This window comes from Musca domestica, unplaced genomic scaffold, assembly GCF_030504385.1.
Source record: "Musca domestica strain aabys unplaced genomic scaffold, Musca_domestica.polishedcontigs.V.1.1 9, whole genome shotgun sequence".
Classification (NCBI taxonomy): domain Eukaryota; kingdom Metazoa; phylum Arthropoda; class Insecta; order Diptera; family Muscidae; genus Musca; species Musca domestica.
The window spans coordinates 18,464,901-18,525,848 of record NW_026712435.1 but is presented as its reverse complement, the minus strand read 5'-3'; the positions used below and the strand labels follow the sequence as shown (position 1 = coordinate 18,525,848).

The window sequence follows — 60,948 nt, the reverse complement described above, 5'->3', positions numbered from 1 at the left end:
AATAAAACCCACTCCCGATAATATGGATTTAGCTATTCTGTAGATTTAACACACATGTTCTTTGGTCTTCCAGTGAGATCATACTGGCCGGATGAAAAAAACCAACAACAACAAAACGATATCAGCACAGAGCAAATGAATGAAATGAACATTAACTGCAGACTTCAAGCAACCGAAATATGATCACATACAACAAACGATCGTCCCACCAACCAAAACTAACCACACGGACACTACTTACTCTCAGAATGTACTACACACCATGTGAGAGTTGTAAGGTTCAAGTTGGGAGAACTTCAGATAGACTAAAATTCCATAGTGTTGGTGAGCAAAGAAAACATTGCCCACAAAATGATTCCCTCAACTACGGAGATCAGTTGAGTGTTGAACGTCCTCGTTAACGGTTGGTTGCTTAAACAGCGAGTTTGAACGGGTTGTGGCGGAAATCGTTGTCGGTCATCGAGTACAAAAAGAATACAAGAAAACAGAAAAAAAAGGAATACTCTACAAAGAAACACTGCCACAAACCTACCGAAGAAGAATCGAAGAAAAAAATGTAAATATAATAAAATATAGCTTGGAGTTACAAAATAGGAGTTGAAACAAAACACAGCGGAGTGCATTACTCTTGTGAAAGGGCTAGTTGGGGGACATCGATTAAATTGACAAATTCAGCAAAAATGCAAAAGATATCAAATGAAAAAAATTAAAATAACACATGTTATTCTGAAATCCAAAAGAAAAAAAAGAAAACCTAGACGATAATACAAACCAAACGATACAAAGAAGTTGAAACAGTGAAACTCAAATAATTTTCCATGAAAATCAATCAATGAATGAAATATTATAATTACCATACTTGAGTATTTTTATGGGTGGTAAGCCCCCCTGGTCTTGTGATAAATAATCTCCCAAAAAAAAGAATACAACAAAAATCATTTAAAATAAAAGAAAATCCCAAAATGAAACACAAAACATATGAACGAAAATTGCTGAAAACAATCTGTTGGCAGAAGAAACCTTTGAATAGATGCTTTGCATCTCAAGTATCTTAAAGATAGTTTGTTTTTGTGTATCTCCTCTTGTAACAGAAGAGAGGCAAAATGCATTCCAACAACAAAACCCGAAAACTCTGTGTTGGTCTTGTTTTACTTATTATTTTTCAATATTAATACAAGTGTGTGCGTGCGTGTGTTTAACAGCGAGAGAGCGAGCATTGGTAATGTAAATACCGACAGTCATACAAAGAGGTGATCAATCTACCTGAACGTGTTGCTCGCCCTAATAAATCAAAATAAACAAAACAAATAACCTCAACAACAGCTGAGAAACTCCAGAGCACTGCCGGCGGTGCTGTGAACTCTCTCATCTGGCCGATCGTCTACTAACCACTAAAAGAGATTGAAGACAATGCATAAAAGAAAAGAATACAAAAATAAGCACAACAAAATATAAATATGTAAAAGTTTACCAAACCTACCTGAGAAAATGGACACTGGACAACATCTTTCGAGCAGCTGAAGTCAATAATTTAATTAAAAATCGTGAATTATTTTTTTTCCTTTTATACAGAATCCAAAGCTATGGTGGATCAAGAAGGGCTCATATTTGGCCATATATTCAAGAAATTTAGAATCTCTTATATCCCGATGTCATATGATGAATTGATATGCCTAAAAGACCTTTAAAAGGTCTATATATAAACTAAAAAATCTGAACTATCCATAGATGATATTTTAAGATATTCTATTCATAGGTCAGCCGGCCTTTCACGTACCGACCCCACAAAGAGCCAACTTTAAGATATTATTTTTCCTCCAATGTGGAGGGCCTAAAAGACCTTTAGAATGTCCATATACTATGCCCAAAAGACCTTTAGAAGGTCTATATACAAAATCCTAAAAAAATCTGTACTATCCATAGATGATATTTTAAGATATTCTGTTCATAGGTCAGTCGGTCTTTCACGTACTGACCCCACAAAGAGACAACTTTAAAATATTATTTTTATATCCTCCAATGTGGAGAGTATAATCACTGTTATACCCACTTATATAATATATTAACTTTTATACCCTGTGGAGGTTATATTAACTCTGCCATTCCGTTTGTAACTCCTCGAAATACTCATGTTAGATCCAACAAAGTATATATATTCTTAATTAGAGTAAAATTCTAAGTAGATTTAGCGATGTCCGTCTGTCCATCTGTTATAATCACGCTATGTTTGGAATGAATTGAAATAGAAGGGCCATGTCGGTTCACGTTTTTGTATGGCCCCCATATAACGATACCTCCCAATATTCGGTATTTTGATGATTTTAGCGACATTATTCACCAGAATTTTTCCAGCTATAGCTATAGCACCCATATATATGTTTTATCCGATTTGACCCTCACATGCGTAATATGCACTCCACAACAATAATCTTTGGTGTCAGATACAGCTCAGAAATAAGTGTTTAAAATCGTGTCAAGATCGGTTCAGATTTGAATATATATCTTTATTCGATTTCAGATTTTTTGTGAACCAAATTACTAATATCAGCCCAAATGGGCTGATTTTTGACATTCAGCCAATTTGGAATTCAGCCTAGGAGAAAGTGCTTCAAATTTTTTGTGAAAATCGGTTCAGTTATAGCAATAGCTTTCAACAGCTGTTTCATCCGATTTGGTGTTAAAGTCCCTCACATCCGTAATATGCACTCCACAACAATGATATTTGATTCCGGGCATCAGATACTGCTGGAAAATATCTCCCAAATTTCATCAAGATCGGTTCAGATTTTATAGCTCCCATATGACGGTACCTCCCTATATTCGCGGCATTATTTACCAGAATTCTTTCAAAATTCGTATTTGAAGTTCCTAATGCGTACTGCAAGCTATAACAGAAATTTGACTATGCAGGTCCACGTTTTTGTATAGCTCACATATATATCGGTAGCTTCCCAAATTCGGTATTTATATGATTTTAGCGGCACTATTCATCGGAATTGTTTCAACTTTCGTATTTAAAGTTCATAAGAGTTAATACAGTCTGTGACAGAAAACTGTATGCAGGTCCACGTCTTCGTATAGCCTCCATTATAACGATACCTCCCGTTATTCGGTATTTTGATGATTTTCAAATTTTCGGAATTGTTACAAATTTCGTATTTGAAGTTCGGAATCAGTACTACAAAATTGTCTTCGCAGGTTCATGTCTGCGTATAGCCCACTTGTAACGGTATCCCCCTTTATTCGGCATTTTGATGATATTAGCGATACTATTCACCGAAATTGTTCAAGTTTGATTGAATCAAATTTCGTATTTGACAAAAAATAATACTTATGCAGGACCACGTCTTCGTAAAGCTCCCATATAACGGTTTCCATTTGAGCGATCGTTTTCGATGCATTTTTTTTTTTTAATTTTTCAACTTTCTTCCAAATGGTGGAGGAGGGTATAGTTGTTATACATAGCGTAAATGGAGTCTCCAATTTTTACACCCAATATCGCACTGGTATAGTCAAGGTATTAGGTCTTTGTTCTTTTGTTTGTAACATGCGGAAGTAAACGACATCGCCCCTAATTCCTTTAGCTGATCTCCATGGAATCACATTCTGAGTCAATTTACTCATGTTCGGCTGCCTTTCCCTCTAGTTTTGTATGTAAAGTGCAGGTCACACACATTGTTCGATTAAGATGAAATGTTGCACAGTTCACATATTTGACCCAAAGATGAACCTTTTTGAAATTGGTTATTCCATATATGTAATATCAGAACAAATATAATGAATTTTGGCACATTCGATCGATTTAAGTTAAATTTAGTGAAAATGGTTTAGTTATAGCTATAGCTTTGATATATATGTTTGACACGACATAAAAAACCTCTGTCAAAAGAAAGAAAGAAAAGATTAGGATGTAGCTTCCAGATGCTAGGTACAACTGATTTAAATTGGGTTAAACAAAGTCAATAATAGTTGACACATTCGTTTCCGCACCGAACCGCTATTTTTGAAAATTAACCGAATCGTAAACAAAAAAAAAAAAAAAAAAAAAAACAGTAAAGAAAGTCTTAAAGTCGGGCGGGTACTACACCACTTTGCTAATTTAGTAAAGCTGCGCATAACAATTAAAAGTTAGAAAAAGGAGAATTCAAGTTAGAAAAAGGAGAATTCAAGTTAGAAAAAAGGAGAATTCAATCATACACGCTATGATTATAATTATAATTTAAAGTTCAAAGGACAAAATATGCCGAAGCATTTGTATCTTTTAAATTCGGACTTGTATTGCCCATTTGGTGCACAATTAATTTGAAATCGGATAAAAATATACATGGAAGCTATATCCAAATCGGAACCGATCTCGATAAAATTTGGCAAAGATATTTCTGAGCTGGATTTGATATATTTCCCTGAATATCGTTGTTACGGAGTGCATATTACGGCTGTGGGTAACAAATATGACAAATCGGATGAACAATATATATGGGAGCTATAGCTATATCTGAACCGATTTCGATCAAATTTGGCATACTTATTTTCAGGTCCAATCTGATGGTACGCAAAATTCTATACTATTCGGACTGATATTACACACTTGGTGCACAATAAAAGGCAAATCGGACGAAGATATATATGGGAGCTATATCTAAATTTTGACCGATTATCTCCAATTTCAATAGGGTTCGTCCTTGGGCCAAACAAATGATTTATGCAAAATTTCATCTGGATAGGGCAATAAGTGCGAACTGTACTTTGTTTACAAAACTACATGGACGGACAGACGGACGGACATGCATAAATCGACTCAGAATGTGATTCTATGCAGATCATCAAAAGGAACTATGGGTCTATCTCGTTTCCTATTGCCTGTTACAAACAATTGCACAAAGACATAATACCCTGACCACCTTGTGGTGTAGGGTATAAAAACTCTTTTGAATTGAACCAAAAACAGTATTTCAATTTAAAAGAAAAATGGTTCGGTTCGGCAAGTTGTGCCTCCAAATTTAGAAATTTCTTACGAAACATAAACAAGGCTTTTTAATAACCCACTATATCTCATATCTTTATATAGAAGACCTTTAAATAAGACATTTGTTCCATAGAAACGCCTTTGATCCATAAAAAACATTAAATTGAACGTATATCCAAAGAAAGTGTCTTCTGTCCATAGAAGAAATTTCAAGGGAACATTTTTTAAGTTCGTATGATTTCTATTACTGAAATCAAGTTTTTTTTATTTACGAGACTTAAACATCTATTGAATATCTTTCAGTCACAATGAGCCGTTTTGGTGGAACTTGTTGCAATATTTCTTCAATGGGTTGATTTAAAAGCCACAGTGTTCGGCATTCATATAAATTGACACAGATGCGTGTTTTGCCAGTTCAGATGCCAAGAACAAGAATCTGATTGGTAAACTTCATGCATTATCTATATATATAAAAATCAATTGTTGTTTGTTGGTAACGGAATCAGTTGAAAACGGCTGGACCGATTTGCATAATTTTTTGTACAAACGTTCGTCATACCCCGAGTTAGGTTTTTAAAGAAAAAAATATTGACCACGCCTACTTTTACGCCCACTATCTTGATGTATCTAAAATCTTTTTATTTGCCAGATAATGAAGATTTCGGTTTGAAAATTAATACACGACATACTGTTGACTTTCCCTCCAAACTTAGGAATTTATTTGGGCGCTAGGGAACTGACCACGCATACTTCTAATCTATCTACATATATAAGGAAGTTGTGTTAGTTACTACGCTTATAACTCAAGAACCGCTGATCTGATTTTAACGATTTACACAAATTCGGAATTGTCTCTTGACAGAAAAGGATAAAATCCAAAAAAAATCCCGTAAAAATGAGAAATTTTAAAATTTTCATTTTGACTTTTGAAGTGTACAATAGTAATGTTTTATTTTGCATGATTTTTTTTTTTTATTTTGACTTACTATTTCGGAATGTACATTTGTAATGTTTTTTTTTTTTCTTGAATTCTAATATGGTGTGTAGTCTTTTTGGGTAGTAGAAAGCGACGAAAATTATGGAGAGGCGGAACTGAATAGATGATGTCAAAATAATTTAACGTGGTCAAACCAAAATTGCTAAAAAATCAAAAAAGAGCATATCGCACTGCAAAAACTCTAAAATAGGGAAAAACTGAGAACATTTTTTCAATTGAATCAAATTTCAAAATAATAGTAAGGACCAAACTTCGTAATGACCTTTAAATATTGGCTGTAGAAAACCAGCGAAAAAGTTAAAGATTTTTATTCAATTTGTTTATTAGTTACTAAGCTTATAACTCAAGAACGTTTTGACGGATTTTCACAATTCTTGGCGTGAAATTTTTTCAATTTAGAAACTATATAGAAGTGTACATTTTTTATTGTTTTGAATTCTGAATGAATAATATCAATGAAATAGTACGCAATAAGATGTTAAATGGCTATATTTCATGTCTGAAATTGTCATATAGCTTTCAACTCCAGGATCTACATCGTGCTTCAGCTGGAAGATGCGAACACATTTAAATAAGCAAAAATAACCGACAAAACGTTATGGGGCTCATTTCAACACGTGGACCTACCTACTTCTATCACATGACAAAAATCCGTCCAATGAGAACTCAATATGCAAAATTCATTGGGACTGCAATCAGTGAAATACCGAATATAAAGGGATAAGGATTTCTATTCTTTCAGGAATTCTTCCTAAACTTTCACGATACCTTAAATCACTTTTGCAGTTCATGATATGGGCCATAACCCCCGGATAAGGATACAACCCGATTTCAAGTATATCTTACATTTTAACCATATTTTCATACTAATTTCGGCAAATGTTGGTAATTTGGGAAGAAATCATCCATTTGTATAACCATCATATGATTTAAGGAACCGGACATTTGTTTAATCGTCTTTGAATTATACTATGATAAAAGATATGGATATTATGGGGTCTCCAACGCGCAATTTCAATGACAAATAATTCATATTACTTTAAAAACAAGTAAAAAAAATAAGTTCGGCCGGGCAGAATTATTACTATCATCCATCTGAGGGTAAAGGAAACATTTTTATATAAAAGTATCTAAATTCAAGCGTGTTTCACTTTAAATTTCATATACCAGTAAGACTGTTTGGATAATGCAGTTAACTTATCAAAAAACCATAAAGTGAATGAGGCCGTTATATGGGGCCATACCAAAACGGGAACCTATGTGGACAATTTTATATTTCAAGGATTGTCACCTTCTAAAATACCAAATTTGAAACAATTATACGCGTAAATGTGTGGATTATCAACATACCCAATATAGGTAGGCATCGTTATATGTGTTAGACAAACCCGAGGAGAAATGTGGCAAAAATCATCAAAATACCGAATTTCGAGAGATACCGTTATATGGGGACTATACCAAAACGTGAACCGATAGATCATTTTCAATACCAACCATCCTATACACAATACACATTTTTCAGCTAAATTTTGACGCTATACGTCAAATAATGTGGGCTGTATCGTAATTTAAACAAACAGACATACAGACGGACAAATCGACTTAGAGTTTTATGCTGATTATGAATATATATGCATATTTAATGGGGTCTAGGACGAACATTTAGTGATGTTACAAATGGAAATCCACCTTTCCAAGGTGGATGATATAATAGCATTAAAGACTAAAATTACGGGCCGGCAGCTAGTTCGATATATAACTTGAATATGACTCATGTAGCCAATGCTACTGAATCCATTAAGCAGGCGATCAGTGGACTTTTTATTGCAAAAACGTCAATTTAAAAGCAGAACTACAATTGTCAGCATAATCTATTAATCCAATTCTAAACATTATCCATGATAGGTTAAGAGTATACTATGGAGAATTCATTTCCATTTATTCGTGATCCTTCGTTCAAAGTTCTCATTCCTTAAAATCGCAGCTTATGCTGAGTTGCGTCACTAATTTGGTTTCTTTACTTACTATTTGATGTCTGTTTCGCTACAAAAAAAAAAAAAAAAACAATGAAAAGTATTTGGTTTTAGTTATCAGTTCTTTCATATAAAGTTCTAGCGTCGAAAAGGACATTTTAAGGATCCAGTTCCTTGTTTTAGCTGATTTAAAACTTATATTATATGTTAGGAAAGTTTAATAAGAGTTTCCTGTGTTAGATCCGAAATCCGATCATTGGAATCATTCATTCAGAAATCATTCATTTAGAAGATCCTTTATGTATAGATTTTAAAATGATTTTTATATCCTTAAAAATTGTTTGAATCCATCGAAATTTCATAAAAGATATTTGATCTAAGTAGGTCTCTGGAAGGTATTCTATCTACAACTATACAAACAAATATATTTTATCTAAAGAAGATTTATAGATTTTTGTACCCTCCACCATATTATAGAGGTTATAACCACTTTGTTCTTTCATGTGTAGCTGCTTGAAAATATCATGTTAGGTAATTAGTCAAAGAAATTTTTGAGCATTGTGTGCCATATTGTTCTCCATAGTGTGTCAAAATTTCAGTTTGATTTTTCAAAAACTCTACCCTTGAGCGATAATTTACTTAAGATGTGACAAAAATTAACCAAAAACTTGTTGAGACCGTATTATGAATCTAATCATTTGTGACTCTGCTTATATTCTAAACTTCGATACACCTCAGTCTCTGTACAAGATTTAAGTCACTTTGATTAAATAGTTTAAGAACTATAATAAATTGATACATTCTTGATAGGCGAAAAATTCTAAGATGATCTGACTGTCTGTCTGTTCTCATAACACTATTTATCGATCGAATTGAGATAGATGGCTATAATTTTGCACACATATGTTTTTTGTCGTTAAGCAAGCTTGTATAGTCTCCAGATTCTGCTAACCCCCCCCCCCCCCCCCCCCTATATAATTTATTATGACTTAAGTCACATTTTCTATCAGATTTGTTTAAAATTCTGAAGTAGTGTTCGTAACGGGCTCAACTTCTAATGACAGAACATTCCCTAATTAAGTCTACGTTTCCCTATATTTTCTGTAGATTTCAGTATTTTGATAATTTCAGCCATTTTTTTCCATTCAAAAACGTTACAAAATTTGATATTTGATGTTCGCAATAGATGCCAATTGTCTACATAGGTCCTCGTTTACATATTCGGTATTTATATAAGTCTACGTTTACCTATAGCTCCCATATTACGATACCTCCTAATATTTGGTATTTTAACCAGGTTTTCTTATGGATTTGTTTAAAACTCGACAATTATGCTTCGTAACGGGCTCAACCTCTTGTGGACGAACATATAACGGTACCTCCCACTTTATGGTATTTTAAAGACTTAAACTGAAATCTACACACGATTTCGCAGACATTTGTGACATAAAATCGAATAAGTTTAATTTTTTTTTTTTTCATACCCTCAGCCATACAAAGGGCAAATATCATTTAATACGGCCATAACGGGTTCAGACCCCAAGTCTCTTATGACGAAATCCGTTTCAGGGTATTTGGAGTCGAACTAGGGGTGTCTGTTCAAATTTCACCCATCCCAATATTTTCATTAACACAAGATCTGGTGTGAAGATGATAGATATCGGCCCACTCCTTCTTGTACCTCCCCCACAAAGACTCACAATTATCAGTACTTATATATCTCATTATCCGCGAAACAATTCAGCGATTCTTTTATAACTTGGTAACCAGAGATCTGATGTTAATATCGAATTCATCGGCTCACTCCCTCTACTAACTCCCCCACATAAGGTTTAAATTTCGATTAACAATTCGCATAAACTTTGAAATAAATGTTAGATTTTTTCAAATTTTAGCTTATCCCAATATTTTTTTTAGTGTTAGATGAAGTGTGTCACTATATCTGGTACCTCGCACATATTTCTACATTTTCCAAAAATTATTTCTTATTAAAAGCATTTTTATTAAAATTCCGATTTATTCGGACTTTTCAGTGACATTTCCGTTGTGTAAAAATTGTAATTTTTAAAGTTCAATCACTTCCATTTTCAAATGTTTAACTAAACGTGTTCCAGTAAATATGCCATTATGAGTGTATTATGTTATTTCTAATCAAAACTAACGTAGAACCCTCATATGGTCACAATATGTTCCAAATCGCCTGACAATGGGTTAATGCTAGACCTAAATTCTTATCTCAAAAGGAACTTTAATTTAGTTGTTGTTGTTGTCGTCGTCTCAGCTCTGCTCTGCTCCTCAACAAACAAACGAAACGATTCTACAGCGGATGTTGTGACCGCTGGAAATCTTAGTTTCATAAAGAAGAAGAAATAAAAACGAATTTAATTGTTGGAATATACGACACAAGCATGTAATTCATTTCACAAATCAAAGTCATCAACATACAGACATACATACATACACACACACACATATGTAGATACATCGAGCCAGAGAAACGAGGCAATGTGGAAACTAAATTTAAATTGAAATATGAACCCAGTGACAGAAATGAAAGAACAAAAAGAAAGAAGTCTTTCTTTCTGGCGAACACTTCCTTATCAAACTCAAAACCGGGATTTAAAACAGCAACAGCAATGATTCTCAATCACATTTAAAGAAATTCTCAACCACCCATAAGTACAAACACATGTGCGTAAGTGTTTTGGGACCAACTGGAAATATCTACAAAATGCTCATTTATTTTTTGTTAATCAGACTTTTCAAAACTCTTATTTAAATAGTAAAAGTGATAAACGAATTGTGTACAAGTGTGTACGATTGTTGTTGTTTATGTTGTTGTTGCAGCCATGAAAACCAAAAGAAAGTGAAATCTCCCCCCAGGATGGACTGTTTGAAATTCTGATAAAAAAATTGTCGGTTTTGGGTTGCCTAAAAATCTATTTGTAGAGTTAATCTTTTCCCATAAGAAAATTCCAAAAAAACTAAACAAACGATAAGAAAAAAGATAATAATTTAAAACAAATAAGGAGCATGTCTTTGAATGCAGTAAGTACATTAGAGAGAGAAAGATTTTTTTTTTTAAACAGTATTAAGTTGATGAAAGTGTCAGGATTTGAATGAAACAGGATTATCAGAATGATTTTGAAAGACTTGAAATTGGTATGAGAAAATTACTAGCCCTTTTCATTTATATTCAATCAAAATTTGATATACGAATATTTTTTGGGTTTAAAAATAAAAAAACAATTTAAAATCAGTAAGGAAAAGACAAAAGTCGGGCAGGGCCGACTATTGATACCCTACACCACCGCTTATTTAGTAGAGCTCCCGTAACAAAAGAATTTATTTGAAGTAGATCATACCACCTGTAGTATCCATTTCGAACTTCAAATAGAAAATTTTAAACAATTCCGATTAATAATGTCGCTAAAAACATCAAAATACCGAATATAGGGAGGTTCTGTTATATGGGGGCTATACGAAGACGTGGACCTGCATTGACAATTTTCTGACTTTGGCTGTAGTATCCATTTTGAACTTCAAAAACCAAAGTTGAAACAATTCCGGTGAATAATGTCGCTAAAATCATCAAAATACCGAATATCGGGAGGTACCGTTATATGCGACTATATGAAAACGTGGACCTACATGGCCCATTTACGAACCTCACCTGCCTACTGGGTCTGACATGAGTATTTCGAGGAGTTACAAACGGAATGACAAAGTTAATATACCCTCCATAGTATGGCGGAGGGTATAAATATATATATATCGGAGCCGCGTTCCACAAAATGAAAACGTATGTCCCAAAATTCACTCATTTGGGCTGATATTAGCAATTATTTGCACAATAAACCTTAAATCGGATTATGGATAAATATGGGAGTTATGTCTAAATCTTAGCCGTTCAAGATAAAATTTGGCAGAAGTATTTCCGAGCTCTATAAGATATCAGGTACCAAATATTATTGTTGTCGAATGTGAGGGACTAAAAGACCAAATCGGATGAAACATATGTATGGAAGCTTTAGCTATATCTGAACCGATTTTCTCCAAATTTGAAGTTTTTACCTCTAAAATGAAATTCAGATCATTTGGACTGATATTGGCCATTTGATGCACAATTAACCCGAAATCGGCTGAAGATATCTGAACCGATCTCGTTAAAATTTGGCAGAGGTATTTCTGGACTGTATCCGTTATCTGGTACCAAATATCATTGTTGTCGAATGCATATTACGAATGTGAGGGACTTAAACACCAAATCGGATGAAACATATATATGAGAGCTATGGCTATATCTGAACCGATTTTCAACAAATTTGATGCACTTGCTTCTAGACTGACCAAATTTCAGATCATTTGGACTTATATTTGGTGCACAATTAAACCGAAATCGGTTGAAGATATGTGGGAGCTATATCTAAATCTGATAAAGGGTTCATCCTTGGGCCATACAAATATTGTTTGCAAAATTTCATCTCGATCGAATAAAAAATGCAACCTGCTTTTTGTTCACGAGAATACATGGATGGACGAACGGACGTGCATAAATCGACTTAGAAAGTTACTTTATGAAGATCCTCGCAAGTAACTATGGGTCTATCTCGCTTCCTTCTCCATGTTACAAACAAATCCACAAAGACATAATACCCTTACCACTATGTGGTGTAGGGTATAAAAAGTGTTTATTGTAATGCTTTAGGATATACAATTATGTTTTTGTATTTCATTCACCTGGTATTTTTCGATTGAGTTTTGAAGTTAGTTTAAATGTACGAACATGGCTCCAAACAAGATGATTTCAGGCATGCATTTAATTTATCTTCTGTTGTTAATGCAGGAATAACAAGCAGCGGTTGTCGAAAATCTCCAGACAATGATCCCCCAAAAAGTGCTGAGTTTTTTCTCAAATCTTGCAAAGTACAATCTAGAGCTTCCAATTATTTTTTGAGAGCTATTGTACACTCATCCCAAATTATGATTTTACATGATTGAAGTAGAATTTTATTTTAAGTTGCAAGTAAGTGTACGAAATCGGTAGAAAATATATTTAGGGGCAATATCCAAAACTGAAGCGATTTCAATATAATTGGCCAATTTATTTTTGTACCAAATTCCATTACTACTTCCAAATTTCGTTGGAATCGGACATACATATGGTGTTTTGTGCATCAGATATGTCAATCTCAACCGATTTCAATAAAAATTGGCAAATATATTTTTGTACTGAATTCCGTCACACATTCCAAATTTCATTAGAATTAGACATACATTGCGTGTTTGGTATATCAAATACAGGAAATCGGCAAAAGCATATATGGAAGCTATATCCAAATCTGTGCCGATTTCAATAAAAATTGGCAAACATATTTTTGTACCTAATGCCGTCAAACATTCCAAATTTCATTAGAATCAAATATAAATACGTGTTTAGGAGCGAATATATATCGAACCCTCCACTGATTTTAATACAATTTGATATATATATTTTTATACTAAATTCCGTCAAATTTCATTAGATAAATTACAGGAAATTGGCCGAAAATATATGTGGGAGCTATATGCAAGCCTCAACCGATATATATGTCAGATGTATTTTCTGACCAAATTCCGTCACACATTCCAAATTGCATTGAAATGTTATATATATAGCGTATTTGGTGCTTCACATACATGGAATCGGCCGAAAATATATATGAGAGCTATTTCAATATAATTTGGCAAATTTATTTTTACACCAAATTCCGCTACACATTCCAAATTTGAAGAATCTGTCTATAACCCATTAATAGATATGTGCAAACAAAATCTGCATTTTTTGGTGGTTCCTCCGATTCCGCCAGTTCCAAGTGGAATTTCAAAACTTTTTATAGCCTATGTTACATTTAGACGATGCTGTAGTATATTTGGAAATTTGCCGGAAAATATGCGCAGCGGTTTTTATGTTTATAAATTACAAACAAACGAACAAACAATTAAACGTACAAACATTTTCCTCTTTTATAGATATAGATAGAGATGTTTTGCCAAAAGAGGTAGACCTCTATGAACCTAAATTTAAGCAATTCTGTTAGAAAATGTGTCTTAATTTGTCAAACTACCGAATATCAGGAGGTACCGCGATGACCCATTTACAAACTTGACCTGCCTATTGGAAAAATTCCGATACGCGCAAAATTTTAGCGTTCTATCTAAAATTGTCCAAAAGATAGTATGATTACAATCGACATAAAATTTAACGCTGATCAATAGTGTGATCCCATAGTGTGTTGGGAGGGTATAATAACCTCTTATTTGTGTTTTGCACGCTGCCAATATGTTTTTATACCCTCCACTATTCTATGGAGGGTATATAAACTGTGTCAGTCCGTTTGTAACTCCTCGAAATACTCATGATAGACTCTACAAAGCATATATATTCTGGAACGAATTGAAATTGAACGCTAAAATTGTGCACACATGTGTATTATGCCAGCTAAGTTTGTAAATAGGCCGTGACGGTCCAAGTTCTCGTAGGGTAAGTGTGCCTAAGTTCGGCATGTCCCAGTAGTCGGCACTTTTTATTTTTAAGCCCAAATAAATGAAACTATTATAATTAAATGTCATTTGTTTACTTCATGTACATTGTCAGCTGTCTTTGCGTACAATTTCGCTAAGAAAAGATGAATTATGCTAATAAAAATTAAATTTTTGTCTGTGAAGGTCCTCAACAATTCATATTCTTAAGAAAAGTACAATGAAGACGTCGAATCAGTTTAACTAAACAAAAATATTATATTTTAAGGAATTAATATATCATTATTATTAATTATTCTCACAAAAAAATCGGTATGCCGACTGTTGGAACATGCCATACCGACAATTGGCAAGTGGTGCCGACTACTGGCAAAAATGTATTGTTTTAATAAAACTACAAATTTATGAAATTTAATTAAAAAGTTATTAAAACTTTATTTATTATTGCAAAAACTATACAAAATTTCGAATCTGAATAAATTAACTTTGTAATAATTGAAAAGTTCCACTCAGAATTGTGAGCGATTAAAAACGCGAAAATCCTAAAAGTGCCGACTACTGGTACACTTACCCTATAGCCCCATATAAACGATATTTCCCGATATTCGGTATTTTAATGATTTTTTAGCGACATTATGCTTTGGAATTGTTTCAAATTTTGTATTTGAAGTTCGTAATGGATACTACAGCCTATGACAAAAATTTTTGTATGCAGGTCCACGTCTTCGTATAGCCCCCATATGACGGTACCTCCCAATACTCGGTATTTTGATGATTTGTGCGACATTATTCATGAGAATTGTAACAAATTTCATATTTAAAGTTCGTAATGGATACTACAGCCTAAGACAGAAAATTGTCTGTGCAGGCCCACGTCTCCGTATAGCCCCAATATAACGGTACCTTCCTATATTCGGAATTTTGATGATTTTAGCTACATTATTATACCCTCCACCTTGGAAAGGAGGGTATATTAACTTTGTCATTCCGTTTGTAACATCCCTAAATATTCGTTTTAGACCCTATAAAGTATATATATTCATAATCAGCATAAAATTCTAAGTCGATTTAACGATGTCCGTCTGTCTGTCTGTCCGTCTGTCTGTCTGTCTGTTTGTCTGTCTGTTGAAATCACGATACAGCCCACATTATTTGACGTAGAGCTCCAAAATTTAGCAGAGCTATTTGCATTGTGTCTAGGATGGTTGGTATTGAAAATGAGATATATCGGTCCACGTTCTGGTATAGTCCCCATATAACGGTACCTCCCGATATTCGGTATTTTGATGATTTATGCCACATTTTTTCACGGAATTGTCTTAAAATTGGTATTTGTAGGTCATAGCGGGTCCCTGAGCGTGTGGCAAAACATTGCATGTATAGGTCCACGTTGTGGTATAGCCCCCATATAAAGGTACCTCCCGATATTTAGTATTTTAGTTTTTTTTACCACATTTTTTCACCGATTTGTCTAAAAATTGGTATTTGTGGGTCATAATGGTTTCCAGCTCCGGTGGCGGAACATTGTATGTATGGGTCCATAATTTGGTATAGTCCCCATATAACGGTACCTCCCGATATTCGGTATTTTGATGATTTATGCCACATTTTTTCACGGATTTGTCTTAAAATTGGTATTTGTAGGTCATAGCGGGTCCCTGAGCGTGTGGCAAAACATTGCATGTATAGGTCCACGTTGTGGTATAGCCCCCATATAAAGGTACCTCCCGATATTTAGTATTTTAGTTTTTTTTACCACATTTTTTCACCGATTTGTCTAAAAATTGGTATTTGTGGGTCATAATGGTTTCCAGCTCCGGTGGCGGAACATTGTATGTATGGGTCCATAATTTGGTATAGTCCCCATATAACGGTACCTCCCGATATTCGGTATTTTGATGATTTATGCCACATTTTTTCACGGATTTGTCTTAAAATTGGTATTTGTAGGTCATAGCGGGTCCCTGAGCGTGTGGCAAAACATTGCATGTATAGGTCCACGTTGTGGTATAGCCCCCATATAAAGGTACCTCCCGATATTTAGTATTTTAGTTTTTTACCACATTTTTTCACGGATTTGTCTGAAAATTGGTATTTGTTGGTCATAATGGGTTCCAGCTCCGGTGGCGAAACATTGTAATTATAGGTCCACGTCTTGGTATAGCCCCCATATAACCTTCCGATATTCGGTAATTTGATGATTTTTGCCACATTTTTTCAGGGATTTGTTCGAAAATTGGTATTTGTTGGTCATAATTGATTCCAGCTTCGGTGGCGAAACATTGCATGCATGGGTCCATGATTTGATATAGCCCCCATATAACGGTACCTCCCGATATTCGGTATTTTGATGGTTTTTGCCACATTTTTTCACTGATTTGTCTAAAAATTGGTATTTGTGGGTCATAATGGGTTCCAGCTCCGGTGGCGAAACATTGTAATTATAGGTCCACGTTTTGGTATAGCCCCCATATAACGGTACCTCCCCATAATCGGCATTTTAATGGTTTTTGCCACATTTCTTCTAATGTTTCTTTTACCCTAAGGTGGAGGGTATTAAAAGTTTGGCCCGGCCGAACTTAATGTTTTTTTACTTGTTTTTTATTCAAGTTTCGCATTTGAATATAGTAATGGTTTACGACAAAAGTTGCCTATGCAGGTCCACGTCTTCGTATAGAACCTAATATAACGGCTACATTTTTAAGCATTTTTTTTTTTTTGAAAGTTGCCAAAGATCGGCCCGGTCGAACTTACAGCTTTTTATACCCTACACCACAAGGTGGTCAGGGTATTATGTCTTTGTGCATTTGTTTGTAACAGGCAAAACGAAACGAGATAGGCCCATAGTTCCTTTTGATGATCTGCATAGAATCACATTCTGAGTCGATTTATGGATGTCCGTCCGTCCGTCTGTCAGTCCGTCCGTCCATGTATTTTTGTAAACAAAGTACAGGTCGCATATTCAGGGAAATATATCAAATACAGCTCTTTGCTAAATTTTATCGAGATCGGTTCAGATTTGGATATAGCTCCCATATATATTTTTATCCGATTTCAAATTAATTGTGCACCAAATGGGCAATACAATTCCGAATTTATCAGATACAAATGCTTTGGATTTTAAATTATAATTATAATCATAGCGTGTATGATTGAATTCTCCCATAAAAACTTTTAATTGTTATGTGGAGCTCTACTAAATTAGCAAAGTGGTGTAGGGTATCACAAATTCGGCCCCGCCCGACTTTAAGACTTTCTTTACTGCTTTACTTGTTGTTATTTGTTTGTTGAAAATAACTTTTGCGACCATTTTTGGTAAGTTCTAAGTTTTTCTTTTCAACCGTCCGGGTGTTTATTGTTCGTTTTCGTTCCGCAATAAACCCAGAAAATAATTTTATGAAAATTTTTAAACATTTGAATTTGGGAAGTGACTTCATCTACAGTACGGCTATACTCAAAGATACCCCATATTTAAATTTGACCAGCTTCAGATACCAAAAAAAAAAACACATTTAATAAATATCTAACCAAACACACTTTATTTCCTAAAATCGTTGATGCAGATTTTTCATCTCTCAAGTAAACATTTTCTTGATGATTTCATCAAACTCGAGTAAAATGTTCACGTTCCAGCGATAATAAAGCGAATCCGAAACACTGCATAAGCATTATCCAAAAAATAAAAATAATTCGGAATAATACTCATAATGCAAGTTAGTAAAATGATTCTATGATGATTCTACTCTGGTCGTTCCGGTCGTTTGTGCATTTTTTTTGCAGAATTTTAGATATGAAAAACTGCAGCAGAAAGGTTAAATTAATTTATTTACATTATAATGCATTTTTCAAGTGTTTTGTTTCCATAGATCAGTTTTTTTTTAATCATTTGTTGGAACAATGTTGAAGTGGGAGGTGAAGAATGTTCTTCTTGTGGATTAGTATTTCTGTAAAATGAGATCATCTAAAGCATTTTCATACAAGTAGTGTTATGCGTGGCTTTGACGTTAAACCAAATACATCTGATGATGATGCTGCATCATCATTTCGAAATTTATATTATTAAGAATTTTGTTTTGTTTGGCATTGGAGATTACAAAAAAAAAAACAATAGGAATTTATTCCATGGAAATGTGGTTAAATGCAAAGAAGATTAAAATATCGAAAATTTAGACTATGCATTTCAAAACACTTAAAATAGCAGTTATGTTCGGCCCGGCCGAATTTGTGATACCCTACACCATATGAAAAATAATTGTTCTTGAAATATGTCTATAAGTGCCGAGGTGCAGTATCTTAACAAGACATGTTATTTATGTAACTAAAAACAAGTAAAGAAAGGTCAAATGTCGGACAACCCGACTTTATAATACCCTACACCACTATGTATATTTAGTAGAGGAACCCGTTACAATCAAACATTTATATTGAGCATTGATGTGAAGTGGATCCTACCGATTATGAACCTTTTTTATACCCTCCACCATACTATGGAGGGTATATTCATTTTGTCATTCCGTTTGTAACTCATCAAAATAATGATCTTAGACCTGACAAAGTATATATATTCTTGATCAGTGTAAAATTCTAAAACGATTTAGCCATGTCCGTCTGACTGTCCGTCTGTTTGTCTCTTGTAATCACGCTATCTTTCGAACGAATTGAGATAGAAGGCTAAAATTTATGACAGAAAATTGTCTATGCTGGTCCAGGTCTGCGACAGCTCCGATCCTCCCTATATATATGTACAACTCTGAATCGAGTTCCACCAAATTTGAGGTATTTGCACCTCTCGCACCAAATAACATTACAATAGAGTGCACTATATATATCTTCGGGAAAGATTATATTAAAAAAAGTAAATAAGCAAAGGCTATAGTCGTGCTGGGCCGACCATGTGATACCTAAAACACTATAATTTGTTGGAAACCCCCTTATGTCCAAATATATTTTGGAAGAATTCGTTTTTTATAACTACTGAAATGCTTATTTACGCAATCCGCTGTGTTGTTATGTATTCAAAATACAGCTAAATATAATCAAATGTTCCTCCAAAATGCTCGACTTCTTACCTGTCCTTAATTCTCTCCTTCTGCAAAATTCCGTGTCGATTGGTTTTCAATTGTTACCTGTAGAGCGATGATTCTGGTCGAGCGACTGCAAAATTTTAATTCAAAACAACAATGCAAAATGTCGTGAGAATCGGACGATAATTGTCATCTGTATATAATACCCTCAGCACATAGTGTTGCAGGGTGCAGAAGAAATTTAAAAAAAATACAATTCAAAGTTGGAAGTCAAATTGAAAAAATCACAAGCGATAAAAAATATGACAAAAATAGAAAAAAAAAAATTAACAAAAAATATTCACTTTTTTTGTCAAATTTTCTTAGATTTTTTTCTTTTTTGGCAAGAGAATTGGAAAAATCCGTCCAGCGGTTCTCGACTTATAAGCAGAATCACTAAGATATATTTATTTTACATATTTTGTTGTTGCAAAATGGTCTGGCTTTATCCCTTTATTGTTGTTTTTATAAAAACAACGTTTGTTTATTAGTGGAGAACGATGGTAATGTTTACCAGGGGGTAAGGCAGGGAATACCTAGGTTTCGGAAAGAGCCACCAATCCTCATCAGTTCCCTTGTTTTTGTCTGGGATATTCTCCCCAGAAGTTATTTTAAAAATAACTTCTATGACAAAAAACATTTTTTACCCAAGTGACGAGATCGTAAGCTCAATAGAAGAGGAACCAAAGAATTAAATAAAACTAAAATTCTCTTGGAAAGTCTTCTAAATCTTACAACCGCACTTATAAACATTTACATCTTTCTCCACTTGTTATGCTTTCGTTCAGCCTGAACGAAGTAGCATAACCATGTAAGTTGGTTTTGTCTGTTACAACAGATTCTTATTTAATTTGGTTCCTCTTCTATTGAGCTTACGATCTCGTCACTTGGGTAAAAAATGTTTTTTGTCATAGAAGTTATTTTTAAAATAACTTCTGGGGAGAATATCCCAGACAAAAACAAGGGAACTGATGAGGATTGGTGGCTCTTTCCGAAACCTAGGTATTCCCTGCCTTACCCCCTGGTAAACATTACCATCGTTCTCCACTAATAAACAAACGTTGTTTTTATAAAAACAACAATAAAGGGATAAAGCCAGACCATTTTGCAACAACAAAATACTACGGTATCCCGAACAAACAAGCCACACTGTTCTTTTATTTTACATATATATTGTACCTATTCTGCTATATATCTGATCTCTTGACTATTCGCGGTTTGGTGGAAATGTTCGTATGTTTTTACATATGTTCGTATTTTTTTACGATGACCGATGATGATCCAAATTGGTAGGCTTCTGCCAGCCCTAAACTCTAACATATAACAAGTGGCTCAAATCAACAAGTGCCTCAAATTAACAATAATACCAAATGTCGGGAGGCATTTTGGCATCCGCCAACTTTTATGAGAGAGAGAGAGAGAGAGAGAGCCAACGCTCTCCGAACTGATGCAGCTCCTACGGAAAATGCTATCTAGTAGTGATCCCAAACGTCGCAATCACGGTTGCCACTGAGTAAAAAAATTTCCTACACAAATTTCCGGAAAACTTACCAAAACGTTATCAACTATTTTTTATTATTATAGCAAAGCATAACATAAAAAATATTTTAATTCATTATATTTACGAATTTTAATAAATTAATATTGCAGTCAGTTTCTAAAATATTTTTTTCTGACCAAACATAATATTGGTTATTAGCTAAAGCCAGTTCTTTAGCCATCATTACATTGTTTAAATAATTAAATATATATTCGGAAATAATAAAATCTTGATTTTACATCTTAAAAGGTACCAAAACAAAAGCGAAGTTACCAAGTTACCAGCACTGAAAAAAGTTACCCATTTAGGTAGAATTCTACCAACTGTGGCAACCGTGGTCGTGGACAAGGCATGCCCTCCTCTTAAGAAAGTACCCTGTCTGCAGACTCTATATTTTTGTCTAGTAATAGGAGTACTTTGACATGCTGTACCGAATATCATTGTAATGTAGTGCTTATAACGAATTTAAATATCGAATCGTATGAAGCATATATATGAGTGGTTGGATGAGCGGTCAAAACTTTTGACAAGACTTCAATGTAATTCCAATAATTATTCTATGAAATTTGTAAAGAACGTCTACGGACTCAATATTTATACCCTCAGCCATATGGCTAGAGAGGGTGTATATCATTTCATACGTGCCTCGTCAAAATAACGGTTTTAGACCCTAGGTCTCTTTGGAACAAGTATGTTTCAGGACATTTGGAGTCGATCTAGCGATGTCCGTCCATCCGTCTGTCTGGCTGGTTGGTGCACCCGATAACTTTTGAAGGGGGTGTCCGATTTGGCCCAAACTTGGTACATCGTAATATTATTATCAAACTTAGATCGAGTTCAGAGATGGGCAATATCGTTCCACTCCTTCTGGTACCTCCCCCACAAAATGTCAAAATTTTCAAAGAAACTAATTTACTGCACAGAAAGATAATGGACAATGCTTTGCGCATCCTAATATTTGCATTAGTGCTCGGTATACTCCATCAAGTACCTCCCCCACAAACTCTTATAAAATGTGATGAAAGTTTCCGATTGTCTTCAAATTACACACATCACAATATTTTTTATTAACCAAAGGTCTGGTTTAAAGATGGAATATGTCGGTTCACTTCTTCTTGTACCTCCCCCACAATGGGTTAAAATTTTAAAAAAATATATCTCTTATAATTTGCAAAATATATAAACGATTCTGCTCAAATTTCACACATCACAATATTTCTATCAACACATAATCTGGTGTGAAGATAATGTCAGACCACTCCTTCTTTGGTATTTCCCCCACAATGCGTCAACATTTTGAATAACTTTGTGGCTCATAAAACGCGATTATTTTCAAACTTGACACATTCCAATATTTCTGCTAATATAAGACCTGGCGTGAAGATGGAATATATCGGTCCGCTCCTTCTGGTACCTCCCCCACACTTGGTCAAAAATTTGAATAACCAAAACGTTCATAAATGCGTAGTAAGCATCCGATTCCCTTTAAATTTTACACATCTCAATATTTCTAATAACACAAGATCTGGTGTGAAGGTAATAGATATCGGCCCACTCCTTTTTTATCCCCCCCCTCAAGGATCACAATTTTCAATATTTATATCTCTTATAATTTGCGAAACAAGTCAGAGAATCTTTTAAAACTTGGTAACCTGTGATCTGATGTGAATATAGAATTCATCGGTTCAATCCTTCTGGTATCTCCCCCACAAAACGTTTAAATTTTAATTAATTATTTGCAAAAACTTGGAAATAAAAGTTAGATGCTCATCCCAATATTTTTTATACCCTCCACCATACATAGTATGGAAGGCATATTAAGTTCGTCATTCCGTTTGTAACTCATCGAAATAATAATTTTAGACCCAACAAAGTACGATTTAGCCCTGTCCGTCGGTCCGTCTGTTGTAATCATGCTAGAGTCAAAACGAATGAAGATAGGAAGCTAAAATTTTGCACAGATCTGTCTTTTGTCTGCAGGCAGATCAAGTTCGAAGATGGGCTATATCGATCCACGATATCCTGTATCCCCAACATAACGGTACCTCCCGATAATCGGTATTTTGATGATTTTAGCCACATTTTTCAACGTAATTGTTTGAAATTCCACACAAGGAATTCCTTGTGGGTACTTTATCCTCTGGAGGAGAATTATCTATATATGTCCACTATATCGTATAGCCCCCATATAACGGTACTCCCGATATTCGGTATTTAAATGATTTTTACCACATTTTTCAATGGAATTATCTGAACACAACAACAAGGAGTTCCTTGCACGTACTTTATCCCCTGGAGGTGAATTATCTATATAGGTCCACGATATCGTATAGCCCTCATTTAACTGTACTCCCCCGGTATTCGGTATTTTGATGATTTTAGCCACATTTTTCAATGGAATTGTCTGAAAATCCACACAAGGAGTTCCTACTGAGTACTTAATCCCCTGGAAGAGAATTATCTATATAGGTCCACTATATCGTATAGCCCCCATATAACGGTACCTCCCGATATTCGATATTTTAATGATTTTTCAATGAAATGGTCTGAAATTCTATACAAGGAGTTCCTTGTGAGTACTTTACCCCCAGAAATAGAAATATCTATGTAGGTCCACAACATCGTATATTCCCCATATGTCGGCACCTTCCGATATTCGGTATTTTTAAGATTTTAACAGAATTTTTAATGGATTTTATTTTTATACCCTACACCACATAGTGGTAAGGGTATTATGTCTTTGTGCATTTGTTTGTAACATGGAGAAGGAAACGAGATAGACCCATAGTTACTTTTGAGGATCTCCATGAGTTGATTTATGCATGTCCGTCCGTCCGTCTGTCCATGTATTTTTGTGAACAAAATGCAGGCCGCATTTATTATCCGATTGAGATGAAATTTTGCACAGATCATTTGTTTGGCCCAAGGACGAACCCTATTGAACTGGGAGATAATCGGTAAAAATTTAGATATAGCTCCCATATATATCTTCGTCCGATTTGCCTTTTATTGTGCACCAAACGTGTAATATCAGCCCGAATAGTATGGAATGGAATTTTGCACATACAACCAGATTAGGCATGAAAATAAGTATGCCAAATTTGATCGAAATCGGTTCAGATATAGCTATAGCTCCCATATATATTGTTCATCCGATTTGTTATTTTTGTCCTCCGCAGCCGTAATATGCACACTGCAACAACAATATTTGGGGAAATATATCAAATGCAGCCCAGAAATACCTTTGCTAAATTTTATCGAGATCGGTTCAGATTTGGATATAGCTCCCATACATAACTTCGTCCGATTTACCTTTTATTGTGCATCAAACGTCTAATATTTGTCCAATTGCGATGGAATTTGGCACATTCGACCAAATTGAGTCTAGGAGGTAGTATGCCAAATTTGGTGAAAATCGTTTCAGATATAGCTATAGCTCCCATATATATTGTTCATCCGATTTGTTGTATTTGTTACCCACAGCCGTAGTATGCACTCCGCAACAACAATATTCAGGGAAATATATGAAATGCAGCTCAGAAATATATTTGCCAAATAGAGATCGGTTCAGATTTTGATATAGCTCCCATATATATCTTTATCTGATTTCAAATTAATTTTGCACCAAATGGGTAATACAAGTCCGAATTTAAAAGATGCAAATGCTTCGGCATATTTAATCTTTTGAACTTTAAATTATAATTATAATCATAGCGTGAATGATTGAATTCTCCAATAAAAACTTTTAAAAAGTGGTGTAGGGTATTATAAAGTCGGTCCCACCCGACTTTAGGACTTTCTTTACTGGTTTTTTATTTTTTTTTTTTGTAAATTTCCTAATTTGTCCTAAATGGCTGAACTTACTACTTTCTTACGTGTTCAGTATTAGAAGAAGTGGAATTCTTCGGTCTACTATGTCTGTTACTTCACGTTCATTTCTTATTTTTCCAAAAAATAAAGTAGTCGATATAGCCCAAATCTGGCACATTTATATGAGATTTAGGTCAGATACGAAATGAACAACACTGAAACCACCCCCATTCTTTTGGAACCAACCCCCAACAAAGTGTCAGCAGTATGAAGCAAGTCAAAATATATTCAAATAAACGACCAGTGGCTGAGGGTATACATCAGTCGCAATTTTTTTTCTAGATGATTTCTTTTTATCCAAAATCTAAGTAAATGAGAACGAAATAAGAATGTGTACATTTTAAAGATAATACATCACAATGAATAGATATTCTATGACTTCATTAATGCAAACAAAAAATATTCATTTGTTGACTTTTCAATTATTTTATGATCGTTGCAGAGTTGTTTTGTTTACTTTTTTTTGACACACAAATGTACATTCATACATTGACTGTTTTGGTTAGTAAAGCCAAGTGAATGTATGAATCGATCCATTAATAAATATAAAATAGATAAAAATAAATTTTGTATATGGCATAAGATTTATCTAACAGGCCAAACGTGCAGATAATATGGTCCGTGGGTTAGAGTATAAGGATGAGCGGGTAAAACACGCACAAATACACACACCTAGCTAGACCGATTCGCCGCACATTATCTGAAATTATCTTCTAATGTTTACTTTTTATCACACTATTTTAGTTGTAAATTCTCAAAATATTTATTGGATATTCAGTCAATTCATAAGACCACACAAAACTTAAATGTGTTTGCCATATGTTTGTGGGTTAATTGAATTTTCTCAAAACAACAAAAAATAACATAATTAATATTCTGTTCTTTTTCTATACTTTCAGAATCCATTGAATATGTGCTGAAATCTGTTATTACTTTCATTGCGAATTGAAAACGAAATCGAATTCTATTATTGTCAATTTTAACGAATTTTTAAAACTTAAATATAATCCATCCGATTCCGCTACCATGAAACGTAGTAAGTGGAGCTGCAGCTCCACACAACGCTTCATGATTTCATGGACGTTGCTGAGCGCCTTACTGCTGAGCTGTGGACCACAATGGACGATGGGTCATGGTGCAACAACATTTATGCCTGCCCTAGAATGTTACGATAAATATGGTAAACCTCAGGTAAGATTTCAACTTTTTTGTTAGCATTTAACAAAAAAAAACCGAATCGAAAAGCAAATGTATATAACTCACATTATTCAAATCATGCTCACAGATGTTATCACACACATTAATATTCTTGCAATTTATTTATTTTTATTAATTTAATAGATATCAATAACATCAAATTAAAAGCTGTCCAACAAAATAATTTAAAAATGTCGTCGGGGTGTGTTGTGGTTAAATTGATTGTTTGGCCATGCCAATTTAACGCATATCATTTTGTGACATATTTTGGATAATAACCAGTAAGAAAAGACAAAAGTCGGGCGGCGCCGACTTTAAAACCCCCACACCACTATGACTATTTAGTAGAGCCGTGTGTTGCAACTAAACGTTAATATTGGCAATTTAGGTGTTAATTACGAAGTATCGCTTTAGATCGGTTTAAATTTGAAATAGGTAAAAACTAACTTACAAAAGCCATATCTCCATCGATTTCCACTAAACTTGACTGAGGTAAATTTTTATAGTATGTTACCTCTCGAACCAAATATCTTTGCTATGGAGTGCATGTTATGACTTTCAGAATACTTAAATAAAAAATCGGTTGAAATTATTTTATTTGATCAAAAGTAACGCCTTGATGTATTACGAGTATTTACATCAAATTAGAAGGAAACTTAACACACTTGATTCTAGGCTAAATTTGTAAGTCTCTGCCAAAATTCTTCCACATTTGGCGAACTTGAAATCGAACGAACAAAAACAAGGTGAGATAAAAAAAAAAAAAACTGCAACAATTTTTTTTTTTTAATTTGAAAATGAAAGCAAAAATGTCAGAAATAGCATCAAATTTTAGAATAAGTTTAGATTTGTTCGAATTGGTCACCTTTGGCACGAATTATGGCCTTCAAACGGCCAATGAAACCGTCACATGCTGTCCGAATGTTGCTCTGCGGTATTTTTGCCCATTTCCGGCCAAGCGCTTGCTCGAGGTGATCGACACTTTGATATTTTTTAGTGCCAACATTACTTTCCAAAATACTCCAGACACAATAGTCCAACGGATTGGTATCCGGAGATTTTTGTGGCCATTGTGCGCTGGAAATTAAGTGATGAACCTCATTTTGTAACCATTCTTGGGTGGTGCGTGCTGAGTGCCGATGGTGCTGAGTCCTGTTGGAATGTCCAAGGTCTGCGGCCAAAATGTGTGCGTGCCCAAGGTTTTAATACACTCTCCAGAATATTCTCGCGAATTTCGGTGTAAGTTCTTGCACTTTTTGGAATTTCAATGGCTTTACCCTGAGCTAATTTGTCAATGTTTGCCGAATGGAATATTGCGATATGTTCAGCTCACGATCCATTTTCCGCCACTACGACGCGGGTTTCGATCAAGTTTCTGTTTTCTTCCGTCCACTTCCTTGGCGTCGGGTTACGCTACCAGCGATGGTACGAAACTCAAAAGAGGTATTCATATTTAAATGCTGAAGTGCTCTAACGACAGCCACTTGTAGTTTTCCAGCCAAATATAAAGAAATCACACTATCACGCTTGAATTCCATCACAAATAACTTGTTTTCTGGAAAATTCTCACCAAAATGCTTTTGTACGCTTGTAAACAATATAATGAGCTGTCACTGGAATAATTTTAACAGCTGTCGGACTAGTGGCTTAGAAATGACAGCAGTCTGAAGTTGGTTGCAGTTTTTTCATCTCACCCTATATATGATAACCTACACAACTATTCCGTTTGTAACTCCTCGAAATATTTATAATAAACCCTACAAAGTATATATATTCGGGTTCAGGTTAAAATTCTGAGACGATTTACCGATGTCCATCTGTCTGTCTGTTAGATTCTAAATTTGTCTGTATGATAGAAGACTAAAATTTTGGACACGTGTGTATTTTGCCAGTAGGCAGGTTAAATTCGTAAATAGGCCATGTCGGTCCACGTTTTCGTATAGCCCCCATATAACGTTATCTCCCGATATTATTCACTTGAATTGTTTCAAACTTAGTATTCTAGAAGAGTATTGTCTACATAGGTTCCGATATATTATATCCCTCATATAACGGTACCTCCCTATATTCGGTATTTTGATGATTTTAGCTTAATTTTTCAACGGAATTATTAGAAAATCCACAGAAGAAGTTCTTTCTAAATACTTTATCTCCTGGAAGAGAACTGTCTTTATAGATCCACGATATCGTATAGTCCCCATATTACGGTACACCCGCCGATATTCGGTATTTTGATGATTTTATTCCCGGATTTGTTCAAATTTCGTATTTAGAATTCGTAATGAGTACTACAGCCTATAACAAAAAATTATGCAGGACCACGTTATCGTATAGCCACCATATAACGGTATCTCCCTATGTTCGGTGTTTTGATGATTTTAGCGACATTATTCATCGGAATTGTTTCAAATTTCGTGAAATTGTCTATGACGGTACATGTCTTCGTATATAACGGTACCCGGCGATATTCCGTATTTTGATTATTTTAGCGACCATATTCACCGGAATTGTTTTAAATTTGGTATTTGAAGTTCGTGTACCCATTACGAACTTCCTATATCCTATGACAGAAAATTGTCTGTGCATGTCCACGTCTTCGTATAGCCCCCATATAACGGTACCTCCAAATATTCGGTATTTTGGTTATTTTAGCGACATTATTCACCGGAATTGTTTCAAATTTGGTATTTGAAGTTCGTAATGAATACTACAGCCTAAGACAGAAAATTGTATATGCCGCTCCACGTCTTCGTATAGCCACCATATAACGGTACCTAAAAATATTCGGTATTTTGATTATTTCAGCGACATTATTCACCGGATGTTTCAAAATTGTATGTGCCAGTCTTCGTATGGTCCCGATATATCGTTACCTCCCTATATTCGGTATTTTGATTATTTTAGCGACATTATTCATCGGATTTTTTTCAAGTTTCGTATTTGAATATTGAAAAAAGTTGCCAATGCTGGTCCACGTCTTCTTATGGACCCCAATATAACTGCGATTTCATATATTCAATAGTTTTACTATTTTAACAAAATTTTTAGCAGATCTTATTTATTTATTTATTTTTTTTTTATTTGAAAATTTCCATATTCGTTCCACAGAGTAGTACTTAAAGTTCGGCCAGGCCGAACTTACTGTTGTTTTACTTGTTCGAAATTAATTCTTTTAATATTTCAACGACATATTCGAAACTGTAACATATTTGCCAAAAGGGCTTCAAATTCCACATTAATCCAGAATATATTTATTCGCTTTCTGTGTGTGCAAAATCTACATTCAAATAACAATGGTTATCTTAATTCCAAGAACAATGTTTATACGTATGTACCAATGTACTCTAATAAAATTATGATGAACATGCATTTGTGAGAATTTTTGCTGATGCTTAACGAGGGTTTTTTGGTAACATCTATTTTTAATGTTTTTTTTTTTCTTTTTTTTGTAATTCCTTTAGAGATGTATGCCCGAATTTATAAATGCTGCTTACCAACTGCAAATTGAGGCGACAAATACCTGTGGCGAACAGGGCGATAATCACTTTTGTGTACAGACCATGAATTCGAATCACAAGAATTGTGAATTTTGCAGGTAAATAATTATGATTATGCAATTGTTTGAGCTAAACAAGTGCAAAAACCAAAACAACAACTACAACAACAAAAATAATTAACACAATTTTTCCACTTTTCCAGATGGGAGGATCATAATCCATCATTCTTAACCGATTTGCACGATCCACAGAATCCAACATGGTGGCAATCTGAAACAATGTATGAGGGCATTCAACACCCGAATCATGTTAATCTTACCTTGAATTTGCGTAAGTATGGTGGCATCACTTACCACTACACAAGGGGACACTACTTGTGGCAATGGCCACAATTTCAAATGAATGAATGAAATACGATCGTGCAGCTATACTGATGACCATTTTTTTGTTTTTTTCTTGATGTTCTTCTTTGCAGGTAAATCATTTGATATCACTTATGTTCGTCTACTCTTCCGTTCACCTCGTCCCGAATCGTTTGCCATTTATAAGCGTACTTGCGAAACCTGTCCCTGGTTGCCATATCAATACTACAGTGCCACTTGTCGCGACACCTATGCCCTACCTGACTATCGTTCCATACGCAAGGGCGAGGGTGAGGCACATGCCTTCTGTACCAGTGAGTACAGTGACATCTCACCGTTGAGAGATGGTGAAATTGCTTTCTCTACGTTGGAGGGTCGTCCCAGCAGTATACACTTTGAACATAGCTCAGAATTGCAGGTAAGAGAAACTCTGGCAAATAAATGATGTTTAAGACCAAATATGTTTATGCGTAGAACGGGTTTTACACTCTGGAGTACACAGTGCGCAAATTTGAAAATTTCAATTTTGCTTTGCAAGAAAAACCACGAAGATTACGAACGTAGATTTAAAAATAGAATACACGTCTATCGGTGCATGGAAAGGTTACATCGCAAAGTAACCTAAATAGAGGAGACAAATTTCACCCTCTTCAATTTTTCCTACATTTTCGGATTAAGATTTCGAATTATTTTGATCGAATATTTTAACGTTCTGGAGAGTCACGTGCATTATTTGTGGGCCGATATTTTCCATTTCGTATCAGCCCAAAGTCTAATACATATTTTACAAGGTACCAGATTTGGCCTATAATATTTGGAAAATTTTCAAATGTGCGGGATGTACCGATAGACAAAAATATTTGGATGTGTAAAATGTTAAGGAAATCGAACACTTATTTAGGATAATAGTTCCAAAAGGAATGGTCCTACATATTCCATATGCAAACCAATTTTTTATTAGAATATTGGCATGTCTGAAATTTTAAGAGAATTGGATGCTCAATTCGTTTTTTTTTTTTTGCTTTGGTCATTCAAAATGTTGATTCCTTCTGGACCTAGATCTTCACAACAGAACTTATGTTGATAAAAATATTAGGTATGACTAAATTCAAAGGAATCGGATGCTCATTAAAGTTTTACGGAATGAAGGCTATTCAAAATTTTGACTCGTTGTTAGGGAGGTACTAGAAAAAGAGGTCCGATATATCCCAACTCCACACCAGATCTTTTGCATAAGAGTTATAATTATTCGAAGTTTTGACCCTCTGTGGGGGAGGTACTTGATGGAGTATGTCGATATTGCCCATTTTCGCATCAGATCTAGAACTGATAAAAATATTGGGATTTACAAAGTTTGCACAAAATCGAAAATGTTGGGGAGGTACCAGAAGGAGTGGACCGATTTTGCCCATCTCGGAACTCGATCTAAGTTTGAAAATAGTAGTACAGTGTACCAAGTTTGGACCAAATCGAATAATCCCTTCAAAAGTTATCGGGTGCACCAGCCAGACAGATAGACAGACGGACACCCCTAGAACGACTCCAAATTTCCTGAAACGGATTTGGTCCAAAAAGACCAGGGGTCAAAAACCGTTATTTTTTGGAAGTATCAAATGATATGTATCCTGTCTGTCTGGGCGGCTGTTGCGCCAGATAACTCTCGAAGCGAGTATCCTATTTGGTCCATGCTTGGCACATCGTAATTATAGCCTCAGCCCAATGGCTAGAGATGGTATATATCATTTGATACAGCCAAAACGTGTCTCATCGAAATACGTGTTTTAGACCCTAGGTTTCTTTGGACCAAATCCATTTCAGGACATATGGAGTCGATTTAGCGATGTTCGTCCGTCTATGTGAAAGGAGTATCCGATTTTTCTCCAACTTTTCATATCCTAATATTTGCATCAGTGCTAGGTCAGGTGCGAAAATGGACAATATCAACAAGATCAACTCCATCAAGTACCTCCCCCACAAAGGGTCAACATTTTGAATAATTATAACACCTGTAAAATGTGATGTAAGAGCCTGATTGTCTTCAAATAACACAAATCACAATATTTGTATTAACCCAAGGTCTGATGCGAAGATGGAAAATATCGGCCTACTCCATCAAGTACCTCCCCCAGAAAGAGCCAAAAGTTTGAATAATTATAACTCTTATAAATTTCTGAAATAAGAGTCCGATTGTAAAATTTCGCAGATCTCAATATTTTTATAAATAATAGATCTGGTATGAAGATTAAATATATCGGACCACTCCTTCCAGTACCTCCCCTACAACAGGTCAACATTTTGAATAATCGTCTGTCTTATAAAATGTGACACAAGAGTTCTAGGGTCTTCAAATTTCACACATCAGATAGAACAGACCACTAGATCTGGTAACTCTCCCTCAACGGGTCAAAATTTTGAAATAAAAAATTTTGCTCATAAAAGGCGAAATTAGCATCCGACACTTTTCAAACATGACACATTCTAATATAACAATCAACAGAAGTTCTTTTGAACAATTATATCTCTCAAAATTTTGAACAATTATATCACTCAGAAAATCCACACATCCCAATATTTTTCCTTCTAATATCTTGAATAATTATATCTCTCATAAAATGTGAAATAAGCATATTATTCTTTCTAAAATTCGCACATTCCAATATTTCTACTAATGCAAGATCGGGTGTGAAGATGATTGATATCGGCCAACACCTACAGGAGCCTTCCCTACAAGGGGTAACAATTATCAGTATTTATATATCGCTTAAATTGCGAAACAAGTCAACGATTCTTTTCAAACTCGGTATATATAAAGCCAGACCAGAGATCTGATGTGAATTTGGAATTTATTGGTCCACTCTTTCTGGAACCTATCCCACAAAAGGTTAACATTTTGATTAACAATTATTCTCATAAAATTGAAAATAATTTTGTATTTTTTATATATACATTTCAATATTTTTTTTTTAATATTAGATAAACTGATATTCTTCGGTCCATCTATTCATGGTACGCAGATTTTAACATTATCCACAAGTTATCACATATCTGATCAAAAGTCATCGATATAGTCCAAATATTGCACGTTGTAATATTTATATCAGATTAATGTCAGATACGAACATGGAGAGTCAAGAGTTTGAATAATCATAACGAAGGTCAAAATACATATTTAAACTAGCAGATGTCCGCTGCTTTGTATGTGGAAACATGAATTTGTGTTGAGTGAATTTTGAAACACCAAACAAAGTTAATACTATTTAGCTCTTTTAATACTTTTTAGTACATATTTCCAAATCCTCCGTCAAGAATGAATTAAACCGCATAAAAGATGATCCTAATGGAAAATTGTAGGCTCTAACTCAATCCCTTACCCAAAAAAGGAATTTAGTACCATTTAGCACTTTTTAGTACGTGTTTCCAAAACCACCTCCAAATCTCAACTCTAAACATGAACAGTTATCATAATGTCAAAATTTCAAGCAGAATTCATTCACGCAATACCAATTTTTGTACCAGTTAGTACCTTTGGTGTACATAAGTACAAATTTCCAAGACTTACTACAACCCCTATCCTACAATCCAACAGTAACATTAATTCCAAATTCTAGAGCCCCATCTCTATGGGTCCATCCAAATTCAAACTGTACCAAATTTAGTACCATTTAGTACACATAAGAACAAATACCAACAACTACCTACATCATAGAATCCAATAGAAATCTTTTGTCCTAATTTAAGGATTTCAACTCTAACTGTTGTCCCAAAATTTAAATTGTACCAAATTTTGTACACATAAGTACGAATTTCCAAAACTACCTACATACCTCAGTCCCACAATAGTATTATTTAAAGCACCTCCAAATCTCAACTCTGGTGATCCTAATGCCAAATTTCAGTTTTCAAGCAGTATCCGTTCACGCAATACCAAATTTTGTACCATTCAGTACCTTTGGTGTACATAAGTACAAATTTCCAAAACTTACTACATACCCCAATTCTACAATCCAACAGTAATCTTAATACCAAATTCCAGATCTCTAGCTCCATGGGTTCAACCAAATCCAAACTGTACGAAATTTAGTACCATTTAGTGCATATAAGTACAAATTTCCATTCATACCTACATCATACAATCCAATAGAAACCGTTTGTCCTAATTTCAGGATTCCAACTCTACCGGTTATACCATAATTTAAATTGTACCAAACGTAGTACCATTTAGTACACATAAGTACAAGTTTCCAAACCTAGCTACATATCTCAGTCCTACAATGCAATAGTAATTTTATTTTCAAATTTCCAGCTCTATCGGTACACCCAAATCCAAATTGTACCAAATTTAGTATCATTTCGTACTTTTCGTGCACATAAGTACAAATTTCGAAAACCACCTCCATATCCCAACCCTACAGTCTGTTTGTAATATTAATTTCAAATTTCAGGATTCCATCACCATTTGTTACTAAAAATTCGAATTGTACTACATTTAGTACCGTTTAGTACTTTTCGTATAATTTAGCACTTTCGTATACACACTTCCAAAACTACCTCCTTACATCGATTCTGCTGCTCAACCTTAATTCTCATTCCAAATTTCAAGTTTTTAGCCCTAACCGTTCGCATTACACGAAATCGTATCAAATGTAGTACATTCTAGTACTTTTCGTACATTTATTGTTTTTTTATTTATTGCGAATTTCCAAAAACCTTTTGGTATCTCCAACATACACTCCAAATTTAAGAGTTTTAGCTCTACTTGTTCGTCAAATACAAATGGTACCAAATTTATCAACTTTTAGTACTTTTCTAATACGAATTTCCAAAACTCCACCCTTATCTGACGTTCACCCAAAATATCAAGATTCTAGCTTCAGCCTTCTGTTGTGGAATTTTACACACTTTGACCGCCATGTAATGGTACCTTCTGGCATTTGCAATTTAAAAGTCATCTTGACCGAATATCAAATTCTGATACTTTTATTTTACAACATTCCCTTATCTTAATGGTGGAGGGTATTAAAAGCTCCGGCTGCCAGACTTAATGTTTCTTTTACCTAATTGCATTTCTATTCTTTCTCTTTTTTATTTCCTCCAGGAATGGGTAACTGCCACCGATATACGCATTACATTGGATCGTCTCAATACATTCGGTGATGAACTCTTTGGCGATGCTCAAGTACTGAAATCATATTTCTATGCCATTTCGGATATTGCAGTGGGAGCCAGATGCAAGTGCAATGGTCACGCCAGCAAATGCGTTGAAAGCACCGGCATGAATGGCGAACGTCGACTGGTTTGTGAATGTCGTCACAACACCGATGGTCCAGACTGTGAGAGATGTTTGCCGTTGTACAATGATGTCAAATGGAAGATGGCCACATCCACCGATGTCAATGAATGTAAACGTAAGTAGGAGCGGGTTATTTCTAAGGCAATGGGGAAAGGGATTTTAGACTTGAGTGTGTGTGTGTGCGTGTGTGGAAAAAAGTTGATTTTAGTCATTTAAGGTTAGAACCGCTTTGGATATCATGGGGTTAGCTAAAGTACTACCGTTAGTATAATTTTCAAACAACAACTTGCAAAGGCTTTGTTGTTACTTTACCGTCAGTTAGTTTTGATCATGTGTTCTGAGCGTAAAAGATGCAGAATATCTTGGTGTCGCTATTTTCTTGCATCGTTGCAGTAGTCGAGAGTCAGTGGGAATATTCATTGGAAACAAATCGTATCGATGTAAATCAAACGGACCTATGGTATTTTGTAAATAGTAAGTAGAAATGGAGTTTTTGATAACAATTAGATGTTGCGGAATCTACTGCAGAAAATGTTAAACTATTTGAATTCTCTTTGCTCCCAAAAGTTCTACTACTTTTCTATATGGTGTGAAAATGTATGATAACACAATTTCAAAGGAAATCATTTCCTTTATTGTATTCCTTTGGGAATTAGAGTTTGATGGCCAATTCATTGTATTCTATCGCTACAATACGGATTTCCTGGTCTTTTACTTCTTCCACGGCCTTGTGGATTGGATTCTAGCGCAGATGTGGAAATGAAATTGGCGCCCTGTGAATTCTATGTATTTCAACTTTCTTCCAATATATAATAACTTTAGACCAAACAAGGTATATATATTCTTGATCCGCGTAGAACCACCTCCCAATGGAATTGTCTAAAAATCCACACATGGGGTACTTTACCCCCTGGAAGAGAATTTTCTATATGGGTCCACGATATCGAATATCCCCCATATAAGGGTACACCTCCATAATAAGTTTTTTTTTTTTTTATTTTAGCCACATGTTTCAATGGAATTGTCTGAAAATCCACACAAGTGATTCTCCTTAAGTACTTTACCCCCTGGAAAAGAATTTCCATAGAGTTATATGAAAATCCACACAAGGAGTTCCTTCGGAATACTTTACCCCCTAGAAGAGAATTTTTGGAATTGTCTGAAAATTCACACAAGGAGTTCCCTCCGAGTACATTACCCCCTGGAAGAGATTTGTTTATATATTAGGTCCACGATATCGTATAGCCTTCGCACAACGGTACCCCCGATATTCGGTATTTTAATGATTTTGGCCACATTTTTAATGGAATTGTCTGAAAATTAACACAAGGATTTCCCACCGAATACTTTACCCGATATTCGGTATTCTGATGATTTTAGTGACATTTTTACCGGTATTGTTTCAATTTCGTGTTTGAAACTCGTAATGGGTACTACAATCTATGACGGAAAATTGTCTATGTAGGTCCGAAAATGTTTAAAAATTTAGATGGAATATATTGGTCCACTTCTCATGGTACCTCCCCCACAATGGGTTTAAATTTTGAATAATCATGAAGCTCAGAAAAAGCAAAATGAGCATTCGGTTCTCTTAAAATTTCATACATATTAATATTTGTAACACAAGATCTGGTGCAAAGTTGTTATATATCGGACCACCCGTTTTAATATCTCCCCAACAAAGGGTCGAAATTTTGAATAACTATGACTCTTATAACATGCGAAAAAAAAATCGTTATATCCTTAAATTTCGCACATATCAATATTTTTATTAATACAAGATCTAGTGTACAGATGGAATGTATCGGAACATTCCTTCTGGTACCTTCCCCATAACGGGTTAAAATTTTGAATAATTGTGGCTATAATAAAACGCGATATTAGCATCCGATTCTCTTCAAATTTCACACATCGCAATATTTTTATAAATACAAGATCTGGTGTGAAAGTAGACACATAGATAGATATCGGCACACACACTGTTACCTCCCCCACAAAAGGTTCACAATTTGGAATATGTATCTATCATAATGTGCGAAACAAGTCGGGGATTCTTTTCAAGCTTGGTATATCTACATATTTCTCTCAACCAGATATCTGATGTGAATATGGAATTTATCGGCTCACTCCTTCTAGTACTTCCCCCACAAAATATGATTAAAAATTATTCCCGAAAATTGGTTATAGTTGTCTGATTTTCTCCATATTTTACACATCCAAATATTTTTATCAGTATTAGATGAAGTGGAACACTTCGGTCCACTATATCTGGTACCTGTCTCATATTTCAACATTTTCCAAAAATTATCACTTATCTCAAAGATCTTTTCTTAGTGAAAATATTGAGATGTGTAAAATTTGAAGATAATCGAAAGTAAATTTGAAGATAAGATAATTTTACAAGAGTTATAATTATTCCAAATTTTGACCCTCGGAATACGTCGCTAAAATCATTAAAATATCGAATATCTAGAAGTACAGTTATATGGAGCTATACGAATACATGGAGCTGATAATAAACTGTAGCACCCATTACGAACTTACAATACGAAATTTCAGAATATTCCAGTGAGAAAATATCTTCGCTAAAACCAAATAAAATACCGAATATAGAAAGGTATCGTTATATGGGGGTTATACGAATACATGGACCTATATATGTATTTTCTGTCATAGGATGTAGTTCTCATTGGGAAATTCGAAATGCAAATTTGAAAAGTGTCGTTGAAAAGTGTCACACAAATCCTCAAAATACCGAATATCTGGAGGTACAGTTATATGGGAACTACATAAAAAATTAGACCTACATTGACAGGATTTTTCTTATATAATGGGAACATATGCTGCCAATTTACAGCAAATTTGGGCTAAAATTCTGACTAAATCATAAAAAAATCTTAAATCTGTTGGTACAGTTATATGGGGCCTGAACCAAAACGTGGACCTATAGGGTGAGATAAAAAACTGCAACAAAGTCAAACGCCATAATTTTTACATTTTTTTTTTAATTTTATTGAATGAAAGCAAAAAAAAATTCGGAAATAGCATCACATTTTAGAATAAGTTTAGATTTGTTCGAATTGGTCACCTTTGGCACGAATTATGGCCTTCAATCGGCCAATGAAATCGTCACACGCTGCCCGAATCTTGCTCTGCGGTATTTTGGCCCATATCCGGCGAAGCGCTTGCTTGAGGTGATCAACACTTTGGTATTTTTTAGTGCCAACCTTCCCTTCCAAAATACTCCAGACACAATAATCCAACGGATTGGTATCCGGAGATTTTGGTGGCCATTGTGCGCTGGAAATGAAGCGAGGAAACTCATTTGGTAACCATTCTTGGGTGGCGCGTGCTGAGTGCAATGGCGCTGAGTCCTGTTGGAATGTCCAAGGTCTGCCGCCAAAATGTTTGAGCGCCCAAGGCTTTAAAACACCCTCCAAAATATTTTCGCGATAATATTCGGCATTTATTCTGATGCCACGATCGATTAATACGAGTGGGGCGGCCATCGGTTGTTATGGCGGCCCACACCATCACCATGGCCGGCGCTTGAGTTCTGCTGGCCAACCGAAGGTGCACATTTTCAAATGACCTCTTTGGCAAGTAAACACGATCATTTTGCACATTTACGAACTGCTAGCCAACGAATATTTTCTCATCGGAGAAAACCAAATTCGGCAGTTCACCACTTTCGGCCAAGCAAAGGAACTCTTTAGCTTCTTTGAGCCTATTTTCTTTCTGTTGCGGTGTAAGTTTTTGCACTTTTTGAAATTTCAAGGGCTTTACCCCGAGTTCATTATTCAATATTAGCCGAATGGAATGTTGCGATATGTTCAGCTCACGAACCATTTTTCGGTCACTGCGACACGGATTTCGATCAAGTCGCTTCTTTACTTTTCGAATCATTTCTGCTGATGTTGCTGTTTTCTTCCGTCCACTTCTTTGACGTCGGGCGACACTACCAGTATCCCGGTAACGAGCGATGGTACGAGACACAAAAGATTTATTCACATTTAAATGCGGGAGTGCTCTAACGATAGCCACTTGTGGTTTTCCAGCCAAATATAAAGAAATCAAGAAAACATCACGCTTGAATTCCAACACGAGTTACTTTTTTTCTGGAAAATTCTCACCAAATGCTTTTGAACGCTTGTAAACAATATAATGAGCTGTCACTGGAATAATTTTAACAGCTGTCGGACGAGTGGCTTAGAAATGACAGCAGTCTGAAGTTGGTTGCAGCGTTTTCATCTCATCCTGTATACACTTTGTGGGGTATAAAATGTATATTTCGAGATGACAATGACAAACTTAATATACCCTCCATACTGTGGTGGAGGGTATAATTATATACCCTCCATTCTATGGGGGAGGGTATAAAAATGTTCATGAAGCTCTGTTAACATTATCAGAGCTCGGCTTTGTTAAATGTGGAGTTTGTGCCTTTGCTAGATAAACTCTAAAATGTTGTCAACTGACCTAGTTTTCACTTGGATTGTCGTAAATAATATTCCCTTTCAAAGATTTTGGCGAACATATGGCGTATGTCATAAACTCAAAGAGCAACCCACAAGAGTACCACTCTACCCGCTCTAAACGAGCAAAGGATGCTCGAAAAATAGGTTTTTGCTTCCGCTCGAATTCGAGTAGAACCTTAAACCTGCTCTAATTCGAGCGGGAGAACCCCTGAAAGAAAAAAAATATATTTTTCGATGACACTGGAATAAGAGCGATCATGTTTGGCTCGCTTTAGAGCGGGAGTAAAACTTGCCCGAAATCGAGAAAAGCAACCCGCAAGAGTACCACTTTATCCACTCTAAACGTGCAAAGCTTGCTCGAAAAATAGGTTTTTCCTCCCGCTCGAATACGAATCTTAATCTTCAGCCTGCTGTAGTTTAAGCGCGAACACTCCTTAAAGTAGAAAAATATATTTTTCGATGACGCTTGAATTAGAGCGATTATGTTTGGTTCGCTTTAGAGCGGGAGTAAAACTCGCACTAAATCGAGAAGATTCTATTCTTGTCTGTTATTCTTTTAGTTTCTGACATGGGGTTTCCAACGAGTGTATGTGTGTCCTGATGCTAATTTCTATATCCTGTTTATAAATATACATGTCATTCAGTTTATAAATAATTTTCCCCCATTTCTCTTTCACAGCTTGTAACTGCAACGGCTATGCCGACAAATGTTTCTTTGACGCCCATCTTTTCAATTTGACCGGTCATGGTGGTCATTGTTTGGATTGTCGTGAAAATCGTGATGGTGCCAATTGCGAACGTTGTAAGGAAAACTTCTACATGCGTGAGGATAACTATTGTATTCACTGTGGTTGTGATCCAGTCGGTTCCCGATCGCTGCAATGTAATAGCCAAGGCAAATGCCAGTGTAAACCTGGTGTTACTGGCGACAAATGCGATCGTTGCGATGACAACTATTATCAATTTAGTGCTCATGGTTGCCAGCCATGCGGTTGTGATCCACGTGGCTCACTTGATAATAAGCCCTCATGTGACCCGAAAACAGGTGTTTGCAATTGCAAGGATAATGTGGAAGGAAAACGTTGTAATGAGTAAGTTGCAATTCGCTTGAAGAAAATAGAGCTTAGCTAATGATGTTTACGTTCATTTCAGATGTAAACCCGGCTTCTTCAATCTGGATTTGAGTAATCGTTTCGGTTGTACACCATGTTTCTGTTACGGTCACACGTCGGAGTGTCAAACAGCTCCTGGCTACTCCATTGTTTCGACCACCTCCAATTTCAACAAACACAAGGAGCGTTGGGGTGCCGTCGACTTGTACAACCATGATGTGGACATCAAATACAATCAGTATAGCCACAGCATTGGCACCACTGCCCATGGCAATGACTATGTTTACTTTTTGGCGCCCGATCGTTTCTTGGGAGACCAGAGAGCATCGTATAATCGTGATTTGAAATTTAAGTTGCAGTTGGTGGCCCAAATTGCACCGGATGCCAGTGCCAGTGATGTGATATTGGAGGGTGGCGGTACAAAGATTTCCTTACCCATATTTGCCCAAAACAATGGCATGCCAGATCAAACTAGCAAGGAGTTTGTTTTCCGTCTCAATGAGCATCGTGACTATCAGTGGCAACCGAGTCAATCGTCCCGTGGCTTCCTTTCGATTCTTTCAAACTTGACTGCCATTAAAATTCGTGCCACCTACTCCAAACAGGGTGAGGCCATTCTCGACGATGTTGAATTGCAAACAGCTCATCGTGGCGCCGCTGGCCAGCCTGCCACATGGATTGAACAATGTACTTGCCCCGAGGGTTATTTGGGTCAATTCTGTGAATCTTGTGCCCCTGGATATCGCCACAGTCCAGCTAGAGGTGGTCCATTCATGCCTTGTATTCCTTGTGACTGTAATGGCCATGCGGATATTTGTGACTCCGAGACAGGCCGTTGTATTTGTCAACACAACACCACCGGAGATAACTGTGACCAGTGTGCCAAGGGTTATTATGGCAATGCTCTGGGCGGTACCAAATACGATTGTAAACGTTGCCCATGTCCCAACGATGGAGCTTGCATGCAAATTAGTGGAGATACTGTCATATGTACCGAGTGCCCGGTGGGCTACTTTGGCGCCCGATGTGAACAATGTTCCGATGGCTTCTATGGTGATCCGACCGGCCTGAGCGGAGTTGTTCAAACCTGTAAGTCTTGTGACTGTAACGGCAATGTAGATCCCAATGCTGTTGGTAATTGTAATCGCACCACTGGTGAATGTCTCAAGTGTATCCACAACACCGCCGGCAAGTACTGTGACAAATGTTTGCCCGGTCATTTCGGTGACCCCTTGGCCTTGCCACATGGTAAATGTGATCGTTGTAGCTGCTACCTTCCTGGCACCGAACAGAACCAAGATGGCATATCCCAATGTGATCAGGTCACCGGCCAGTGTCAGTGTAAACCCAATGTGATTGGTCGTGATTGCGGTGAATGTCAGCCAGGCTTCTTTAACATCAAGTCCGGCAATGGTTGTGAGAACTGTATGTGTGATCCTGTGGGTAGCTATAACTCCACTTGCGATCGTGTTACGGGCCAGTGTTTCTGCAAACCCGGTGTTGTGGGTCTACACTGTGATCAATGTGCCGTCTATCACTACGGATTCTCCTCGGAAGGTTGCAAGCCATGTGAGTGTGATGAGAGCGGTTCAAAGGGCTTCCAATGCGACCAGAATGGCCAGTGTCCCTGTAACGACAATGTTGAGGGTAGACGCTGCGATCGTTGTAAGGAGAACAAATACAATCGCCACTTGGGCTGCATTGATTGTCCCGATTGTTATAACCTGGTGCAAGATGCTGCCAACGAGCACCGCGCCAAGCTAGCCAATCTCAGTTCGACTTTGGATGAAATTGCCCGCACACCTGTGACCAATGACGGTGAGTTCGAAGGCAAATTGAAGGCTGTACAAGAAAAAGTTGACATCCTGCTGATGGATGCCAAGTATGGCGTGGGCGAGGGTGGTCGCACGTATGTCGAAGTTTTGGATGATTTGCGCAGTCGTTTGGAAAGTGTCAACTCACATTTAGATAATGCCGATGCTCTGCAAGATGCTGCCAACATTGAAATCAACAAGGCCAAGCAGAATCATACCAACGTCCAGGACATTATTGAAGCTGCCAAGAGTGATTTGAAGAACGCTCTAAATCTGCTCAATGATGATGGTGCTCAGGCCTTGGCCAAGGCTCGAAATAAATCGGTTGAGTTTGGTGTTCAATCTAATCAAATTTCGGAAATTTCACGCGAGGCTCGTGGTTTGGCTGACCGTTTGGAATCCGAGGCACAATTCGATTTGAAGAATGCCAAGGATGCAAATGATGCTGTTGAAAAAGCCTACCTCCTGGCCAAGAATGCCATTGATTTGCAACAAAAGGTCAATGAAGAACTGAGAACCGATGTTCGTTTGGAATTGAATACCGTTAAACAGTCGTTGACCACCGCTGCTCAGACCACCAAAGAAGCTTTGCGCAAAGCCAACGAAGTTTACGATGCTGCATTGACGTTGCTAACCGATGTCAATGGTTTGGTGGCGCCCAACATCGACATAAAGAAACTCAAAGAGGAAGCATTGCAGGCCAATTTGTTGGCCGATGAACTTTTGCGTGAAGTCAATGATGTTTCCAATAGCAATGGTGATCTTTTCGGAAATTTGGAAGATGAGCTTGCACTCTCCGATATTATGTTGGAAAGGTAAGTGGCGGTGTGAATAGTTGTGGGTGGGAAATGGTTGTTAATTAGTTTGATTTACATTGAAGGGCTAACCAACAAAAGAGAGATGACATTGAATTGCTGAAGCGGGCCCAGGATGCTTTTGAAAAGGCCACCAAAGCTGTTGAGCAGGGTGATAATACACTAAAGGAGGCCAATAACACTTACAACACATTGGCTGGTAAGTATTGAGTAATTAGTGTGGGATTTATGGAACACCTATGACATATATTTGTATTTCTCACTTCAGGTTTCCAAGCTGATGTTGAAAGATCGGCTGCTAATGCCCAAATGGCTCTGAAAACGGTTGGCAGCATTGAACAGGAAATTCAAAAGGCTGATGACCTCATACGTCAGGCTGAAAATGCATTGGATGGCGCCAACAAAAATGCCAATGAAGCCAAAAAGAATGCCCAGGAAGCTCAGCAGAAGTTTGCCGAACAAGCTTCAAAGGTAAACGGAAAGAAAATTGGTTCATTTAAGACATCATAAAGTGGTCCATTTTATATAGCTCCATTCAACCAGTACCTCTGAATTTGCGTATTTTGAAGATTTCAGCCACATCTTTACTTTTGAGGATCTTCATAGAATCATTTTCTAAGTCGAATTATGCATGTCAGTCCGTCCGTCGGTCTGTCCACGTATTCTTGTGAACAAAATGTAGGTCGCATTGAGTTGAAATTATCCGACTGAGATTAAATTTTCCAAATAATATTTGTTTGGCCCAAGGACGAACCCTATTGAAATTGGCGAGGATCGGTTTAAATTTATATATAACTCCCACATATATCTTCAACTGATTTCGGGTTAATTTGGCACATCTGACCGAATTCAGTCTGAAAGCAAGTATATCCAATTTTTTGAAAATCGGTTAAGATATAGCTCGAGCTCCCACATGCATGTTTCATCCGATTTGGTGTTTAGGTCCCTCACATTCGTAATATGCATTCGATAACAATCATATTTGGTACCAGATATCATATACAGCCCAAAAATACCTCTGCTAAATTTCATCGAGATCGGCTAAGATTTGGATATAGCTCCCATATATATCTTCAACCGATTTCGGGTTAATTGTGCACCAAATGACCAATATCAGTCCAAATGAACTGAATTTTGGCACATCCGACCGAGTTCAGTCTAGAATCAAGTACATCAAATTTGAGCTTAGAGCTCCCATATATATGTTTCCTTCGATGTGGTATTTAAGTCCCTCACATCGGTGATATGCATTCAACAACAATGGTATTTGGTATCTGATATCTTATAGAGCTAGGAAATACCTTTGCCTAATTTGGCAGGTAGTAGAAATTTTGAAGAACCGCCTAAGACTAAGAGACATGTAGTAGTGGTCTAATGTAAGTGACGTCAAATGCTATAGAATGGTCAAGGAGTACAAGAAAACAGACCTGATTGTCATCAATGTCGCTCCTAATTGACTCTGAGATCTATATTATTAGCGTGGAAGACCAGCTATGTCCAGCTCTAAACCCTGATTAAACATCACTTAGTAACAATTCTCGTTGCAGATACTTCGATATTTGTTTCTGCAAGATTTTTTCAAACACTTTTGAGAAGTAACACAATATCGCTACAGGACGAAACTCAGCATTCGACTAGGGTACAGGAATAATCATTGCATGCTTCCAGAGTGCGGGATATGTACTAGAAGTAATAATAGAATTGAAAAATAAGTTATGTACGGAAATGGGCGATTCAAGATTGTACGAATAAACTTCGGATCCACTCCATCTGGACCAATGGCATTTTCAGTTTATTTGTCCAAAACATTTTATAACTTCGTCATGAGTAATTTTAACGAAATTTCGTATTTGAAGTTCATAATAGGTACTACAGCCTCTGACAGAAAATTGTCTATGCAAGTCCAGGTTTTCGTATAGCCCCGATATAGTGGTACCTCCCTATATTCGATATTTTGATGATTTTAGCTACAGTATTCACTGGATTTTTTTTCACAAGTTTCGTATTTGAATATTGTAATGGCTTTTGACAAAAATTGCCTATACAGATCCACGTCTTCGCATAGACCCCAATATAACGGCTATATTCGGTATTTTTAAGATTTTAATAGAATTTTTAACGAATTCAATTTTTTGATAATTTTTAAATACGTTCCAAATGGGGGAGGATAATTAAAGATCGGCCCGGCCGAATATACTGCTTTTTATACCATCCACCATACATGGCATGGAGGGTATATTAAGTTCGTCATACCGTTTGTAACTCATCGAAATTATAACTTTAGACCCAACAAAGTAAATTTCTAATTCTTGATCAGCGTAAAATTCTAAGACCATTTAGCCCTGTCCGTCCGTATGTTGTAATCACGCTAGAGTCAAAACGAATAAAGATAGCATGGTAAAATTTTGCACCGATCTGTCTTTAGTCTGCAGGCAGGTCGATTTCGAAGATGGACTATATCGATACCTCCCGATATTCTGTATTTTGATGATTTTAGTCACATTTTCCAATGAAATAGTCTGAAAATCCGCACAAGGAGTTCCTTCTGAGTACTTTACCGCCTGGAAGAGAATTGTCTATATGGATCTACGTTTTAGTATAGCACCCATATAACGCTACCCCGAGATATTAAGTATTTCCGGAATTGCTTCAAATTTCGAATTTGAAGTTCGTAATGGGTACTACAACCTATGACGGAAAATTGTCTATGCAGGTCTACGTCTTAGTATAGCCCCCATTCGAGGTATACCTCCCTTTCTTCGGTATTTTGATGATATTAGCGACATTATTAACCGGAAATGCGTCAAATTTCGTATTTGAAGTTCGGAATCGTTACTACCGTCCGTCCGTCTGTTGTAATCACGCTACAGTCTAAACGAATTAAGATAGGAAGCTAACATTTTGCACAGATCTCTCTTTTGTCTGTTCGAAGATGGGCTATATCGGTCCACGATATCGTATAGCCCCCATATAACGGTACCCTCCGATATTCGGTATTTTGAAGATGTTAGCCACATTTTTCAATGGAATTGTCTGAAAATTCACACAAGTAGTTCCTTGTGAATACTTTACCCCTGAGAGAGAGTTGTCTATATAGGTCCACGATATCGTACATCCCCCATGTAACGGTACCCCCGATATTCGGTATTTTGATAACATTACCCACATTTTTCAACGGAATTGTCTGAAAATCCACACAAGGAGTTCCATGTGGTCACTTTATACCTCAGCACAGAATTATCTATATAGGTCCACGATATCGTATATCCCCCATATCCCATATTCGTTCCAAATGGTGGAGGATATTTAAAGTTCGACCCTGCCGAACTTTACTTCTTTTTTACTTGTTACTTGTTTCATTTAGTAAAAAAATATCTTCGTTCTAGGATGCCGAATTTATACGACGACGTGCCAACGAAACTAAAGTAAATGCCCGCAAACTGAGAGATGAAGCCGATCAATTGAATCATCGTGTCAAAATTACCGAAACCGACATTGCCAGATTGGAAGAGTCATCCAGCAAGGATGATAATTTGGTAGATGATGCCAAACGAAAGGTAAACTTGAATGAAAACAGATGCAAATGGAGATGATAAAAAGAATTTGTTGTTTCATTTAGGTGGGTCAAGCTAAGGCCGACACAGAAGAAGCCAAAAAACAAATTAACAAAGCTGTCAAGGAATTGGATGATATCAAGGATGAGTTGATTAATTTGAAGGATATCAACACAGCTGATTTAGATCAATTAGGTATGTTTATCACAAAGTATTTGAATAATTTTAAAGAACTTAAATTTGTTATTTTAATTTTTTTTATTTAGAAAAACGTTTGGATGCCGTTGAAGCCGAAGTGGCCCGGGCCAATTTAACGGGACGTATTGAGAAATTCCGTGAAATGCGTAACATTCAAAAGAAATCGATTGATAAATACGAAAAAGAAATGCAGGAATTGGTAGCCGAAGTAACGAATGTCCGTTTGATATCTGAGGCATTGCCTGCCGAGTGCTTCTCAAGAAGTCGATTGGAACCATAAATCTAGCTATTATATTACATTTCTAACAGCCACACCATAAAACAAAAACTACAGAACAAACCATCATTTTTTTTTATACTATCATAGTTTACAAAATAATTTAGTTAAAGAAATCTTAATTAAGCTTTATTAAGAAATAGTAATGATTGTCTTGCATTTTGTCTTTATCAAATTTGATTTAAATAGTTTTCCCATTTCAATGGCCAGTTGCTGTAGGGAATATAACAACTACAATCAAGAAATCTAGTGCCTTAGAAACTCTTCTGCCACAATTGGTTGCTGGTCAAATATAATTTCAGTACCTCCTTTTTTCATTTGAGCATTTGACAATGTATTCGTTTCAAAACCTATAGTAATATTTATGTATGTGTGTATTAAATGTCGAAAGGATACTTACACAGTTTATTCGAATATGTATGTTTTCCACCTTTCCTCTATCGATTTTGTGTCTATCGAAATGTTCTTATATGGCATACAAAAAAAACGCAAAATATCCTTTTTTATAACAAGTATCATTTCACATTATAATGTACAAGGATGTGCCAATATTATTCGTATATATTTCCAAATATTTTATTTTGCCAATTAAAATGCATGAGGAAATTGTTAGTTAAACATTTAAGGATTTTTTAATAAAATTGATGTATTTTATAAAACAAAAAAGAAAATACTTTTATTTTCAACCGTAATGGATAAAGGAAGTAAGTTTGTATTAGGAATTTTTTAGGGCTTAACATGGTTGCATAAAAAACATTTTTTTCTTTATTTTTGGCCATAACTCCTTATTCTTGAGTTATTCGCATTATAATGTATTTTAAATCTTCGGCTTAAACCCTACAACACTATATAAGTTTAATTGGGCCAACAATTATGCAACACCTCGAAATAATGGTTTCCGACACGGGAAACTATATCTTCCTATCTCGCCGTGCTGAGTCTATCTAGATATGTATGCCCGTCCGTCCGTCTGTCCATGTTTATATGTAATCACGCTACAGGTCGCAATTGTGTCCCGATCCCCACGAAATTGAAAATGAAGGTGGGGTTAGGGTCAGAATAGAACCCTATTGTTTTTGGAGATAATCGCACAATATTTAGGTGTAGAAATGGGCCAAAAACTGATTTTGCAGTTGCTCTATAGGCCACAATTACGAATCAATCGACGCGGAAATTTGCATGGAGTAAGAGTAGGGCTGGGCCGAAGCTTATCAATGGTAAGCTTGAATGGTAATCACACAATATTTAGAGGGTAAAATAACCCATAACTTTTATGTCAACAAAATACGCAAATTTCCACTAAACCGCGGATATCTTTAATCCCGGTCAAATCCAAAATACATTAAAAAGTAATTTGTGTGTGGTAATTGTGTGATGCTAATAGCCAAGATATCGGATATGTAGCAAAATAGGTACAATATACAAGGTGAGATGAAAAAACAAACTTCAACAAAGTCAAACGCCATAATTTTTCCATTTCTTTTAAATTTATTTGAATGAAAGCAAACAATATCGGAAATAGCATCAAATTTTAGAATAAGTTTGGATTTGCTCGAATTGGTCTCCTTTGGCACGAATTATGGCCTTCAAACGGCCAATGAAACCGTCAGACGCTGCCCGATTGTTACTCTGCGGTATTTTGACCCATTCCCGGCGAAGCGCTTGCTTGAGGTGATCGACACTTTGATATTTTTTAGTGGAAACCTTGCATACCAAAATACTCCAGACACAATACTCCGACGGATTGGTATCCGGTGATTTTGGTGGCCATTGTGCGCTGGAAATGAAGCGAGGAACCTCATTTGGTAACCATTTTTGTGTGGCGCGTGCTGAGTGCGATGGTGCTGAGTCCTGTTGAAAAGTCCAACGTCTGCGGCCAAAATGTTTGCGTGCCCAAGGCTTTAATACACCCTCCAGAATATTTTCGCGATAATATTCGGCATTTATTCTGATGCCACGGTCGATTAATACGAGCGGAGAGCGACCATCGGCTGTTATGGCGGCCCACACCATCACCATGACCGGCGCTTGAGTTCTGGTGGCCAACCGAAGGTGCATATTTTCAGCTGACCTCTTTGGCAAATACACACAATCATTTTGTTTTTTTACAAACTGCTGGACAACGAATGTTTTCTCATCGAAGAAAACCAAATTCGGCAGTTCACCACTTTCGGCAAAGCGAAGTAACTCTTTACCTCTTTTGAGTCTATTTTCTTTCCGTTGCTGTGTAAGTTCTTGCACTTTTTGGAATTTTAATGGCTTTACCCCGAGCTCATTTTTCAATATTTGCCGAATGGAATATTGCGTTATCTACCAGCTCACTAGCCATTTTTCGGCCACTGCGACGCGGGTTTCGATCAAGTCGCTTCTTTACTTTTCGAATCATTTCTGCTGATGTTGCGGTTTTCTTCCGTCCACTTAACGAGGGATGGTACGAGACACAAAAGATTTATTCGCATTTAAATGCTGGACTGCTCTAACGATAGCCACTTGTGGTTTTCCAGCCAAATATAAAGAAATCACGCTTGCATTCTATCACGAATAACCTTGTTTGCTGGAAAATGCTCACCAAAATACTTTTGTACGCTTGTAAACAATATAATGAGCTATCACTGGAATAATTTTAACAGCTGTCGGACGAGTGGCTTAGAAATGACAGCAGTCTGAAATTGGTTGCAGTTTTTTCATCTCACCCTGCATTTGTTTGTAACATGCAATAGGAAACAAAATAGTACCGTAGTTTCTTTTCACAATCTTCATAGAATCTAATTCAGAATCAATTTATGCATATCCGTCCGTCCGTCTCTCCATGCATTTTTGTAAGCAAAGCAAATAGGTCGCATTTATTGTCTGATTGCGATGATATTGTCCCGAAATAATTTTTTTTATCCCAAGGACAACCCCTATCGGAATTGGTGATAATCGGATCAGATTTGGATATAGCTCCCATATGTAATGTGTTCAGATTTAATAAGTATTGTGCACCGAATCCAATGAATTTTAGCATACACTACCAGGTTCTGTCCATAAGTATGTCTGGCGAGTTTTGGGTTGTCGGTTCAGATAAAGATATAGCTTTCATATATATTTTCTTTCGATTTCAATGTTATTGTGCGTCATATGTTTAATATTCGTTTAAATGGAATGAATTTCTGCCGACCTAATTCAGACGAGAAACAAATGTATACAATTTGGTGAAAATCGGTTCAGACATGGCTATAGCTCATATATATATGTTTCATCCGATTCGGTGTTTAAGTCTCCTAAATTCGCAATATACAGCTACCAGATACAGCTCAGAAATACTTCTGCCAAATTTTATCAAGATTGGTTCAGAATTGGATACAGCTCCCATATATATCTTCGTTTGTATATTGTTCGCCAAATGTGTAATATTAGGCCAAATGGGTTGAATTTTTACAGGGACTACCAAATTTAGTCTAGAATTAAGTGTGTGTTAAATTTCAGTTCAGATATGGCTTTAGCTTCCATATATATGTTTCATCGGATTTTATATCTAAGTCACCAAAATCTCTAAAATACACTCCATAACAAGGATTTCCGGTACAAGATATTGGGTACATCCCAAAAATACCTCTTCCAAATTTTGTCGAGATCGGTTCAGATTTGAATATGTCACCCATATAATTTGATGTAAATAATATATCAAGGACGCTGTTTTTGATCAAACTACTTTTTTTTATTGTATTTTTCGCGTGGACCTATAAAGACAATTTGGACGCCAAAAACATAATTTACTAGCTGGCCCGGTCCGCGTTGCCGGCCCCTACTTTTAGTCTATAATGCATATTTTTTTAAGCATTATAGAATTATGAAAGCGGCACAATTTTTATTATAAGTAAAATAACTCCATAGTAATTTCTAAATAGAAATAAACATTCATGGGAAAAATTATAATAGATAATAATCTACCGTCGGTTTTAGATATTTTGAATAGCCTGATCTTATTTTTCAGCCTAAGGCTATAATTGAGTGTTAAAAACCTGTATGATATAGAACTTCTATAATAGCCCCATGTGAAAACTCAGCTAAATTTTTGGTATTGAATTTCCAATGTTAAGAATACCGTGATGCGTGGTATTTAGTTTTGTCCACCTCATAATTGAGGGCGGAATGATTTCAAAATAGTCAAAGATAATTGCTTTTTTACACCCATTACCGTGAAATATTAATTAATTTATTTTTGTCATTTAAATTGTGAGTTGGAGAACCCATAAAGTCCATATTTTTCATCATAGTATAATTCAATAACGAACAAAAAAATTAATATTCGTGATTTTTTAATGTTTCTGCCACAATTTGATATTTCGGAGTTTATGGCATGTAGATGTTAATCCCACATCTACGTTCCCAACCAATATTCTCTTTGGAGTTTCAAATTCAATAGTATATCAAATTTTCTTTTCTGACCAAACATTGGTTAGGAAAGCGGATTTGTGGGTACACTAATGTGAGAACTATATTCGAATAAATGCCTATGTGGACAATTATCTGAGGGACGATTCTCTACCCCAGAGTTGCCTAAATACAATTTTTTAGCCAAATCAATTGATGAATGTGGTCAAGACCAAGATGGACTCTACTCCGAAAATTGAAAATGTTATGAGAAGAGGTTTTTACACCCTTAGAAACAAAGATGCCAAATAAAGGCCTAAAGATGAAAAAAATGTCGAAGACCCCGAACATGGCTTAAATTATATGATGGTTATACCAAAACATGATCATATTTTGCGAGGATGGTTTCTTATCAAATTAAAATGAGTGTAAGAAAAATGTGGTTAAAATGTAAACAATACTTGAAATAGGGTTGTACCCTTATCCGGGGGTCATATATCATGACCTGCAAAAGCGATTTAAGACATCTTGAAAGTTTAGGAAGAATTTCTTTCTTTTTTCCTAAATGTCCAATTCGCTCTACCATTTTGCACCCTTTATATTCGGTATTTCACTGACTGCAGTTCCAATGAATTGCATTTTGAGTTCTCATTGGGCGGATTATTGCCATATGAAAGATGTAGGTCCACGTAGGTCACTCATTTTATTTTAAATATTATTCATTCAGATTTCAAGGCAATAAAAAATGTTCACTTCAATATAGTATGTCAAATTGAAAAAAATCACACCAAAAAGAAATTTATTATTAATATTTTTATTGGATACCATTCCAAAATTGTATGAATTGTCAAGCCGTTCTTTAGTTATACCTTATGTAATTTTTCCCCGATTTGAGAATTTTTGCAATGAGATCTCTTTTTTCAAGATTTTTAGAAATTTTGACTTAAATTTGGTGTGACCGCGTTAAATTATTTCGATAACATCTATTTCGTTTCGCCACCACATAATTTGGTACTACACTTCAATGTAACCCGGCTTCTATTTCAGTTCTCAAGAAATCGAGTCAAAATAAATTGGTATTAATATTCGAATCAAAAAGAAAAAAAAAATATTATAAACACTACAAATGTACATTCGAAAAAAGTAAGTCAAAATGAAAAAAAAACATACAAAATAAAACATTACGATTGTACATTTCAGAAGTCAAAATGAAAATGTTAATATATCACATTTTTACGCGAATATTATCCTTTTCGGAAAAGAGACAATTCAGAATTTGTATGAATCGTTAAAATCAGATCAGCGGTTCTTGAGTTATAAGCGTAGTAACTAACACAACTTACATTTATATATATAGATAATATTTATTTATAAGTTGGTAGCCATGTAACGGATATGTTTGCTGGGTCATATCGTCAAAATACCGAATCTGTATAGATAATTTGCAGACAGTGAAGGCGGTATCTATTGCAGACTCAAAATACCAACTCTAAACCAGTAAGGAAAGCTCAAAAGTCGGGCGGGGCCGACTATATGATACCCTACACCACTATGCATATTTAGTAGAGCTCTCGTAAAAAGGTTTATACAGAGCATTTCCGAGCTCTATGAGATATTTGGTACAAAATCAAAATCTATCTAATTCTATCGTGCATTTTACGAACTATAGCTATATCTGAACCGATTTTCACCAAGTTTGATGTATTTGATTCTAGGCTGAATCCGGTCAGATTTGCCAAAACCCAGGACATTTGGGCTGATATTGGACATTTGGTGCGCAATCAACACGAAATTGGATGAAGATATATATAGGAGGTATATCCAAATCTGAACCGATATTTGTAAAACTGAAAAAGAAGATATTTCTTGGCTGCATCTGATACCAAATATTATTCTTGTATCCTACATTTTTCGAATTTGAGGGACTTAAAGTACAAATCGGATGAAAGGTATATATAGGAGCTATAGCTGTATCCGACCGATTTTCACTCAATTTGATGTACCAATATTAGCCATTTGCTGCACATTTAATTCGAAATCGGATGAAGATATATTTGGGAGCTATAGCTATATCTGAAACGACTTTTACTAAAATTGGTGTCCTTGCTTCTAGGCTGAATTTGGCCAGATATGCCAAAGTTCATGCCATTTCGGTTGATATTGGCCATTTGTTGCACAATTAACTCGAAATCGAATAAAGATACATATGGGTGCTATATCCAAATCTGAACAGATTTTGAGAAAATTAAAAGCAACTACTTTTGGGCTTTATCTGATATCTGGTACCAAATATCATTCCTGTGAAGAGTATGCTATGCTATACTATATCCAAATCTGAACAGCTTTTTATAAAATCAAAATCGACTATTTGCTTATAGGCTGGTTTCGCTCGGATTTGCCAAAATTCATGCCATTTGGGCTGATATTGGCCATTTGATGATATATATGGGAGGCATATCCAAATCGGAACAGATTTTAATAAAATTATTAAAATTAAAATCAACTATTTTTGGGCTTTATCTGATAACTGGTACCAAATATCATTTCTGTGGAGTGCATATTACGAATGTGAGGGATTTAAAGGCGAAATCGGATGAAACATATATATGGGAGCTATAGCTATATCTCAACCGATTTTTACCAAAATTGGTGTACTTGCTTCTAAGCTGGTTTCGGTCGGATTTGCCAAAATTGATGCTTTTACGGCCATTTGGTGGTCAATAACCCGAAATCGGATGAAGATATATATGGGAGCTATATCCAAATCTGAACCGATTTCGATAAAATTTAAAACAGCTATTCCTGTGCTCCATCTAATACCTGGTACCAAATATCACGTTTGTGGAGTGAACATTACGAATGTAAGGGACTAAAACACTAAATCGGATGAAACATATATATGGTTGCTATATCTATATCTGAACCGATTTTCACTAAATTTGATATACTTGCTTCTAGGCTGAATTTGGTCCGATGTACTAAAATTCAGTCCATTTGGACTTATATCGGCCATTTGGAGCACAATTAACCCGAAATCGGATGAAGATATATATGGGAGCTATATCCAAATCTGAACCGATTTCGATACAATTACAAACAGCTATTTCTGGGCTGTACCTTATATCTGGTACCAAATATCACGGTTGTGGAGTGAACATTACGAATGTAAGGGACTAAAACACTAAATCGGATGAAACATATATATGCTTGCTATATCTATATCTGAACCGATTTTCACTAAATTTGATATACTTGCTTCTAGGCTGAATTTGGTCCGATGTACTAAAATTCAGTCCATTTGGGCTTATATCGGCCATTTGGAGCACAATTAACCCGAAATCGGATAAAGATATATATGGGAGCTATATCCAAATCTGAACCGATTTTCTCCAAATTTGTTGTATTTACTTTAAGGCTAATCTCGGTCACATGTGCCAAAATTCGGGCCATTTGGGCTGATATTAGCCATTTGGTGGTCAATTAACCCGAAATCGGATGAAGATATATATGGGAGCTATATCCAAATCTGAACCGATTTCGATAAAATTTAAAACAGCTATTTCTGTGCTCCATCTAATACCTCGTACCAAATATCACGGTTGTGGAGTGCATAGTAGGAATGTGAGGGACTTAAAGATCAAATCGGATGAAAGATATATATGGGAGCTTTAGGTATATCTGAACCGATTTTCTCCAAATTTGATATACTTGCTTCTAGGCCGAACCCGGTTGGGTGTGCCAAAATTCAGGTAATTTGGACTGATAGTGGACATTTGGTGCCCATTTAACCCGAAATCGGATGAAGATATATATGGGAGCTATATCTAAATTTGATCCGATTCTTACCAATTTCAATAGGGTTCGTCCTTGGGCCAAAAAAATATTGTTTGGAAAATTTCATCTCAATCGGATTATAAATGCGACCTGCATTTTGTTCACAAGAATACATGGACAGACGGACGGACGGACGGACGGACGGACGGACGGACGGACGGACGGACGGACAGACGGACGGACATGCATAAATCAACTCAGAAAGTGATTCTATGAAGGTTCTCAAAAGTAACTATGGGTCTATCTCGTTTCCTTCTCCATGTTACAAACAAATGCACAAAGACATAATACCCTTACCACTATGTGGTGTAGGGTATAAAAAACCGGGTATCACTATATGTGCAAAAACTTGGCCACAAGAATTTGTCTATCCCACTGGCCGTTTTACAGAAAATTGAAAATATGTCAAAATACTATAAATACATTTAATCGGTTTGTCCCGTATCATTTTCAATACCAAAAATTCTGCGGACCTAAAATACATTTCAGTATATTTTTTTTAACCACTTCACACCGTTCGGAAGCTAAAGTGATTTCCACAGATAAAATTGTATGCTGCTTAAGAAAAAAATGCCATTCAAGTTAGTTTCTTTATGAATCTTTATTCAATTTTCTAATTAACAGTGCATAAGTACAGTTTATTAAACAATTAATCGATTTTTAAAAAGTACGTGGATAGAGTAGAATCCTTTCTAAATTATATTTTGTTTTACATGCAATTTCGCAGAAATAGGAAATACGATACACTGGAACGGGTTATCTGAAATTAAATTTCGTTACAAGTTATTATCATTTTGTATTTGGTGCCGTAACATAACAACCCATAAGTTTATTTCAAAAATTTCAAAAATAATGGGAGCTATGTCCGATCAATGCTTATATAAGAGCTACATTAATTTAAGGTTTTAAATGTTTTAACACAATTTTACTCACCGTTAAAAGTGTTTCCAAGGACATTCGGCTAAAGCCACCAACATCCATTCTTATATTTTGATTAGTTCTCATAATCATGATCTGTATCATGAATTTAAAATTTCGATTTTCATCGAACCACAAACTGCTGTAAATTGCTTGGGGCAAACGTTCACTCTGAAAATAAATGGAAAATATTTATGAGGCGTATACCAATAAGATTTAAATTCTCCTTGTTAAAGTAATTTTAAGTTGTCGGAAGGAAGCCGATCGAACAAAATTCAAATTTAAATACCTCTGAAGTAATACGCTGGCCATTCAGGCAAAATATTAGCAATTCATAAAAGGCTGCCAAGAGATAGAGACAAACTTTAATAGAACCCGAAATGTCCTTACCCTGTAAGAGAAGTACATTAGGTCTTACTTATTGGGGCTTATACACCAGGTATCTTACCAAATCGACACTGGCTTTAAAGGTTAACAAGCAAATTAATAGACAGCAAGAAATAAATAGTCCCAGAGATGGCTTTTGATACACTCTGTTTAATCGACTGCAGAAACTGGAATTGAAATAAACAAAAACATGTAAGCAAAGGCAATAGTCGTGCGGGGCCGACCATTTGATTCCCTACAACACTACATTATGTTGGGAGCTCCCTTATATTCAAATCCATTTTAAAGATTTCGTTTTTGAAATGATGCCATAGAGCACTGCGGGTTAAAAAATATTCGAGATCTAGCGTAAATTTTCGAATTTTTAACATAAAAATTATGGTTTATTTTACCCGCTCAATATTGTCCGATAATCTTACAAATTGATAGGCTCCTGCCCAGCCCTGAACTCTAACTCCATGCAATTTCCGCGTCGATTGGTTCATAATTGTGGCCTGAAGAGCAACAGCAAAATCAAGGAATTTGTCTGTTTTTGGCCCATTTCAATCCCTAAATATTTTGCTATCATCTCCAAATATGCTTCTATCTTGACCCCAACTTCACCTCCATTTAAATTTGGTAAGGATCGAACCATAAATTAAACACTCCAGCATTTAAATGTGAATAAATCTTTTGTGTATCGAACCATCGCTCGTTACCGTGATATTGGTAGCGTAGCCCGACGTCAAGAAAGTGGACGGAAGAAAACAGCAACATTAGCAGAAATGGTTCGAAAAGTAAAGAAGCGACTTGATCGAAACCCGCGTCACGGTGCCCAAAAAAAGCACGTGCTGAACATATCGCAATATTCCATTCGGCAATTATTGAAAAATGAGCTCGGGGTGAAGCCATTGAAATTCCAAAAAGTGCAAAAACTTACACCGCAACAGAAAGAAAATAGACTCAAAAGAGCTAAAGAGTTGCTTCGCTTGGACGAAAGTGGTGAACTGCCGAATTTGGTTTTCTACGATGAGAGAACATTCGTTGTCCAGCAGTTTGTAAACAAACAAAATGATCGTGTTTACTTGCCAAAGAGGTGGCCAGCTTCGGTTGGCCACCAGAAATCAAGCGCCGGCCATGGTAATGGTGTGGGCCGCCATAACAGCCGATGGTCGCTCTCCGCTCGTATTTATCGAACGTGACATCAGAATAAATGCTGAATATTATCGCGAAAATATTCTGGTGGGCGTATTAAAGCCTTGGGCACGCAAACATTTCAGCACCCGCCACCCAAGAATGGTTTCAAATTGAGGCTCCTCGCTTCATTTCCAGCGCACAATGGCCACCAATAGCTCCGGATACCAATCCGTTGGACTATTGTGTCTGGAGTAGTTTTGAAAACAAGTTTGGCACTAAAAAATACCAAAGTGTCGATCACCTCAAGCAAGCGCTTCTCCAGGAATGGGCCAAAATACCGCAGAGCAACATTCGGGCAGCGTGTGAAAGTTTCATTGGCCGTTTGAAGGCCATAATTCGTGTCAAAGGTGACCAATTCGAACAAATCTAGACTTATTCTTAAATTTGATGCTATTTTCGACATTTTTTGTTTTCATTCAATAAAATTAAAGAAAAGTGTAAAAATTATGGCTTTTGACTTTGTTGCAGTTTTTTATCTCACCCTGTATGCCATTTGTTAACATGACTTATTTATGTACCTCAATAAGTTCTGATGCAATCGTACGCAGGCTTCCAAGTATTTGGTTCTATGTTGAGATGGCACATGTTCCGAAGTACTGTAAGTAATCAAAGTTCGCAAAACCCTCAACATTGTCAAACAATGTACCGAAATCACACTGAAGAGACCTGAACATGTAATCGATGCTGCAAAAGGATACACATTTGTAAAGTTATAATGTATATACCTGTATGCATACATATTGTTGTGAGGTAATGCTTACCAACTGTGGCCAAATATATTTGCATTGTCACAACAAAATATTCCAAATAGAAATGCCACAAAGAATTTACGTTGGAATACCAAACGGGAAAAGAAGCGGGAAATGCTAGAAATAAATAAATTCAAATAGTAGTGGCAGAAATGTGGCTCCTAAACATCTTTATAGGTATATTCCTTACGAAACTCCAGTTTTTCTTTGTCATTCTCATCGCTTATGTACAAGTAGTAAATATTTGACACTAGACTGTGGCCGGTATACCAACTGCAAATGCCAAACACCGTGAAGCGGAGTAGCAACAACTGTCTCTTGATATCAATCCAGGATTCGTTAAGTATTTGAGTTATGTCGTTAATAATATTTGCGCTGTCAATCAATTCTGAAAGTATGAAAAATATATGTAGGGGAATAATTGACATTAAATTAACAAGTAAACAAGTTAAAACGCAGTAAGTTGAATACCCTCCATAATTTGGAACGAATTTGGAAATTTTCAAAAAATAAAATCCTTAAATAATTCTGTTAAAATTTAAAAAATACCGAATATAGACGTTATATTGGGGTCTATATGATAACGTGAACCTACATGACCCATTTACAAACTTAACCTGCCTACTGGAAAAATAAAGATGTGTGCAAAATTTTAGCCATCTATCTCCATTCATTCGAAAGATAGCGTGATTACAACAGACGGACAGACAGACAGACGGGAATCGCTAAACTTAGAATTTTACGCTGATCAAAAATATATACTTTGTTGGGTCTGACATGAGTATTTCGAGGAGTTACAAACGGAATGACAAAGTTAATATACCGTCCATAGTATGGTGGAGAGTATAAAAAGCAGCTAAGTTCGGCCGGGTCGAACTTTTAATACCCTCCACCATTTGGAAGGAACTTGAACAATTTCAACAAATTCCGAAATATTTTTTAAATACGATTTTAAAATACGATATTTAGAACAATTCCGGCGAATAATGTCAATAAAATCATCAAAATACGGAATATCGGCAGATGCCGTTAAATGGGGCTATACGAAAACGTGCACCGAAATGCCCCATTTACGAACGTAACCTGTCTACTGGCACAATACACTGTGTGCAAAATTTTAGCCTTCTCTCTCAATTCGTTCGAAAGATAGCGTAATTACAACAGTCAGAGAGACACACACAGACGGATATCGCTAAATCGTCTTAGAATAATACGCTGCTCAAGAATACATGTACTTTATAGGGTCTATCAAGAATATTTCGAGGAGATACAAACGAAATGATAAAGATAATATCCCCTCCAAAGAATGGTGAATGGTGATTTATTGTGCTATAAATAATTATTAAATTAATTATTAATGCAGATGCGATATCTGGTTTTTTTATACCCATCAGCCATAAGGCTAGAGAGGGTATATATCATTTGATACGGCCAAAACGTGCCTCTCTGAAATAAAAGTTTTAGACCGTAGGTCTCTTTGGACATTGCAAATCGTTATATGTATCAGTGTTAGGTCAGGTGCGAAAATGGACGATGTCGATCCACCTCATCAAGTACCTCCCCAACAAATGGTCAACATTTGAAATAATTATAACTCTGATAAGATGTGATGTAAAAGTCCCATTGTCTTCAAATTTCACACATCCTAATACTTGTATCAACCCAAGATCTGGTATTAAGACGGAACATATCGGTCCACTCCTTTATGGAACCTCCCCCTCATATAACGCGAAATTAACATCCGATTCTATTCAGACTTGGTCCATCTCAATATTTCTATCATCACAAGATCTGCTATAAAGATGATAGAGATCAGACCATTCCTTCTGGTACCTCCCCCACAAAGGTCCACAGTTTTGAATAACCAAAACAGTCATAAAATCCGAAATAAGCATCCGGCTGTCCTCATATTTCACACATCCCATTATTTCTACTAACACAAGATTCGCTGTGATGATGTGATACCTTCTCTACAAAGGGTCAACATTTTGAGTATCCATGAA

The 60,948-nt window shown here is 35.9% G+C and overlaps 2 protein-coding genes across 2 annotated transcripts in view; one reads left to right on the top strand and one right to left on the bottom strand.

Annotated features, from left to right (window-relative positions):
- The first annotated feature begins 359 nt into the window (after positions 1-359).
- Positions 360-47,684, top strand: LOC101890619 (laminin subunit gamma-1). The gene is made up of 13 exons (XM_005189906.4): positions 360-556; positions 25,831-26,122; positions 29,590-29,723; positions 29,828-29,955; positions 30,101-30,405; positions 35,083-35,392; positions 40,435-40,846; positions 40,908-43,496; positions 43,562-43,695; positions 43,765-43,967; positions 46,883-47,053; positions 47,116-47,245; positions 47,317-47,684. The coding sequence occupies exons 2-13, from the start codon at positions 25,958-25,960 to the stop codon at positions 47,526-47,528; spliced, it is 4,893 nt and encodes a 1,630-aa protein (XP_005189963.2). The 5' UTR covers positions 360-556; positions 25,831-25,957; the 3' UTR covers positions 47,529-47,684.
- Positions 47,685-56,297: 8,613 nt separating this feature from the next.
- LOC101890790 (odorant receptor 63a-like) overlaps positions 56,298-60,948 on the bottom strand; it is a 10,267-nt gene continuing 5,616 nt past the window's right edge. The window contains exons 4-10 of the mRNA XM_020039062.2: positions 59,136-59,333; positions 58,958-59,062; positions 58,715-58,880; positions 57,082-57,187; positions 56,923-57,024; positions 56,649-56,804; positions 56,298-56,475 (exon numbers count right to left, since the gene is read on the bottom strand). Of these exons, the coding sequence (XP_019894621.2) occupies positions 56,425-56,475; positions 56,649-56,804; positions 56,923-57,024; positions 57,082-57,187; positions 58,715-58,880; positions 58,958-59,062; positions 59,136-59,333 (884 nt within the window). The 3' untranslated portion in view covers positions 56,298-56,424. The remainder of the gene's footprint in view (positions 56,476-56,648; positions 56,805-56,922; positions 57,025-57,081; positions 57,188-58,714; positions 58,881-58,957; positions 59,063-59,135; positions 59,334-60,948) is intronic.

Coding starts and splice junctions, on each gene's coding strand:
- LOC101890619 (XM_005189906.4), top strand. CDS start 25,958: ATGAAACGTAGTAAGTGGAGCTGCAGCTCCACACAACGCTTCATGATT. Junction 29,956..30,100: donor TAATCTTACCTTGAATTTGC/GTAAGTATGGTG, acceptor TCTTCTTTGCAG/GTAAATCATTTGATATCACT. Junction 47,246..47,316: donor AGCTGATTTAGATCAATTAG/GTATGTTTATCA, acceptor TTTTTTATTTAG/AAAAACGTTTGGATGCCGTT.